General features: G+C 37.4%; 1 long non-coding RNA gene across 2 annotated transcripts; it reads right to left on the minus strand.

Annotated features, from left to right (window-relative positions):
• Positions 1-18001: 18001 nt before the first annotated feature.
• Positions 18002-60723, minus strand: LOC140845156 (uncharacterized). Of its 2 annotated transcripts, none has more exons than XR_012123875.1 (7): positions 60450-60723; positions 44570-44822; positions 44205-44457; positions 40668-40831; positions 21405-21510; positions 20136-20272; positions 18002-19089 (listed from the first exon to the last, which is right to left on the minus strand). It is a non-coding gene; the product is annotated as an uncharacterized lncRNA (long non-coding RNA). The 2 variants fall into 2 exon arrangements; XR_012123874.1 differs by having other exon boundaries at positions 40668-40836.
• Between the last annotated feature and the right edge of the window lie 3111 nt (positions 60724-63834).

Consider the following 63834-nt stretch of genomic DNA (forward strand, 5'->3'; position numbering starts at 1 on the left):
TTATATGGCTGGGATTAAGTCCAACAATTTTCAATTTGCTTACTTTTTTCTATTTGTTCTACCCTTTTCTTCCTCATCTTCTTCTGATGACTTCTTTTAGATTAAATAGATATTTTCATGATTTCATGTTGTCATTTTTGTTGAATCGTTAATAACTTTTGTTATTTTAGTGGTTGCTTTAAGATTTGAAGTATATTTGAAGTCTACCTACAGTGATATTTTGCCATTTTATGTATAAGACATTAAAACACTTCAGTTTATCCCCGACCATCCTTTGGTGCTACTCTTGTTGTATCTTTAACTTTATATATATATATTTATATAATGTATTTTTATATAATTATATATTTTATAACACACATTTTTGTATTTTGTATACACGTAATGTATACATATGTGCATTGTTATTGAGCTTGCTTAATGAGTTCAAAAGTCTTAATTTAATTTTGCTTTTGAGAGGTATTTTCCCCAGAAAAAGAATTGTACTGGACATTTTATTTTTCTGCTAGTACTGTAAAGGTGCTGTTCTAGCTTGCCTTGATTCTCCCAAGAAGTCTCTGGACCTCCTTATCTCTGTTACTCTGTATGCAGTGTGTCTTTGTTCTTTGTGTTTAAGATTTTCTTTTTATTATCGATTGAAAACAATTGGATCATGATGTTTTGTGGTATAGTTTTCCTCAAATTTCTTGTGTTGGGTTATCAAACTTCTTGGATTTGTAGAGTTCTGATTTTCATCAACTGTAATTTTTCAAAACAATTTTTTGCCTCTCCCACCTTTGAAGACTCCAGTTACTTAGGTATAAGGCTCCACATCTCACTCATGGCCTGATCTTTCCTTTCCAGTTTTTTCCTCTGTGTGTTTTATGTTGGTCTGTTTCTGTTGCTGTATCTTCAAGTTCATTAGCTTATTTTTTCTCTGATATCTAACTCATGTTTAATCCTATGTAGTACATTTTTCACCCCACATACTGTGGTATTTTTCTTTTGTAAAATTTCCTCTCTAATCATTGTACAATCCTACATGTTTCCTCAGACCGGTGAGATATTAGCTTTGTGCTCTGGATCTATTCTACACAGTCAATTGCAAATACACTAAAGGAAAAATACTGGCAGGAATGTGGAGTTCTGTGGAGCGCGTTCATCTCTCAGGGCTCACAGCTTCTAGAGCAGTGCCCTGCTGGTTACTTTCCAATGCTGTCAAATGTCTGTGGTATGTATTTCATCCAACTTTTATACTTGTTTATAGAAGGAGGATTAGACTGATAGAAACCTCTCCAAAATGGCTGAATCAGATGTACAGATAGAGAATGTGGACAGAAAATATAACACTGCAAGTTAAGATATATAAGAAAATCATATAAATACTAAAATAGGATTTATAAATTAATATATTCAGGAAATGCAATCATTAAATGGTGAGACATAGACAAGCTTTGGGAAATAAAATACAAGAATTATCTCATGTCAGAATAAAAATAGACGATGTAGAAATTTTAAGCTTAGGAAGATATTTTTTACTAAATTCAGAATACCTAGCACGTGAGTATTAGGGGTTTCAAAGCGAGATAGAAGATAGGGTATAACGTTCGTGTAAATAATAAAGATCAGTAAGTTGCAGGCTTGATTGATAAGAAAGAAACACACCTTAATGTATCATTAGATAAAATTTATCTAAGGATAAAAAGAAATTATTTTAAACTTCTAAATAGACAAAAATAAAACAAGTTATCTTTTAAGTCAGCTTGGCAATGGACATTGTATCTTCACTAATGGAAGTTAAAAGTCAGAAATGTTATATAAACATTGAGACAAAAGAAATGAATGTCTTCACAATAAGTTATTCAGAAGTCATAAAGAGTATATGGGGAAATAGGCCAAACTGTGGAGTGCATCATCCTAGCATACAGGAAAATACCTGGAGTGGGGACAGTGGGCCCCCAAACCCTTAAATTTCTAGAATAATTCCCATAATACGGAATGATAAAGGGAGAAGCAGAAAAGACAGGACAGGATTAAAAGCACAAAATAAATTTAAAAAAACACTAAACAGAAAAAAGTCACATCATAGCAATAGTGACGATAGTCTAAATTTCCTGAGTATGTTATGTTAGCAGAATTTAGGAGTTTCTGCAAGAGAAAAAAGAAAGGGAAAGACAGGTTCAGGGACTCCCATAAAATAATTACTGATATGAGGGAAGAAATGGGGGAATTTTAATATAAAACTTCCTTATTTATGTTTATTTTTGTGAGATATGGTGCAGAAAATAGGCACAGAGGAGGAGGGTAAGACAGCATCACCGTGGGACAGCCTCCCTCTGACTTTCTTCATGGGCAAATAGTCAGTTGAGAATTATTATTTTGCTAAGGAATCCTGCATTTCCTCTGACTGTCCTGTGTTCCCATTTTCATGGTATATTCTTTCACAATTATTTAAACTTTCCCAACATTGTGGCTAGAGCTCTGTCCTCTTTCCCATATTCTGCCTTTTCTTCACTCTTTTTAAAAATTACTCAGACTTTCAAGGTACTAATTTCTTTGTGTTTACAAAGAAACATCTTCCAAGTGTATTAATGCTTTGTACTATTTTTTTCTATTCAATAATATAACAATGTTTATTTATATTAGTACCATCTCTTTGTTTCCTGTTTCATATCATCGTTTTCTTTCTTACTTCTTAATCTGAGTAATTTATTCTTTTAATTGTTTTTGTCTTTCTTTTTGGGATTAAAGATATTTGCAGCTATCTATATTTTGGAAAAAATGTTGTGGTGACAGGCATTTTGGTGTGTAGTGAATCCCACCCCACTGTTTTCTATCTATCTAGATGGTAGCAATATCTAGTATCATCTTAAAATTCTTTAATGATCTAAGGTTTGTCTAGTTGTGAATTTCTTAATATCTAAGCAATCAATATTTTTCTGTGATTTATTATTACATATCTCTCATTTCATTATGTTTTGATCTGATAATTTATGCTAAGTATCCACCTTTGAATTAATTAATGAAAAAATTTTGGCCAGTTATGCTACCTTTTTTGGAGAATGATCTATGTACATATGGAAAGTATTTGGTTCTACATAGATATATGAAACTGGTTTTATAAATATATAATTCAGTTTGATTAAATATAGAATTTAACTATTTTTTTCTTTCTTACCTTTTTTTATTATTATCTTTCCCATTCTAATGAGGTATACTGAAACCTCCCACTAAAACTTAAAATTTTCAAATCCTGTTCTCCTTTTGATCTAATAGTTTATGCTTTATGCTCCTGACTTCAATGCTTCATATATGTAAATTTGTAATGGTTATTTCTGATTTCATTGTACCTCTTATTACCTAATATGTGCTTGCATTTTGCTCAACTTTAGCCTACGTCTATGTATAGTTGTCTATGTTAACTACTGAGAAATTTCCACCTTTTTTTCCATTTCAGGAATTTTTGTTATACAGTCTTTTCAGGCTCTGAATTTTGATGGGAGTTTCTAATCCACTCACATTTAATATATGACAGTATGCTTTATATTTTGCAACTTAATGTAATTTCCTTCCTTTTCAAAAATTGTGATCTGACCAACGTTTTTTTTGCACTATGTTTTACTTCTGAGTTGTTTATAAGACCTTCACTTGTTTTCTATTCTTTTTAAACTTAATTTCCCTCATCACACTTGTTCGCAAGATTCAATTCAGTTTAGAATACTTTATAACAGAATATTTTGGGGAAAATTCACACACTGGGGACTCTACACATGCTTCCACTTAGATGGATGTCAGTCACAACTTTTAAAAGTAAATGTTAACAGTTTCTTCTCATCCACGGTGCACTTTCCAGAGTCCCATTTTTTTCCCATCAAGGGAAGAGATGAAAGATTAATTTTGGCTCTTGCGGTATTATCCTGACAAAAATGGTTGTCATATGTATCCACAATACAGATTTACAATCTATAACAGAGCAGATTTATTTAAAAATGTTCTTCTTCTGTAATTTAGTTGTCACCAACTTTATCCTTTCTTGTAGGTCAAACAGTGTGTTAGAGCCCCATAACTGGTTAAACACATTCAACTCTAAATGTAAAGTTGGCATAGCTGAGAATATTGATGAAATGACACGTCGTTGACCTATTTTTAAAGTTCTCATTTAAAACTACATCACTTTCAAAGGTATCAAAGGACCTCTCCTATATCTTTTCAGGTCAGAATAGCTGTACAAGGTTCTTCTGATGGATGAGCTAATTTTGCATTTGACTAAAGCACAGTTATAAATAGTTACAAGTGATTTTTTAGAAGCCTTGATGGCTTCTAGCACATTATACGTATTAATTATCTAATCATTCTAAACCCTTTGATTTTTCTCAGGAGGGAGATGTTACAAGAAGTCAAAGAATTTATAGTTTAAGCTTGGAGATGTATTAAATGGGCACAAAACATGGGTCACATGGCCACATGGGTCACACGTGGCAGGTAAAGCTGTCACAATGGTGTATAGCAATTATGTTAGCCACACTGCATCAAGCCAGGTTCCATGGAAGCTTGTACAAATACTCTATATTGTAGAACTCTATCTTCAGTCCAGAACTACGGAAGGGATGCCACAAGGTCTTGAGGCAGAGAGAGAAGAAAAGGTGAATGTTTTCACCAGGACAGATCAGGTTATGCTGTAGTAACAAGCAGTCCCCACATCTCAGGGCCATCACATGGCAAATATTCTATTTTCTGCACGTGACTTCCCAGTGCATGTTGCTCACGTGTCATTGTCACTGTGGTAATGTGGTGGCCAGGTTATGGAACAGCCACTATGCTAAATATTACCTGTTTCCCTATCAGAAGGAAAATCTCATTCCAGTCTTTAGATGCTCCACTGAGACCACACTGTATCCATTCACTCACTGGCCAGAAATGTCCTTGCGATTACCTGCAAATGGGTCATGAGTGCAGTTCCTTAGTGATAAGCACCGACTGCCTTGCAGGGCATGGGGACAAGCCACCCTGCCTTTATATTTGCCTCATGAATACTCAAGACTGTTTTCTGATATGTCTGGTCTGTACTAGGTCCTTCTTCATGGATACTGTGTAGCAGATGACCTGCCACATCTAAGGGGGTTAATCGTGACAGGTATGCAGTGAGGGCATGAAATGGCTCCTTCGACTTATCTGAGTTAAATTCTTTCTGTTTCCTTAATATGTGACAAGGATCTTTAGAACTTTATGAAAACAAAGCTTTTGGTAGAAAAGAAGAAACACTGGCTAAAATATAAATAAGTGTAATAAAACAAAAATAAGCATATTCCTTGTATCTTCTCTTTCATATGTTAATAAAATACTTAATGGCTGTATAATAGATGCATCATGATTTGCTACCATTTTCCTATTTTGAAACTTTCCTGTTTTGTATTTTCAGGGTCATAGAGAACTTTAAGATGGATATGTAAACCCAAAGTGCTTTTTCTGAATTTTTGCTTATTTACATAGGAAAAGTATATATGAAATTACTGAGATAAATAGTGTGCTCAAAACTCCTTGTCAAATTATTTAACTGTTAAATTTATTCAGAAATATTTATGGAAAACATGCTATATGCCAGTCATTTTTGTAGTTGACACACACACACACACACACATTCATATGTGCATGCATGCACACACACACACACACACACAAACACACACACAAAACATATACAGAACGATCTGGTGTTAAGGAATTTACATTCCAGTGTGACAAAACTAGTAATAAAAAAAGTCAATTAACAAGATAATTTCAGCCTACCAAGAGTGCCATAAAGACAGCAGCTTAGAGTAATATGATAGAGACTTGGGACGCCTTTAGGAAATGAGAGCCGGGACTTCACTAAGGAAGGTTTATTTGAGCTGATGCTAAACTTTGTCAGGCGGGGGAAGGGTTTGCATAAGGTCTTTTGTCAACACACGAATGCCATTTTCACTGCACAGGGGCAGCTATGATTATTTTTGGCTGTTTAACTGTGATGATCTTACAGATGAACTTTTCTGTGTGACTTTGTTCACAGTTGAAATGTAAATAGTACTCAGAGAGAGAATAAGTTGACTTCAGGCATTAACGTCTGGTCTAAACTGATTCATCAAGTCCTGAAATGAAGGAGGGCAGACTGGGATCTTGACACAGCAGGTCTGGAGCACTTGCTGAGCCTGCAAAGCCCAGGTGGGGGTCACAGGCTCATGGAAGGAGGCTGGAGCCATGGGAGAAACTGGAAAAACAGATGAGCGAGCAGCAGTCCTTCACTCGAATTTACATTTCAGCCAAATGTCGCGCGCCCCGTCCTCGCCGGCAAGAACAGCACGCAACAACAGCAGGATTCTTCTGCAGAAAGCTTTATTCTTCAGCTCTTTGTGAAACAAATGTGTTGGGCAGGACACAGAGGGGAAGGAGAGGCTTGCTTATATAGTTCTCATGCTCTGACCTGGTTGGTGCGGCTCCATATGCCTTATTAGCATAACCATTTGGTGGGTCTCATTGGTCCTTATGCCAAGGCGCAATTAGCATGTAGTTTAGTGGTGTGGGATGATTTGTCATTAGGAAGTTCGGGGCCTTCCGGCTGCCCTGCATGGGGCGCTATTTTCTGAGCACGGCTGCCAACATCTCCCCCTTTTTTGTCTAACAGAAGCTCAAGGCGGAACTTGCCAGCAGAGGCGGAGACAGAGGCCTGACCTCCATCATACTTCTTGATGCCCCCTTTTTGGAGAGGGGTTCTGGGCATCTACTCCTATGCAGTCAGGCATGCCTCTCAGAGGGGTCCAAGGCCTCTTGCAGTGCTTTGCCTCGCATCTTCTGGCTGGCGTTGGGACCGCTTGGTACAAAGGGTTTGGACCCTTTTTCTCAACCCTCTTGCACCATGAGCTTCTTAAAGAAAGCTGTGATTAAGCATTGAGGTACTCGGGCCTGGTGCAGTGCCACATGGGCTCAGGGTGCAAGAGCTACTTCAAGCTAAAGCTGAGCTTCCTTCTTAAGCATGTTGAGCCACACTTGGGGAGAGGCGCCAACGTCTATCGCTATTAGGGCTTGAGCAAGGATCACCTTGTCTTGCTTATGTTGGTTGCGGAGTCTGCATAACAACTAGAGTAAGAGCATGAGACCTCTAAGCATGAACACGCCCATCTCAGCCATGCCCGCCCACTCCTTGACGTGGGAGAGAGCTCTGAGGAACTAGGAAGAGAGTCCTTCCGCTACGGAGATATCTAGACGGGTGGAGTTGATGTGGATAATTTCTCGCCGCAGCTCTTCTAGTGTCCCATCGAAGTCTTGGGACCAGTTTCTTGAAAGATACTGGGACAGGCCTCGTGACAGATTAGTGAAAGCATTTAATACTTCTGTTAGTGATCCTGGCTTGTTTGTGGCTCTGTAATATGGCTGCAGCTAGGCCCGCGTTGGTGAGTGGCCCTCCTATTTCTCTACAGGCTTTCAACCAAGCGTGTATCTCTTTCTGTTTCTAGGGTGTTATCGCCTGTCTGCATTCCTTGGTACATTGTTCAAATACTAATTGCTCTACCAGGGGCATCGCTTGTTCCTGATCTCTAAATATTCTGCCTGCGGCCTCCATCATACGAGCGACAAAGTCAGAAAATGGCTCGCTCAGCCTCTGAATAATTTTTGTTAAATTGCCTGATACTTCTCCTTTGTTGGTGAGGGCTTTCCATGCCTTGGCGGCGCACGTGTTTATTTGTGCATATACCTGTAAGGGGAAGGCGGTCTGGTCGGCTACCCACTGTCCTTGGCCCGTCAGCATATCATATGACTACGCAGGCTGTCCTTCGGCCGCGTTTGCGCGTGCTTGGGTTATGCTGATATCATGCCACAATGCCTTCCATTCTATGTATTGCTCTATACTAGAAAGGCATGCTTTAGTTACATATTGCCAGTCTGCGGGTGTCATGGCTGTCTCTGTTAATCTCTCAACTTGTGCTATGGTATAGTTAGCACTGACTCTATAAGCCTGAACGGATTCTGCTAACTCCTTAACTTGTTTATGGCTTAGGGGCTGGTGAGAGCGTACACCGTTATCCTCAAATACAGGAAACATTTGTCTAATTGCTTGAAGAGTATCTGGGTGGCAAAAGGAGAGTGCGCCACTCACGTAAGGTGGCGGGGCAAAGGGCGTCGGGGGACACCCTGCTTTCATTTTTTCCTTGGTCCGCTTTTCAACTTTGCTGGTTCCCTTACTTCTACACTCTGCGGTTTTATTTTCTTCTCCTTCCTCTGCGGACGTTAATTCCTCCTCAGATTCCCTATTGGAGAGTTGGAGGTCCCTCAACTCTTTCCAGGGGTATTTACTATTTTCTCTGAGGCGATCGTCACTCGCTTCTCGGGGCTCTTTCGCTTTTGCCTTAGGTGGGCTTTCTCCCTCACTCTGAGGTTTCTTTACCTTCGTTTTTGTGGCCTTTTTTCGGCCGCGCGCGCTCTCTGTTTCCCGTTCCGTTTCTGACATGCTCTCTTGGATATCTGTCAATGCTCTCTGACCTTCTTTTATTACTTTTTCACATCTCTCATCTTGCAGACAAGCTCTAATCAGTTTCCAGAGGGGCCTGGTGCCTCCCCTCAGGCTACCTTCCTCCTCCTCTCTATCAAGATCTTTCTCCAGTTTGTCCCAGCTCGGGATTGAGAGGGACCTTGAACAAATGAACCAGGGGGCCACACGGTCTATCTCCTTCACAAAAGATCCTAAGACTTTGCTGGAGACCTTCAAGTTTCGCTCTTTGAGAGCTGTCTGCAGCGCCGTGACTAATGACGGTGCATTCCCTATGGTGCCTCCTTATTTACAGAGAACTATCAACCATCATCTTAAAAAGCAGGGGCCTCTCGGAACTTACCCCTCCGGGCTTTCTTCTGACCTGCAGTTCTGAATCCTCTCCAGATGTCTGAAGGGTCCTCCCTGTGCCGGTGATGTTCTGGTTCCCGGGATTCGGCACCACTTGTCGCGCGCCCCGTCCTCGCCGGCAAGAACAGCACGCAACAACAGCAGGATTCTTCTGCAGAAAGCTTTATTCTTCAGCTCTTTGTGAAACAAATGTGTTGGGCAGGACACAGAGAGGAAGGAGAGGCTTGCTTATATAGTTCTCATGCTCTGACCTGGTTGGTGCGGCTCCATATGCCTTATTAGCATAACCATTTGGTAGGTCTCATTGGTCCTTATGCCAAGGCGCAATTAGCATGTAGTTTAGTGGTGTGGGATGATTTGTCATTAAGAAGTTCGGGGCCTTCCGGCTGCCCTGCATGGGGCGCTATTTTCTGAGCACGGCTGCCAACAGCCAAAGAAAAGACTTGTCACGTAACCTGTTTCTTTTATATGTCAAGTTCTCTTTTCTGCACTTTTCTCAAACTCTTTTTCCCTCATTGTTTGGAATTACATTTTCTTCTTTGGGAAGAATGCACTAACACACATTATTACCACTCTGCTTGGTTATTACACTGTTTTCCCACCAATCCTTACACATCCACTAAGGCAGTTGTCCCCTGGTGATAAGCAAGGATATTCTGAGACTAGGATGTGCTACAGAATTAAAGTGTCTGAGCAACTTCTGGGCATCCATATTTACCCATTACCTTAACTTGTCTGGATTCCTAATTTAACCTCAAATTGTGTTTACTCTCATGTACACAATTTAATGAATTAAAATGTGGTAAAACTAAGCCAATATTTCCTCTTTGGAAAATTCTTTCTTCATTTTCCCAAAGAAGGCATATTTTTCACACTTCCAGAACTTATAAACAGAGGTATTGCCTATAGTGTCCCCATGAATCCACATAGAGGCCTTTGATTATTAGAGAAGAAGAAATGGGCTAAGACAGGCTTCCTGTCTGTAACACAGAAACAATGCCACCATGGTCAAAACTGGTGTGTATGAAATGACTCTTAAAGAGATTAAGATGCGCATTCATATTACAGTAAAATAACTTATTTTTTTAAATAGTTTTCATCTCAAAAGGTCTATGTCTGTAGATTAAGCAAATTTGTATCTTTCTGTTCACTATCTAAAATATTTAAAAACAAGGAGAATATTTGGCAGAAGTGAGTGTGTGAACTCACCAACCATCTTTGGCTTCTTCCGACGGTGTCTTCTGTGCAAGGCAGCTGCCATTCCTGCAGACAGCTCAGGTTCAATATCTAACGTGCATTCAAGTTCTCCTACACAGAATAAACCTTGTTTCTCATCCTGTGCACTCCAGCCTCCCAAATGCGTGGGATACTCTTAGTGATCATTAAGTTCTTTCTCCTAAAATAGTACATCTAGTCGGACACTGTTTTCTGTAAATCTTACCTCCTTAGCGTTTCTAAAGTAAGTATATTCGGTGTAGCAAAAATCCACTGATTCTGTATAAAATTCATTTGGTTTTCTTTATCTTTTCTGTTTCTTTGCTGACACCCATCTTTCCATTCACTTCAAGAGTAAGAAGGAATGCATTCAGTGTCATCGACTTTTCCTCTCCTCATGACTCTTTAAGTGTACTGTTGACAGTTGAAACTAAAAAATTAACATTGTCTGAAGGTGTTTGCAACATATGCGTATGTAATTAATAGGGCTGCCACAGCAAAAGGGGACCGGGTAAGGAGCCTGTAGAGGGGCAAATTTTCTACATTCTACTTAAAGCAGGAACACATTCCTTCCGAACAGACCATGTAAAGTTCAGTACAGAACCTGCAGTCTGCAGAGCAGCTACTAAATAGCGAGTCTGCAACAGCACCAAGATAGAAACACAAGATGGTGAAGAAACACAACAGATAAATGGAAGCTGAAAACTAAAACATGTTCAAATGACCCAAATGAAGTCAGGATGGTGGAAGCTGTTGAACAAAAGCAGAGGAAACAAAGACGAAAACAAGTAATAAAATGCTAGTCTTCCATCCAAATATACCAGTAATTCCACAGAATGTCACTGGTTTGAGCCATCAATGAAAAAGAGAAGGATTTTCAGGGTGGATTTGAAAATGAACCAAGTCTATTTTGTCCACAAGAAATTCAATGCAAATCTATACTACAGGCAAGTTAAAAGGAAAACAATGAAAAATATACATACCATATGAATGAGGGTTCTCTAGTGATACAGAACCGACAGGATATAGATAGATGATATAGACAGATGGTAGACTTATTATACTTATCAATCAGTCAATCGATAGATGAATAGGTAAAATATTTTAAGGCATTGGCTCATGTAGTTATGGAAGCTGAGAAGTCCCAGGATCTCCAGTCAGCGAGCCGGAGGCCCAGGAGGGCCAGTGGGATGGTTCCGGTCTCAGTTCAAAGGCCTGAGAACCAGCCAGCCAGTTGGTTTGTGTGCATTCTAATCCAAGCCCGGAGGCCAAAGACCCGTGCCTCACGTCAGACACAGGCAGAGGGAGACTTCTCCCCTATTCAGCATTGTTCTAATCATGCCTTACAGACTGAACGAGGCCCCCTCAGGAGGGACGGAGACCGCTTCACCTCGTCTATCAAGCAGAGTTTAATGTAGTTCCAGAAACACCCTCACAGATGCAGCCAAGTACCTGGGTCCAGTTATTCTGGCCTAATCAAGTTGACACATAAAATTAACCATTACACTCTGCAAATTCTAATGAAAAGTAAGCTGTGGTCGTATATAATACCAGACAACGTAGACTTCAGAGCAAAGATGATCATCAGGAACACGGAGGAACATTGCCGTGTAAAGTGCTGCATAGGCCATGTGGTCAATCAACAGCTTTGTGTGGTGATGGAGATGGTAGCTAGACTTACTGTGGTGGAGAGAACTGCCAAATCACTATGGTGTATACCTGAAACTAATACAACAGTGTGTGTCAATTATACTTCCATAAGAAAGAGGAACATTGCATTACAAAATGATAAAAATTTCCTTCCATGTTCAATTTCTGTTTTTCAGCCACTGAAGGATTCCTTACCCTTTGGTGTGATGAAGCCCCTGTAATCAACACTCACCACTAAGCCTCCACTGTAGGCTGGAGAGAGATCAGATGAATCGAGATTATCAAAGATCTATTTTAATTAATGACATACTCAATAACATACACATTCTTCTCCATACAGCTATGGAATCTAATGAGACAAAAATAACAGCATTATCCTCTATAAATAATTGAGGAAAAAGCAAAACTCTTCCTTTCCTTCTTTGAAACAGAGTAATTTCCTACATAGTAGAAGCGACATGAGATTCGTAAGTAGATAGACAAGTGTTTATATCTGAGTCTTGCCTTCCACTGGCTGTATGGCTTTAGAAAGCCATTAAACTCATAGAATCTCAGTTGTCTAATAACACTGCCATGATAATTGCCAAATTATAGGGTTTAAATGGGGTGAAGAAAGGTAACTTTACTGGAGAGCCTGGAGTGCTTTGAGCACTAGAGAAGGTGCAAACTATTGTAATTATCATTTTTCTATGGCATTTGTGAAGTATTTTTAAAACAGGAATGTGGTTAGATTGGTATGTCCTCTATATTCCATTTTGTCTAAAAAAAACATCTTGACTCAATTAATTGATATGAAAGTACATTGGACTTACCTGCTTATAGTCCTGAGTATTACTTAGGACACTATAGAAAGTCCAGCCCCCCTCCCAATTTATTCCCTTTATAAAAATAGACTAATAAAAACTTTCAGGCATCCTACACTAATTATTTTGCACAACTACGCATGCAGTCTACAATTTCTCTCATGGTATGTTTCATAGTGTTAAACGTAGCACTCTTGTTTGCTTTCCATGTGATGGATCAGATTAGTACCTCAACTTTATTTTAGAGGTAAATGATGAGTTATGATTTAACAGTATTTAGTATAGAAAAGAGGAACATTTCACAGTGGAAAAGAACATTTACAGAGAAAAGAATGTACATTTAAGGAGTATGGAACTTAGGATATTGGAGTCATTGAAGAGTTCAAATTTTGATCTAGTTTCTGTCATATTGCTGAATTGAGCTGCTCACAGCATTGGTGACCTGGTAATCTGGTAAGACATCAGGTATTTACCTGTTTTTTTTTTTCAGTCTACAGCAGAGACATTTGCAAATCATAGACTTATAAAATTCACAAGAGGCCAATCTATTGAGAGGAACATGTTAGATATAGAGGGGGAGATGGGGCTTTCTGTGCCCTGGCCCTATAACTGATACTAATTAGCATTTGCTGCCTATTCAGCTCTGTGCAAAAAGTTTTATGTATGCTTTAAAATTTAATTTTAATAATAATCTAGTGAGGCAGTTCTAATTATTATTTATCTTTTCCAATCTTTTCCAGGGATTTGCAGATCATAATGACAAAGCTGGTGTCTGAGACCAGCCCTAGCTAGTGTCACATGTGGACATGAACGTGATCAGCCACACACTAACTTCTTCTTATCTTTTTCTGAATCCCAGAAAAGTACTTGCTTACCTTCAAAGCTGAAAAGTATGTGTAAACATGATCTATAACTGTAAATCCCCATTACTTATATAAAATTTCCTGTTCATTTGGACATTTGTGAATGTATGTGTTTTGCTCTTTCTAAAATTATTTGGCAGAACTGTTCTTCAGCAAAATGAAGGTTATCAAAGTGGTCTAAAGTATTTTGGAGGAAAAATCTGTCCCAGTGTATCTGTGTACCATTTAGTGAGAAACCATTTTATTTCCTTAATACTCCTATAATCAGAAAACCTGTACGTTAGCTGTAGTTACAAAGATAGATTACCCAGGTATAAGCTTCCTACCACAAAAAATAGCAGGAGTCCTATTTGAACCTGTAGGAATGGGTTCTCTTTCATCTTTTCTTGTGGTCTTCCCTCTTGTGTCCTAAAGCCCTGTAACTATAATTCCCCTGGAACTTCAGGACGCCTACAATTCCATTGGGACGGAGAAGTCCATATGGCACAAATTGGGACAGTTCTATCATATCGACTTGGGCACTGCATACGTTTTAATCCCAGTTTATAGAAATGATCCTAATTCTTTGCTTTCTGTGTAAGGCATAGCTGAAATATTTGATTTTCTGAATAACGGTTTAAGGAGAGGTTTTAAATTTTGTTGTTGACAGTAACTGTCTATTTTTAACCAAAAGTACCAGGTGACGCTGAATTATAGTGGCAGAGATTTATACTTGAGATGATTTTGTCACGTAGCACCTTTTACATTGGAAAGGTGAACTAAGGTTGGAATAACGAGAGGTGTAAAAATATGACCCCAGCCTGCAAGAAGCTCACCCATTAGTTTGAGAAATTGCATGAAAAGAAAATGAATCTGGTAGAGTAACAATTGTTCTGGGGAGAGCAGGCATAGAAACAGTACAGGCCATAGATGAGAGAAAGAAATTGCTACACATCTCACTGGGAACTTTGCTTGTGAAAGGTGGCATGTAATTAGGTCTTTGAATAGTCTGGAAAGCAGCTAGTAAAAAGGTTTGGGTTTTAAAAATTTTCTTGGATAATTAGGCAGAAAAAATCTACTAGGTCAACTTTTTTTTTTAAGCATAACATAATCCTGTGTCCTTTTTTCCTAAATCATCTATAATACTTTACAAAGAAGAGCTAATGTGTCCTTCTTGGTAGATTGAAGCAAATAGATCATCTTTCTACTATCATTTTCGCCATGCAGCATAGCAGACCCTGAGCAGTTTTAAATCTTTAACTGAACATTTTCAGTTATTTAACTCTGACCTACTAAATCTTGGAATACAAAGAAGGGTAAGTTTCTTACAGTCAAATAGGGGAATCAAGTAGACATAATAAATAAAGTCTCAAGCAGACACTGAAAGGAATTTTACCAGGGACAACAGTAAGAGTGTGGCATTTGCAAATGGAATGCATAAAGAATACACAAATATCTTTTTAATATGGAGACAATTATTTATTATAATATTTTTTCTTTCCCTTCTCTCCACTTATGTACTTAGTAATAATAACAATAATATGAAAATTGAAATGAAACATTTTCTTGACTTTTTCTGTCACTATTTAGAAAATTTTCATGGAATGGAAGGGAAGATTCCCTAGAGATTTGTGTTCAAGTAAAAGTACATAATTTCCTAACAAAACATAGGGTCAGTGACACCCAGGGCTCTGGTCAGTGGCATGGGTATACTTGGGCTGAGAGAAATGGATCCATCTCAACTGCAGAGATTTTTAGAAGGAATGTCTTTTGGGGAGAAAGTTTGAAGAAGAGAGAAAAGCAAATCTTTCAGTAAGAGACATCTATAGATGCGTTTTCAAACGGAAAAGGTGGTATATTTTCTGGGGACATCACCCTCCAGCCAATCTTAAAGAAATTTCAGTAATGTTCCTTTCACACTCCTCAGGTACACATTTGTTTGGGGGACAAGAATTCAGAGCTGAGTCCTGCTTGGGAAGGTACAGGGGCTGCCTGCAGTAGGCCCTTAACACAGGTGCTGTGAAGCTCACAAGGTGTGGTCCAGGTCAAAGGACCCCATTCCACTTGCTGGGCTTAGAGAAATAAGGGGAAAAATGAGTTTGATTAAGTTATACCTTAACTTAAAACTTGATGGGTTTCCTTATGTTTTCTTTTCATAAGAGAACTTAATGATCGTAGACTATTTTGAAGAAAATTTAAGTTTTATTTGAACAACTGGATTGAAATGCAATAAATTAATTAAACATATCAGTTAAAGCACAAAACATACAGCCCATATAAAAATGGTTCTTTACATAAGGAATAGAAGAGCCAAGAAATTGACTTCCTGCACTTAAAGTAAGAATTTAACAGTTATAGAAAAAGACATGCAATCCTCAAGGTGTTCTTAAAAAGAGGTTTCTTCAGGCTAAATAATGATAATTATGAATTTATAGACACTCCTGTAGTCCTACTTTTTCAGTTAGTCACTACCTATCTCCTTATTAGGGGCTTTGCATTAGGCACACTCTTTCCACAAACCATATTTTAAGAAAGTATTATAAATTAATATGTATTTATTATATATCTAAAGGCAACAATAAAACTTCGATAAGCAGTTTCCTGATTTAGTTCTAAAAGAAGTCATGTACCAAATATAAAGTTATTTATTTTCTTCTGAGTCAATTCTATGTCATGACTTAAAAATAGCATTAAATAGGCATATGCCTCTCTGGTCATCATTTTTAACTGGACTATAAACTTCCACTAATCCTCCAAATGTCAGAAACTTATGAAATTAACATTAAACTATTAAAATTTAAATAATTTGTCGCACTTAGTAAGTCAGCTGTTTGGAGCTACAGTTGATATATTTGATTTACTATTTGCAACATATATATCAGTTTATAGCTTTTATATCCCAATGCAGGGTTCATTTGCTCTATAGAAAAAGAACCTTTAACTTTTTCAATTAAATTGCAACAGTGTTTGTGAGTACCACAAAGAGTTGAAATCAGTTAACACTAATAACCATAATTCAGAATGAGAAGGATATTTTTAAGTTATAAAGCCCGAAGTATTTTGATTCAAAAGCTTTGAGAGGCCAACTATCCTATAAGGAAAGTTTCAGAAACAGTCTTTGGTGTTTTGGTGGCAAACAGAGATTCATTGTTAAATAAAAATGAATAGTAAAATTTATAGTAAAGAGAATTAAACTTTAGTCTTAGCTCAGATCATGGGCAATATACTCTGGAAGGATTTTGGGGGCCACAGTAAAGTGTTGATTTCCATAAAATTATTAGCGATTTATGAACTCCAGAAAGTTTTAGGATCTCTCATGAGAATGATTCTTTGCAGTTATCTGAACAGCACCCATTTGTAAATACCAAAAATGTCTCAGGGTAAACCATAAAGTGTATATCCTATCGTAACTTTCCCTCCACGGCCCCCTTGGTATGCACAGCGGCTTAGATTGTAAAGGAGATTGCTTTTCTTGATGTTTCTCCTTGGGGCGGCGTGCGGGTGTTTGAATGGTGAGGATGGAACAGTTGATGCTCTTCCCTTTCCTCTAGAAGATGAAAAGCCACCATGTAGTTATGAGTGCCTCTAAAGAGTGAATGGACTCTTTCAATAAAAGCTATTTTTGCCAAAGCCTAACTGCTGCCCATAAATGGGTTCTTTAGGTTTGTTTTTATTTGTCTTAAAAGAGAGTCAAGTAACACCAGGCCCACAGTGACCCAAGTAACTCAAGCCCCAGGAAATCCAACCCAGTTTGTTCTAAGCAGGGCAGCCCTGCCTGTCTCCAGGAGGCCCAGTGATTTCCTATTGCCTCCTTAAGCACATGAGTACAGCCTGCAAGAACAGACTGCCTTTTATTCTAGTTAGAGTTGGGTCATATTTTATCTGTCCCCTGACTAGTACGTGCTCTTTCTCACCGTGCCTTCTCCCCACGCACCTGGGGGTTTCAAATCTCAGCTTTGATGTTTCTTCCTTGTCTTGCAGCATTCTGGGCTCTGAGGGTGGGGTGCACGCCCACTTTTTTTTCCCACTACACCTGCAATTATTATACTGGCTGACACTCTCCTGTTTCTGCCAGCAGCTTGCTTCCACTGAACTATAAACTCACGTTTACTGCTGGTTACTTAGCATCAAGCACTCTGCCTGGTGTCATAGGAACCAATATTTGTTGAAGCAATCTTCACTTGAGGGGATTTATAATGATTTATGGTCATTTAAGAGATGGAATAATCGAATTATCTTGATTGCTAAAGCTCACGTCTTCCTCACTATATCATACTAGCTTATTTAATTGTCCACCTTACCCACAATACGTGACATTCCCAGAAACTAACACGTGGTTGCTGCATATTATCTTTCTGAAGAGTTATTGTATGTGTACATAAGGAACACATGAAGGAATGACTCTGGCCAGGCAAATTTTTAAAAAATATTTGATATTCTTTTCCTATTCTTTATTGCTTATTTGCCATGGAAACATGTGTAGCGCTGGTAGAAAACTCAGAAGACAATATTTCTGGCTCAGAAAAGAGGCACTATTCTTTAAAAAAAAATACAGCTAGTTTTTTGGATGGGATCTCATTGGTTCAGAATTTTTTTTTTTGCCTCCATGTGTTTTTTTTCTCAATATTTTATGAAGACAACCAAAACATTTTTTGAAAATTATTTAATTTGCTATATTACATGAGCACCCCATACAGATCATGTTTGCTTAAAAATAAGCTAAAATATATATGGATTCTACAGTTATTTCCCAGTTTCTCTTGAGTACCCCTTTTAGTGAATCAATTGGCACAGTACTTGGGAGAAAATCTGTGCTCCTTTGCTTGTCAGTTTCTGGTTCTGTGTGGTCAGTTCGGGAGAGTCCCTTTCTTTTCTCAGGTATATACCATAATCCTGGGTTTCAGATGCTGAAGAGGATGTGTTTCTGCTGAGTTAAATCAAGGTAGTGCACATGCATACAGAATAGGAATCAGGCCTATGAACAAAGCAGTGAGGGAATCAAGCTTCGGCATAGTGGCTGCTGTAAGGCCAGGGTCCAGGAGAAGCAAAGCCAAGTGACAGGTCAAAACCAGCAGCTTCAGTGAGTCCTCTGCATTCTTCTTGTTTCATTCATAAATAATTCCTGCATCTGGAGTTACATAGATCCCTTTATGCTTTAGTGTCAGAATTACAGGCCACCTTTCATCATATACAGCTGTGTTCAGGTGTCTCCCCCAGCCACCTGAAATTCCCGAAGGGCAGAAACAGCTTAGAGAAGGGACGCAGGGGTTCCCTATTGTCCTTCTCCAGTCTTTTCACCCTTCTGAGTGGCTGATACATTACTAGACTGAAACTCAGTCTTCCTCTTCAACAGGGACCAACATCTTTTACCAAATCTGTGTCATGCCCTCTGTTTAGCCCCCTTGCTAATTTCAACACCGCTGTTCCTTCAGAAGAGGAGTCACCAAATCAAGGGCTTGGTCCAGATCTGGATGGTCACATGTTTATAAATAGAGCCTCCTTGGAATAGGACCACACTCACTGTGCTGTCTACCTTCCATGGCCCTTTCACCAAAGCCAGAATTGAGCAGCTGAAATATAGGCGATATGGTGCCCAACACTTAAATTTATATCAACCCTTTCCGGAAAAGGATTCAGCTACAGTCTTGAAATCAAGTGGAGCTCTGATTATAAGTAATTCTCCATTGAATGCAGCTTCTTTATTTTCCTTTGTCCTTCTTAATCTGTTAATCTGCAGAGAGGAATAAAATCAGGATAAGAATTGAGCAGGTGAAGTTGATATTAATGCATCTATGCATGAGTAATGCACCCATGATTAGTAGTGGATTATTGACAATTTTCCATTTATACTATTTTCATTATGTGAGATCAAAATATGTCTTATGAGGCATGCAGAACTGTGAGGGGGACACCGACAGCATCACTGAAAGCTTTCTACAGAGAAATGGCTTTCCATTCCTTCAATAAATTTATAGTCTGTAATTTTATTTCCTTACATATGGGCCATTAACAGTTGACAGCTGTCAGACAAGGTCATATAAAACGACTCATTAAAGTCATGTTTAAAAAAGTCTAACCAACTGTTTTGTTTTCTATAGTTGGTTACTGACTAACCACTTTGGCAAAAATCCTCTCTTTTCACTTCCTGGGTTCACAGAACAGGCAAATATCCATATGGTAATGAATTTAGTCATATTTGAGAAATTTTTAGCATCCAGGGTAAAAATAAATATAAACTAGATTGATTCAGTAATTGTGTGTGTGTATGTGGTGTAAGAGGGTCTAGGCACAGGGTTTTGTCAAGTTTGAACTACAAAACTTTGCAATGTCTACTTGATTTCCACTGAGTTTAGTTAACTTAAGAATGACTTATGTATAATTGAGGTTATTAATGAATTTTTAATGGGAAAATTTTAGGTAAGAATGTCTACCCTGATAGTTTGACATGAGATCAGTTGTCATTCCATGGTGTGTTGTGTTACTGGGCTTTTGTCCTTCTTCACTGAAGATTAATGGTAATTACTTGTATTATTGGGAAAATTGGCTCTAAATTGTATCTATCTTGCAAGATTTTGTTGTTCCAGAATATTCTTGATCTGTTTAGTAAACTTTTTTCTGAATTACATGACTTTAACATTAATAGCTGAGTTTATAGTGTTTGCATGATACACTCATTCAAAGTAGCCTTTAGTATTCACCACATTTTAAAAATTGATGCAGTCCCTCTACTAGTTAATTCAGGCTGTCATATAAAATACCTTAGACTGGGTGGCTTACCCAACAGAAATTCATCTTCTCACAGTTCTGGAGGATGGCAGTCCAAGTTCAAGGGGCTGGCTGATTCGATTTCTGCTGAGGGCTCTCTTCCTAGCTTGTATACAGCTGGCCACCTTCTAGGTCTGACCTCATGAGGCCTTTCCTCAGGGAGAGAGGGAGACAGAGAGAGAAGGAAGAGGAGGGGGAGAGAGAGGGAGAACTTTAAATACAAGACTTCATTTCTTTGAAGAAATTCTCATATTTGGTAATTGTCTAATGAATCATTTCCTCTATTGTCATTGAGAATATAAATTCAGAATTCTGGGTCCTTTTTGCTTTCTCACCTAAAGTAAAACAATATTATTCTAGAGAGATCCTATCCCACACATTTTTCCAGAATAATAAGAAACTAAGAACAAAACACTTTGCCTTCCCTTTACAAAATCTTCACTGGTAAATATGAAGCAGATTTGTGAAAACTGAATCCAAAGTCTAGAATTAATTGTTTCACCTTCTCTTTCAAAAGATAGAATATGCTTTACCTGAGGGATAAAATTTCTGTTGAAGGTTTATTCTTAAATTTGTGAATAAAAAGAGAAGCCCAAATTTGTATAATAATAATAATTGCAGAATTGGTTCACTTTCGTACTTTTAAAATATGCTATCAAAAGGAAAGAAAATTCTATTCTGATTAAGACTGGAAATCATTTCTAATTTACTGGTGTATTATTTTGACTGATTTTCACCTTACAAAATCAACAAAGGAATTAGAGCATTTATAAAATTCAAAATAAAAACTGTATGTCATGGAAGAGAAATAAGAAAATGCTTGAATAAATTCCAAATATTTAAAAAATCAATAAGTAGAAAAATTTTCATGATGCCTTTTATTGTATGATGCAATAAGTTTTATAAGTAATAATAAAAGTATTATTAAAGAAATGCCCATTACTGTGTGTATAGGATCTATAGGGAAATAAAAAGAGAGGCTTTTTCTTAGGGGGAACATACCCAGAAAACCATATTAATCATTAAAAATACACTCAGAGCCACTGACTTTATATAACAGTCAATATGTGTATCAAAACAGTGAAACACTAACTTGTAATTTTAGATATTTCAAGTGTTCAAATACTGTTTAAAGAAGACATTTCACGTTTAATTTAGCTCTTTTGTGAAATAAAAATAGGTCAATATTAGAAACTAAATTAAAATATGACTTTAGAAAACTTTCCCTGAAAGATAATTCATATATTTGATACAAAAAATATTATACTTGCTTTCACTCACCTTTCCTCACTATGTTCTGTGCAGTTGATGTGACTCAGTCCATAGTGAAGGAGTCTGTCTTACTTTTGTACATCAAATTTATGCATGTGGAATGCTATGGATAAATCTAAAAACAGGAACAGATCACGACAGTTATAACTAGAAGTTTCATGTTATCTAAGTTAATAAAAATAAGAGGCTTAATATTAAATCACTTCAAAAACATTGGATTCTTTTTCTAATGTAAAAGCAATAAAATTTTAATTTACATCCAATCATCTCATTTTCTCAAAAATGTTAATGTTTATAATAACAATACTTAAAAAAAATTTTTTTCAATGAGGAAGGGAAGCTTTTCTGTCCCTAACATAAATTTAACATATGATTTCCTTGGAATATTAAACTCCCAATGTCAAAAAGTGAATGGTAATAGTATCATTTAAAAATTTTTAATTGTGGTAAAATATATATAAAATGAAATGTACCAGATTGCCCATTATTAAGTGTTCAGTTAAGTGGCTAAGCACATTCATATTGTTTTCCTACCATCCTACTGTCCATTCACAGAACCCTTCATCTGGCAAAACTGAAACTGTATCTGTTGCATATATCTCCTCATTAGCCTCCTGTACCCTCTTAACAACCATTTCACTTCTTGTCTCCGAACACTAAGTATTTCATAAAGGTGGAGTCACACAGTATTTGTCCTTTTGTGATTGGTTCATTTGCTATATCATTGTGACCTCAAGGTTTATTAGTGTTGTGCCTGTGTCAAAATTTCCTCTTTTTTTTCAGTGCTGAAGACTATTCTATTGATGTAGAAGCCAAATTTTGTTTATCTATGTACTTATCGATGGACTCAAGTTGCTTCCACCTGTTGGCTGTTGCAAATGATGATACTGTGAACATGGGTGCATACAGCTCTTTGCACCTCCACTTTCAGTCCTTTTGGATGTGTACCCAGAAGTGACATTGCTGGATCACATGATAGTTCTATTGTGAATTTTTTGAGAAATCTCTATAACTTTTCCCATAGTGGCTGCATCCTTGTACATTCCTACTAACAGAGCACAAGGGCTCTGATTTCTCCACATGCTTGCCAACACTTAATTTCTTTGGTTTGTTTGTCTTAATAGTGGCCATCCTGACAAATATGAGCTGGTACCTCAGTGTGGTTTTGATTTACGTTTCCCTAATAATTAACAAAGCTAAACATCTTTGCATATGCTTTTTGGCCATTCTTCTTTGGAGAAATGTTTATTCAAGTCCTTTGCCCATTTTTAAATTAGGTCTTTTGCTTGTCTGGGGTGAGTTGTAGGGGTTCTTTATGGAGTCCGGGTATTAACCTTTATCAGATGTAGGATATGAAAATATTTTTCTCCCATTCCAGGTATTGTGTTCAGACTCTATCGATGTGTCTTGTGATGCACAGAAGTTTTCATTTAGACATAGGCCAATTTACTGAGGCCTTTTTCCATTTGTTACCTGTACTGATGTCAACCCTAAGAAATCATTGCCAAACCCAGGGTCCTGTAACTTTTACTTTATGCTTTCTTCTAAGAGTTTCATAGTTTCAGTGCTTATATGTATGTCTTTGATCCATTTTGATTTAAAGTTTGTATATAGTACAAGTAAGTGTCCAATGCTGCTCTTTTGCAGGGAAATATTCAGTTTTCCAGGCACCATTTATTGGAAAGACTGTCCTTTCCTCATTAAGTGGTCTTGACATTCTTATCGCAAACCATTTAACCATACATGTGAGGGTATACTTTGGGAGCTTCTACCCTATTCAAATGATCTACATGGTTTTCTTTCTACTGTTATCAGCCAGTTTTGATTTTGTAGCTTTGTAAAATACCTTTTGGAACTTTGTGATAGCTCCAAATTTGTTATTATTTTTAATTTTTTTAAATTTTGATATCATTGATATACAATTACATGAGCAACATTGTGATTACTAGATTCCCCCCATTATCAAGTCCCCACCACATATCCCATTACAGCCACTGTCCATCAGCATAGTAAGATGCTATAGAATCACTACTTGTCTTCTCTGTGCTATACTGCCTTCCCCCAGGTTATGTGTGCTAATCTTAAGGCCCCTTTTTCCCCTTATCCCTCCCTTCTCACCCATCCCACCCCCAGTCCCTTTCCCTTTGGCAACTGTTAGTCCATTCTTGGGACCTGTAAGTATGCTGCTGTTTTGTTCCTTCAGGTTTGTTTTGTTCTTATGCTCCACAAATGAGTAAAATCATTTGGTACTTCTCTTTCTCCACCTGGCTTATTTTACTGAGCATAATACTCTCTAGCTCCATCCATGTTGTTGCAAATGGTAGGATTTGTTTTCTTCTTATGGCTGAATAATAGTCCATTGTGTATATGTACCACATCTTCTTCTTTATCCATTCATCTGCTGATGGACACTTAGGTTGCTTCCATTTCTTGGCTATTGTAAATAGTGCTGCGATAAACATAGGGGTGCATCTGTCTTTCTCAAACTTGATTGCTGCGTTCTTAGGGTAAATTCCTAGGAGTGGAATTCCTGGATCAAATGGTAGGTGTGTTTTGAGCATTATGATTAACCTCCATACTGCTTTCCACAATGGTTGAACTAATTTACATTCCCACCAGCAGTGTAGGAGGGTTCCTCTTTCTCCACAGCCTCACCAACATTTGCTGTTGTTTGTCTTTTAGATGGCAGCCATCCTTTCTGGTGTGAGGTGATATCTCATAGTAGTTTTAATTTGCATTTCTCTGATAATTAGCGATATGGAGCATCTTTTCATGTGTCTGTTGGCCATCTGTATTTCTTTTTTGGAGAACTGTCTGTTCAGTTCCTCTGCCCATTTTTTAATTGGATTATTTGGTTTTTGTTTGTTGAGGCATGTGAGCTCTTTATATATTCTGGACGTCAAGCCTTTATCGGATGTGTCATTTACAAATATATTCTCCCATACTGTAGGGTTCCTTCTTGTTCTATTGATGGTGTCTTTTGCTGTACAGAAGCTTTACAGCTTAATATAGTCCCACTTGTTCATTTTTGCTGTTGTTTTCCTTGCCCAGGGAGATATGTTCAAGAAGAGGTCACTCATGTTTATGTCTAAAAGGTTTTTGCCTATGTTTTTTTCTAAGAGTTTTATGGTTTCATGACTTACATTCAGGTCTTTCATCCATTTTGAATTTACTTTTGTGTATGGGGTAAGCCAATGGTCCAGTTTCATTCTCCTATATGTAGCTGTCCAGTTTTGCCAGCACCATGTGTTGAAGAGACTGTCATTTCACCATTGTATGTCCATGGCTCCTTTATCAAATATTAATTGACCATATATGTTTGGGTTAATGTCTGGAGTCTCTAATCTGTACCACTGGTCTGTGGCTCTGTTCTTGTGCCAGTACCAAATTGTCTTCATTACTATGGCTTTGTAGTAGAGCTTGAAGTTGGGGAGTGAGATCCCCCCTACTTTATTCTTCTTTTTCAGGATTGCTTTGGCTATTTGGGGTCTTTGGTGTTTCCATATGAATTTTTGAATTATTTGTTCCAGTTCATTGAGGAATGTTGCTGGTAATTTGATAGGGATTGCATCAAATGTGTATATTACTTTGGGAAGGATGGCCATTTTGATGATATTAATTCTTCCTAGCCATGAGCATGGGATGAGTTTCCATTTGTTAGTGTCCCCTTTAATTTCTTTTAAGAGTGACTTGTAGTTTCCAGGGTATAGGTCTTTCACTTCTTTGGTTAGGTTTATTCCTAGGTACTTTATTCTTTTTGATGCAATTGTGAATGGAATTGTTTTCCTGATTTCTCTTTCTATTGGTTCATTGTTAGTGTATAGGAAAGCAACAGATTTCTGTGTGATAATTTTGTATCCTGCAACTTTGCTGTATTCCGATATCAGTTCTAGTAGTTTTGGAGTGGAGTCTTTAGAGTTTTTTATGTACAATATCATATCATCTGCAAATAGTGACAGTTTAACTTCTTCTTTACCAATCTGTATTCCTTGTATTTCTTTGTTTTGTCTGATTGCTGTGGCTAGGACCTCCAGTACTATGTTAAATAACAGTGGGGAGAGTGGGCATCCCTGTCTGGTTGCCGATCTCAGAGGAAAATCTTTCAGCTTCTCGCTGTTCAGTATACTGTTGGCTGTGGGTTTATGATATATGGCCTTTATTATGTTGAGGTACTTGCCCGCTATTCCCATTTTGCTGAGAGTTTTTATCATGAATGGATGTTGAATTTTGTCAAATGCTTTTCCAGCATCTATGGAGATGATCAGGTGATTTTTGTCTTTCTTTTTGTTGATGTGGTGGATGATGTTGATGGATTTTCGAATGTTGTACCATCCTTGCATCCCTGGGATGAATCCCAGTTGGTCATGGTGTATGATCCTTTTGATATGCTGTTGAATTCTGTTTGCTAATATTTTATTTAGTATTTTTGCATCTACATTCATCAGGGATATTGGTCTGTAATTTTTTTTTTGGTGGGGTCTTTGCCTTGTTTTGGTATTGGGGTGATGTTGGCTTCATAGAATGAGTTTGGGAGTATTCGCTCCTCTTCTATTTTTTGGAACACTTTAAGGAGAATGGGTATTATGTCTTCTCTGTGTGTCTGATAAAATTCCGAGGTAAATCCGTCCAGCCCCGGGGTTTTGTTCCTGGGTAGTTTTTTGATTACCGTTTCAATTTCTTTGCTCATAATTGATTTGTTTAACTTCTGTGTTTCTTCCTTGGTCAGTCGTGGGAGGTTGTATTTTTCTAGGAAGTTGTCCATTTCTTCTGTGTTTTCCAGCTTGTTGGCATATAGGTTTTCATAGTAGTCTTTCATAATTCTTTCAAATTTCAAATTCCAAAATTCAAATTCTTGTGTATTTCTGTGGAGTCTGTCATGATTTTTCCATTCTCCTTTCTGATTCTGTTGATTTGTGTTGATTCTCTTTTTCTCCTAATAAGTTTGGCTAGAGGCTTATCTATTTTGTTTATTTTCTCAAAGAACCAGCTCTTGGTTTTGTTGATTTTTGCTATTGTTTTATTCTTCTCAATTTTGTTTATTTCTTCTCTGATCTTTATTATGTCCCTCCTTCTGCCGACTTTAGGCCTCATTTGTTCTTCTTTTTACAGTTTCGATAACTGTGATGTTAGACTATTCATTTGGGATTGTTCTTCCTTCTTCAAGTATGCCTGGATCGCTATATACTTTCCTCTTAAAACTACTTTCTCTGCATAGCACAAAAGTTGGGGCTTTGTGTTGTTGTTTTCATTTTATTCTATATATTCCTTGATATCTGTTTTGATTTGTTCGTTGATCCATTGATTACTTAGAAGCATGTTGTTAAGCCTCCATGTGTTTGTGAGCCTTTTTGTTTTCTTTGTAGAATTTATTTCTAGTTTTATACCTTTGTGGTCTGAAAAACTGGTTGGTAGAATTTCAATATTTTGGAATTTACTGAGGCTCTTTTTGTGGGCTAGTATGTGGTCTATTCTGGAGAATGTTCCATGTGCACTTGAGAAGAATGTATATCCTGTTGCTTTTGGATGTAGAGTTCTATAGATGTCTATTAGGTCCATCTGTTCTAGTGTGTTGTTCAGTGCCTGTGTGTCCTTACTTATTTTCTGCCCGGTGGATCTATCCTTTGGGGTGAGTGGTGTGTTGAAGTCTCCTAATATGAATGCATTGCAGTCTATTTCCCCCTTTAGTTCTGTTAGTATTTGTTTCACATATGCTGGTGCTCCTGTGTTGGGTGCATATATATTTATAATGGTTATATCCTCTTGTTGGACTGAGCCCTTTATCATTATGTAGTGTCCTTCTTTATCTCTTGTTACTTTCTTTGTTTTGAAGTTTATTTCGTCTGATATTAGTACTGCAACCCCTCCTTTCTTCTCACTGTTGTTTGCCTGAAATATGTTTTTCCATCCCTTGACTTTTAGTCTGTGCATGTCTTTGGGTTTGAGGTGAGTTTCTTCTAAGCAGCATATAGATGGGTCTTGCTTTTTTATCCATTCTATTACTCTGTGCCTTTTGATTGGTGCATTAAGCCCATTTACATTTAGGGTGACTATTGAGAGATATGTACTTATTGCCATTGCAGGCTTTAGATGCATGGTTACCAAAGGTTCAAGGTTAGCTTCTTTAGCATCTTACTGCCTAACTTAGCTCGCTTATTGAGCTGTTATATACACTGTCTGGAGATTCTTTTCTTCTCTCCCTTCTTATTCTTCCTCCTCCATTCTTCATATGTTGTGTGTTTTGTTCTGTGCTCTTCTTAGGAGTGCTCCCATCTAGAGCAGTCCCTGTAAGATGCCCTGTAGAGGTGGTTTGCGGGAAGCAAATTCTCTCAGCTTTTGCTTGTCTGGGAATTGTTTAATCCCGCCATCATATTTAAATGATAGTCGTGCTGGATACAGTATCATTGGTTCAAGGCCCTTCTGTTTCATTGTAATTAAATATATTATGCCATTCTCTTCTGGCCTGTAGGGTTTTTGTTGAGAAGTCTGATGATAATAGCCTGATGGGTTTTCCTTTATAGGTGACCTTTTTCTCTCTAGCTGCCTTTAAAACTCTTTCCTTGTCCTTGATCCTTGCCATTTTAATTATTATGTGTCTTGGTGTTGTCCTCCTTGGATCCTTTCTTTTGGGGGTTCTGTGTATTTCCGTGGTCTGTTCGATTATTTCCTCCCCCAGTTTGGGAAAGTTTTCAGCAATTATTTCCTTAAAGACACTTTCTATCCCTTTTCCTCTCTCTTCTTCTTCTGGTACCCCTATAATACAGATATTGCTCCTTTTGGATTGGTCACATAGTTCTCTTAGTATTGTTTCTTTCCTGGAGATCCTTTTATCTCTCTCTATGTCAGCTTCTATACGTTCCTGTTCTCTGTTTTCTATTCCTTCAATGGCCTCTTGCATCTTATCCATTCTGCTTATACATCCTTTCAGGGTTTGTTTCACTTCTGTGATCTCCTTCCTGACATCTGTGATCTCCCTCCGGACTTCATCCCACTGCTCTTGCATTTTTCTCTGCGTCTCCATCAACATGTTCATGATTTTTATTTTGAATTCTTTTTCAGGAAGACTCATTAGGTCTGTCTCCTTCTCAGGGGTTGACTCTGTGATCTTTGTCTGCCTGTAGTTTTGCCTTTTCATGGTGATAGAGATAGTTTGCAGAGCTGGTACGAGTGACGGCTGGAAGAGCTTTCCTCCTTGTTGGTTTGTGGCCTTCCTCTCCTGGGAGAACTCCGACCTCTAGCGGTTTGTGCTGGGCAGCTGCGTGCTGACAGGGGCACATAGACAGGGCTTCTGCTTCCTGCCTGGCTGCTGCTCCAAAAAGGGTGGAGCCCCGTTGGAGGGGGAGTGGCCGGGAGGCTATTTATCTCCGTAAGGGACCTCCATGCTCCCTGCTGCCCAGGGGGTTAGAGTGCCCAGAGATCCCCAGATTCCCTGCCTCTGGACTAAGTGTCCTGTCCTGCCCCTTTAAGACTTCCAAAAAGCAGTCTCCAAACCAAAACAACAGCAACAACAACAACAAAATTAAATAAATAATTAAAAAAAGAAAAAAAGAAAAAAATGAAAAATGCACGATTTTCTTTGTCCTCAGTCGCCGGTCTCAGGCACCCACTCACTGGTCTTGCTGCCCTGTTTCCCTAGTATTGGGGTCCCTGTCCCTTTAAGACTTCCAAAAAGCACTCGCCAAAAAAAAAAAAAGAGGAGAAAAAAAATGGCCACTCTCGTTTCTTTTTTCTCCGGCGTCGGCCTCAGGCACCCTGTCACCTCACCAGTCCTGCCACCCTGTTTCCCTAGTATCCAGGACCCCACGTGTGCACTGTGTCTGCACTCTGGTGCGGATGGCTGGGGCTGGGTGTTCAGCAGTCCTGGGCTCCTTCTCCCTCCCGCTCAGACCGCTCTTCTTCCCCCCCCCCCAGAGCTGGGGGGAGGGGCGTTCGGGTCCCACCAGGCCAGGGCTTGTATCTTACCCCCTTTGCGATGTGCTGGGTTCTCGCAGGTGTGGATGTGGTCTGGATGTTGTCCTGTGTCCTCTGGTCTCTATTTTAGGAAGAGTTGTCTTTGCTATATTTTCTTAGATATATGTGGTTTTGGGAGGAGATTTCTGCTGCTCTACTCATGCCACCATCTTGGCTCTGCCTCCCTATTTTGAGTTTTTTTAAGAACCTCCATACTGCTTTCCACAATGGTTGAACTAGTTTACATTCCCACCAGCAGAGTATCAGGGCTCCCCTTTCTCCGCATCCTCACCAGCACTTGTTGTTCTTATTCTTTTCTATGTTGGCCATCCTAACTGGCGTGAGATGGTATCTCATTGTGGTTTTAATTTGCATTTCCCTGATAATTAGTGATGTAAAGCTTCTTTTCATGTGCCTGTTGGCCATCTGAATTTCTTCCTTGGAGAATTGTCTGTTCATATCATCCACCCATTTTTTAATAGGGTTATTTGTTTTTTGGGTGCTGAGGCATATGAGTTCTTTATATATTTTGGATGTTAACCCCTTGTCAGATATGTCATTTACAAATATATTCTCCCATACTGTAGGATGTCTTTTTGTTCTGCTGATCGTGTCATTTGCTGTACAGAAGCTTTTTTGCATGATGTAGTCCCATTTGTTCAGTCCCATTGAGATGCATTCAGGAAAAAGTTGCTCATGTTCATATTCAAGAGATTTTTGCCTTTTTTATCCTCTAAGAGTTTTATCATTCAAATCTGTTCTTTTTCAAGACCATTTTGTCTAAACAGAGTCCCTTGAGATTCCATATGAATTTCAGGAAAATATTTTTCTGTTTCTGCAGTCTGGATTTTGACAGGAACTACATCAAATCTGTGGTATTAATATTGGTACTTATTATATTAATTATAATATTAATAAGTATTGATATTTTAACAGTATTAAATCTCCCAATCCATGAACTCAGGGTCTCCTCTAGTGTATTGGTCCTTCTTTAATTTCTCCCAGCAGTGTTTATTCCTAGGTATTCTGTTCTTTCTTATGCTATTGTAAATGGTATTGTTTTTTTAATTTCCTTGTCAGATTTTTCATTGTTAGTACATAGAAATGTAACTGCTTTTTATGTGTTGAATTTGTGTTCTATAACTGCTGAATTCATTTCTTAGGTCTGCCAGATTTGTTGGTAAAATCTTTAGTCTTCAACATATAAGATCATGTTATCTGTGAAAAGAGACAACTTTACCTCTTCCTCCATATTTGAATGCCTTTCTAGGTATATTTTAAATTACAATATCACTATTTAAAACAATATGTCTCTTGACTATCATTAAAACTTATAATATTCAGTCTAAGATTATCACAGGCAACTAGAATTTTTTATCCAGATTTAACATATATTTTGAAAAAGAAAAGTTGTAATATCGAGTTATTTTGGCAACCAGTCTGATTGGCCTCATGAACCTATTTCCTGAAATTATTTTAAGTAGTCATTTAAACAAAAAATCTCCACATGTTACTAATTTAAATAAATGTTCATAGCTTTTTCAGGCCTTCCTGAACCATATGTGGATATTTAAATTGAAGCAACTCTCAATAACCATATCCCATATGGGGAAACAAGCTTAGACTACATTACTTTACTTAAAAAAAAAAATTCCTAAAAGAACTGGGTATAGTGTTTTGGGAATTGGGTAATTCTCTTCCTGGTCCAATTTTCTCCAATTAAAGGCCAAATTTTCTCCAATTAAAACTGATAATATTCAGAACCTTAGGTAGTGCACTTGCATAGTTGCAACACAAGAATGCACCTTTATTTTCTACATAAGCTTCATCAGAGAATAAAATTGTGGTTTTCTATTATTCTTAAAAATATATATGGTTTTTATCATTATATTTTATGACTATTTTGCCAAATAATGTGATTTATTTAGCATATGATATTTATGTCCTTGAGACACGAGATGTTAAACAGTAAATTTGCACTTGCAAAAGGTTTTCCCATCAAGCCTTTTAAATGTGTGTGAAAGCTGATATGTAGAATAGAAAGCTAATTACATAAATTAATTCAGTATGGATTTATTTAAATTTTACAGTAATTTGACTTTTAAGAATTTTTCCTATACTTACAGTAACACAAGCATGCAAATATATATACATATATACATAAATATACACTCATTTTATATATATAAAGGATTTCTCTGCAAATGTTTATAATACTGTAAGTCTGAAACTGTTCAATAAACATTAAATGACCATCAATAAGTTACATATCTATATCTATAAAATGTATGAAAAAGAAGTGCAATATTGTTTATTTTAAACCATTTCAGAAAATACTCATTTTCTAAAAATAATGTGTATTAGTTTATTTAAATTTTTCTTGTGTGTTTGTTAATACCTAGTATGCTACCTTAAGAAAAAAAACATTAGGTACATAATAAGTCTTAATGTGATTATACCTCAGGAAGAGTTTTGGTGTGGAAATATTCAGAGCAAAATTGTAATAAAAATGTAAAATTTTAATAACTTAAAATGCAGTTTTTAATATATTTTCTTTCTGCTGTTGACTGTCAATGCCATATACGAGGACAAGACCTATATCTATATAGGTATAAATATAAACGAATTTCAAAGCAGTTTTTAAAAACTTATTATTCAATACTGGTGAAGTCTATGAATAAGCTTTACTTAAGAAATATATCCTAGGGCAGATAGTGTGGCATTTTTTTTAAGTAAAACATCGCAAAAGCAATTTGCACCATGAATAACTTTACATCAGGTCTCCCCTCTACCTTGGATTTAAAAGGATCATTAACTTTATTGCAAATGTAAGCAGGTGGTATGAATCGAGGATGAACATTTTAAAAACATGAGCCCTTGACATTCCTCGTGGAAACACTGTGACCGAGCAGCTGGAAGAGTGAGTGCCACCATTTACTTGGAGCTTGCAGCCAGCCAGGTAGTGGGGCTGACCCTCCGCCCTGGGAAACCGTGGGTCTGGCCTCACCTCATCTGGGACGCCTGAAAGCTGCACGGAAGCCTGTGGTTTCTGCCTGGTGACCATCTCTGACACTCTTCAGATTCCTTCCCTCTCAGGGATGGAGGAGAAGTTCTAGCCCGGCACTCATTCCTGAGGATCACTAAGCAGTTCCTTAGTTTTGCTACATGTTAAGCAACAGTGTCCTGGGGCAGCAGTAAGGGCCGCAGAGGATCCTGATGTGTAATGTTGGCTTATGTGTAAATCGTTGATTTCAAGCTACTAATGTGTAGTTCCTGAATGGGCATGGGGTAGGAAAGAGACAAGATTAATTGGCTCAGGTAAGCATTGCTATCCACTCCCGCACATCCCTGATTCTTGACTGGACTCTCCTTGCTTCATTATAGACCCTGAAACCGTTATTTTGTTAGATTTTACAATGACTTCTTTATCATATACACTACAAACTCGTGTGTAAACACTTGTTCAGGGTAATTATATATATACACAAGTATAGTTACAGAAAACATATATTATGTATTACACCATACAATATTAATAGAGATGAATATAACATAGAATAATACACACACGTGTAGTTTTCTCTCCTGATTTGAAGGCAGCAGCTGAGGCAGGATACAGTCTAGCCTTTGCTCTAAATGAGGGCCCTTGAAGCAGCGCAGCCCAGTGAGTGGTCACTGAGACCTGGCAAGCCATCTTGGGAAGAGCAAACAGCCTGACCCTGACCCTGATGTGGGTTAATATTTCCTACTGGGAGGAAAATAATCTTCCCAAAATTGTCTAATAAAATTGTACCTCTCAACTTGTCAGATAACAGAATTAGAAATAGCAGTGACCGCTTACAATATCTTTTTAAGTGGATAAGAAGTTATTCTCACAAAGGGCTTTAAATGCAATCCCAGCTCCAGGAAAATTTTATTAACAAATCAGATAATCTTGATTTTCTTTCTAAAGCACCTCTGAATGAGGTTAGATATATGATCTTTATTTAAGTTATCATAATCCCATTACAAGAGCCCAAAGCATAAAATAGACTAACTGCACTGCTAGGCTCTCAACAAGACTGTCTGGGCACAGCTCCTGGACTGCTTTCTCTGATGAGAGACTGGGGTGTCTTCCACCGCCGGCCATTCCTGGTGCTAACTTAGCCCTTTGGGACTTTAGGATGATTGGCAGTAGGGAGGGTATAAAAAAAAATTCTGTTCGGACAATGACTCTGGTTTTTACATTTTTTCAGATTTTTCATTTACAATCAATAGTGTCTGCCACTAACTGGGCCTCTTTTAAAAACAGTTCATTTCAATCATAACTGTAGTCATGAAGTACATTTGTAGAAACCAAAAATGTTAGTTTCTACATGAAAAAAGTCAGGTACCAAAAGGGTTGTAAAATTACATAATCTTTATTACTTCACAGAGCATATTTATAAAAAATAATTAACTTTTTAAAGTAGTCGTTTTTATGCATTTCTTTCCTTGCAGCTTTAGTTTTATAGAAATGTTTGTAAACAGACATTGCTTCTATCATAAAAAAACACTAATCATTCTAATAAATGTTCTGTATCAATTTAGCCCCTATTGCAAGACTCTGTTGCCAATTAAGTAAACTGCATGACCCCAAGGTTATATGACAAATGCTATAGAAAATACTAGAAAAATAACCAAGGGACCTTAAAGAGTAAGCACATTTTCTCAAAATTCCAATGGGTTGAAGGAAGTACTTAAACACCAAGATAAGCCAAGTCAACACAAATTATCTTTTTTTTTAATAGAATTAACTGTAGAATGCAGTATTTTTAGGCAAAATGTTGCTAAAACATCACTTCTGAAGAGCTTAAAACTATCCTTAATTACTATTAAAATAAATCAAGTGATTAATGATTAAGTTTGGATGAAATTGGCAGAGATTAAATTTAGTCAAATGTGTATGACCCAAGATACTTTGGTTTTCACATCGATTTACTTGAAAATAATTTTATTAAATAACAAATGCATCCTCTTGGTCATCCAGAAAGTCCATCTTGTGACATAATTAAATCCAATGAAAAAATAAAACAAACAAAACCAAAAATATAATAAGAGCCATTTTGAAGAATATTCAATTTAATTCTAAAATATGGTTATTTCAAATAAATTACATGAAGCCTCACATCCCTGGAAAGAAATGGCTATTTTCTTTTGTGATGGAAAGCATACAGATAGAATGAATACTGTGGAAAGATATCATTTACAGAGAATAATAATTTTAGGAAATACATAAGCCCTTCATGCAGTGATTTTTCCATTAGACATTAGACAAATAAATGTTTAATTATTTGATATGAAAAACAAAGACATATCACTGCCCTAAACAAATTTTTGGAACAAGGATATAAGTAAATTAAAAACATCAAATGATTAAAATTAAAACAAATCCATGAGAATTCAAGTGTAAGTAGTTATATAGAGGTTGAACCAGAGGGAAAACCAACTAAAGGCATTTCCACCAAGATCAGGCACAAGGCAGGATGCTCAGTCCTATTATTCAACATTTTATTATTATTACTATTACACTTTTTTACTGAGGCATTAACCAATACAATTAGAAAGTGAAATTACTTAGAAATCAATATTTAAAGAGAGAGTAAAACAATCTATTTCCAGATGGCATGACAGTATATCTGGAAAACTGAGCTCAGAGATCAGTGATAGCACAAAGTCAAAAAGCAAATAATACAGTGAAACAGGATAAATGTTAAAATACAGACTTCAATTGAATTCATAAGCAGAAAAAATAAACACCTGGGGAACATAATCATCGAGAAAACCATATTTATAATAGCACCAAAGAAGGTTTACTACTGAGGAATAGACTTAACAAAAAATGTGCACATTTTCTTGTATTTCATATTCCAGTACAAGGAAAATTTTAAAAACATCCCTAATGGACACCAAAGTGAACTCAAACAGGTGGAAATAGAAACCTTGCTCTTGGGTAGATAGACTCAACATTTAAAACGGTGTGATTCTTCCTAACTAATTTATAAATTCAATCCAAGCTTTGTAAAATACCAACATGGCATTTAATGTTTGATTAAAACTTTTAATATTTTGATAAAGAAAAATGGAAAAGAACAACTATAAGGTGAGACTAGCCCTGGTGGATAAAAAAAACACACTGGATTCACTTTGTTATGGAGACAGTGTGGACCGGTACATGGACAGATACAGAGACCTTGAAGAGGCAGAGAAGTCAGGCCTAAATACGTGCCAGAAGAGGGCAAATAACTAAGATGGAGCTTCCCATCCTTGACGGACTGATGGACTCTTAAATGAATGGTTTTGGGACAACTGGGTAATTATTTAGGAAAAGTTAACATAAACACATATCTCATCATACACAAGAATGAATTCCATTCCAAATGAACATAGTATCTAAATGGTAAACATGAAATCTTACCATTGCTAGAAGAGGTTAAGAATAAATATCCCTTTCATCAGGTTTTAGGGAAAGGCTTTCAAACTATGACTCAAAACTAGAGGCAGTAAAAATGGTTTATAAATTTGACTACATAAACATTTTTCTAAGTTCTATGAAAATCACCATTACAGAAGTTGAACGATAACTAACAAGTTGGACAAAATTTGCAACAGAGACCACAGAGCTAATATCATAATACACAGCAGCCCCTGCAGCTGCCCCACAGTTGCCTCCTGCCTTCCAGTCTCAAGTTCAGCTGCAGGGAGAAGCAGATGCTCCTCCCCCACCTCTCACTCCATCCATCATGTCAATGCTTTCTCATCTGGTGCTTTCTCATCTCACTTTATCTGAGGATGAAGAGGGGTGAGTGCAGCACAGAGAGATATTTTGAGAGAGAGAGAGAGACCACACTCACATCACTTATGTTGCAGCGTGTTGCTACAGTTGTTTTATTTTGCTATCAGTTACTGTTGTCAATCTCCTTTGCCTGATTTATACACCAAACTATCATAGGCACATATCTATAGGAAGAAGCATACTACATTTTGGGTTACGACTATCTGTAGTTTCAGGCCTCTACTGGGGATCTTGTGACAACTCCCCATGGATATGGGCAACATTGCATAAGGTTATCTCTAAAATTGAGGGTTAAAGTACCAAATCCCAATAGAAAAAAAACGGCAAAATACATTCAAAAGCAAATCATGAGAGGTGAAAAATGGCTGTCAGATAGATAAAAGTAATTTCACATTTGCACTCATAGTCAGAAAAATGCAAATGGAAACCAACATACCATTTTTAATCAGACTGGCAACAATTACAAATAAGATTGGGGGGAAACAGGCATCTCATATAATGGTGGGAATCCAGGCTGATTGCTGGGAATTCCTTCTGGAGAAAAATCTGGTAATGTGGACAAAGCTACAGATGCACAGCACTTATGATTCGGTCAGTAATTTTACTTCTAGGAATCTACCTCAAAGGTAGACCTACAATTTTGAAAATGCATATGTATAAGTTCTGCAGCACTGTTTTCATTGTACACCATTGGAAACAACTCAAATGCCCATACACAGGAGAATGCTTGGACTTTGTGGAGACCCACACACCACAGGGCTACAGCTCTAAGAAATGAGACTATCTCTGTAGCTGTTACTGAAGCATTTCCAGGACATACCACAAAGTAAAAAAGCAAAGAACAAAAGAAAATCTACAGTACACTTCCCTCCACTTAAGAAAAAAGGGACATAAGAAAACACACAAATTTCTGGTCATTAGTACATTAGAATTGCAGGAGGAGTAAGTCAGAAACCTGCAGGGAATAGAGGGAAAGGGATGGAGGAAAGGATGAAATAAATGGTGTCCGGGCCGCAGAAATGAGGGGTTGCCTCTCTGAGTCTATCTTTCATGCTGCACTGATTCTTGAAAACCATACTAATGTTTCACATACCCCTAAGTAAGCAGATATTAAACCAATTACAATATGGAGAAGAAATAAAATGGAATAAAATACCAACAAATGAACCAGACTTTTTTTTAGTACGTAACTTAATCACACTGCAGGTGGTGGGAATGTAAGAAAATGAACCTAAGTAACCGGACAACAGTATCTAGATATGATGCTGTCAGCCTGGAGACAAAGGTAATTGCGCATCAACACTGCAGTTGAGTTAGTAAGTGTGTTTTTCATAGGGGAATGGGTTAGCAGTTGTAGAATTACATTACATACTTAATAGAAGTGAACAGGTATTACACTGTTGATAATGAAAGCTGAATTTCCCACTGTTGGAGAAAAATTGCAAGTAAGGAAAGGGGAGAGGCAAAAATTGAATGGTGTTATGTTGGATTGGAGGTAGAGGTATCAGTATGAACCCATGATAGGGCACATACATGCACGCACACACACACACATGCAGAAATACAGACACGTATAAAGGCATATCTGGTACTAAATTCTTAGATATCTATTCCCCAGCTTTGTCTTCTTAGATGGGCCAGAAACAATGACTACCAGTAGCAAGGTAAACATTAACCCTCAGGTCTTGGTTTTTACATATAATTCACTAATAAGAAGAACAAAGGCTCTTTGAAGAGGGCTGGGCCAGAGAAAATAATCGATGACCATGAGCATCCTATGGTGCCAGAAATGCCCAGCATGTGGGCACATGATGCAGGACTGACCTAAGATGTTCCCAGTGGACAAACCTGAGATGAGCTGAGTGAAAAAGCAAATAATGATAGTAATTTATGATTACCCCCTACAAGAAAACAGACATCCATGGATTTGTGCTGATGCAAATAATTGCATAAATATATAAAAGGAAAAGAGCAGCTCTCCTTTACTATAGAGTCCCAGCTCATAAGTATAGAAGGAAAGAGGGTCATATAAAATTGCCACTAGGCAAACACCACCACGGTAATTGTTGCAGATACGATCCATCAGTGGATGCTAAAATTGTTAGTGAAACTTGGAGGAAGAACAGTATTTGCCTCGTTTGAAATGTATTAACCACAAAGGGAAATTCAGGAACTTTACAGAGGAGAAACCTAACAGATACCAACCTTAATCATGTGACCAAGGTCAGTGTATGCCAGCGTCATGAAACCCTGAGGACAACGTCCTGACAAACCCCCAACGTACAAGCATCATTTCTGTGGCATTCTTGACAAAAATACGTAATCTCACCATCGTGAGAATACATCAGACAAACCTATATTGAAGGCATTCTACACAATAACTAATCAGTACTCTTTAAAAATGTCAGAATGATTTAAAAAATGAGAAAATGAAGGAATTCTCACAGATTAGAGGAAACTGAGAAAAAGAATAAGAAAATGCAGTGTGAGATTCAGGAAAACATTCTGGAAAAAAAGACAATATCTGTATCTTAATATTAAACACTTTGTAAGTATATAATGTTAATTTTATTTCAGGCAGGGAAAATCATTTTGTCCCACTTCTTTGTTTTCTCATCCCAAAACCATTAACTGAGCACCTGTTATCTCCTAGGCAGTCTACTAAGTGCTGGAGGTACATAGTTGATCAAAAATAAGAATTCTTTTTTCAGACCTTACTTTTAGTGAAGAATAGAAACATGATTTTATAAAGGTGCATGATATTTCACCTTTTGAAACAATTCAATGAACTCGTCCCCAGATGAAGTGTAACAGCTTAATAAAAATAAAGAATTCTCTAAAAATACAAAACAAATAAAAGTATATTGAATGTAAAGAGATCTTCAATTATCTGTTTTATCGGAAAAATACCTGAAGTATTTTTCTGCTACTATAAATACTGATACAATTTTTCCTGATTGGTCAGGAAATAAATGACAATGAAACTTTTTATCCTATTTTTAAAAAGTAGCAAAAATTTAAGCACACATTGTATGCTGATAGCTTTCCTTTGGTCCAATCCTTTTCCTGCATGATTTTTCTGTTAAAAAGTAAAGTACATTGATTTTTGAATGTTAGATCACCCAAGTGTTTCCGAGGTGAACCCCACTCGGGTGTCACTTATTCCTGTTAGGCGTCACCGTAGTAGAATTGATTATTTCTTCAGGATTTTTGTGTATGATTATAAAACAATTTGTCCATAATTTCCTGTGACATACTGTCTTTTTCAGGTTCTAGTAACCATACCGTACTGGCCTCTTAAAAAAGATTTAGGAAGTGCTCCCTCTATTTTTATTCTTTAGAAGATTTTACTTAAAACTGAAGGGATCTCTTCTTATCTGATAAGAAGAATTACTAATTGATCTGGGGTTTTCTTCTTGGGCAAGCTTTTATAATGTGTGTTTTTTATTTCTTTGACAGACATAAAACTACTCAAATGCTTTACTTCTTTTTCTGTCTGCCTCATCCATAGTATGTTATAAATGGTATTTTGAAATGTCAATGGCATTGTTGAAGAATTTGTCTATTTCATCCAAGTTGTCATATTTGTTGGCATCAACTTATTTAAAGCATCTGCTCCTTGTTCCCTCATCTATACCGTCAGGAGCTGAATTTTCCTTCTCTCATCAGTTGGAAACCAGATAATCCCTATGAATCAACATTTCCTAGACATCACGTTAACAAGCAGAGCAGAACTGTGGTCCCTGAGAGGCAGGGAATAAAGGAGGCGAGCCCTACTCCTACCAGTTTGCTACAAGGAGGCATTTCCAGAACACAGCACAGCAGGGAGAGACACCACAGCTGGTGACTGTGCAGGTTTGAGCAAAAGGCGTCTGGCATTTGGGCTGATGGGGAGGCAGGAACCTTCAGCGCAGAGAAGCCCCAGGAGGTAGGGAGCTCTCGGGAGCTGGAGAGCAGGCCCCGTGCAGCTGTCTTACCACGTGTGTGAGTGCAAGCACACGACCTAGCTCAGGCAAGAGCCATCCAACTGGTAAGAGTAATGTGTAATTATTGCAAAAATGTCAGCAATATATTGAAATAAAGACAAAAAAAATCAAAAGGAAAAACTAGCTGTTCACAACAGGTATTTAAAAAAAAATTGTCCTTGCTGTGAAGAAAAAGCATGAAGTTACTTGTTTTCTTCAAGGTACTAGCTACTATGTGCCAGGCATTATGCATTTGCTTTTCTTATGCCCCTGTCAAGGGAGGGAGAGGCTGACATTCAGGGAACTGTCCTTTGATTAGAGTACCTTTTTTGTTCTGTCCTATGGGAGGAAAACATCGTACAGAGTGCCTTAGACACTACATGGAGGAGCATTATTTGTGAATTTATATATAAAAACTGTACTGTACATCTAAATATGTTAGTTAAAACCTGGAAAAGTAATTATGTCTAATATTTAAATTGAATTTCTTCCATGTTCTTTGAATTTAATCGTTGTTTTCTTTCTCTCCAATAAACCAGAACTTACTTTGTTACTTGAAGGAAGTCTTGAAGAATATGCTCTCTGGGCAAATTTGTGGTGATATTGTTATTTTAAGGTGTTGACATCTGTCAACAGTGACGCAGACCCAATGTTTGGAACACAACGATTATCTGATTCTTGATTGATGTCCTCAGACTTTGCCAGAATATCTGTTCTTGAAACAAGAAGGAAAAAAATGGCTTCGCTGACTAATATCTTCTTATACAGTTTCAAATTGCATTTATTCTTCCAACCTATTATATCTCAATATGAGCATGTGATGTAAAGAAACACCAATTTGAAGAAAATATAAATGCCAACCCACTCACTATAAGCCATGCGCAACTCCTAATAATGCAGTGCAGCTTTTCCACTTTATAGCATTCGATGTGCAGGACATCTTGGCATAAATAGAAACAAACCAAAAATGTTACTCTTTTAAGTTTATGTTCAGAGTAGAAGCAAACTGTCTCCAAACGACTATATAGGAATCACAGCTACACCCTGTACCATATGGAAACATTCCTGAAATGCCCAGCACAAAAGCACGTTTCTGACGATTGCCTAGTTATAAGATGTACCAGGAAAGCATGTTTGTTATGCTCAACGTGTATGCAGAGTCATTTGTGTGATGATAAATATTTATACTACAGGCTTTTGAAATTCTCTTACTGAAAAATGATCACTTCTTTGAAGTTGCACAAGGTTGGATGATGTGTTTTCAAAAATGCTTTCTGACAGGAGATAAATGACACTGTTCTTTGTTGTGTTTTTCATGCTGAAGTGCAATTTTTGTCTTGTTGCATTTATTTTTCAAGAATGTGTGAAGCTAAGCAATGATATCCCTTTAAAAAATGGAGAAGAAAGATAAAATACAGATTTTTCTAAGTACCATCATGTTTTTAATATCTAGTCAAACAATGACAGCCTATTAGCAAAGTTGGAGTGTATCTTCATTGCGCTATAAAAGCAAATTGTGTGTGTGTGTGTGCACGTGTGTTCCTTAGAGCACTAATGAAGAAGGTGTATTTGAAAAAAGGGTAAGAAAAACTTACTTGTGGAATACTGACTTGGTTTATGATTATCTAAGTTTGTTTTACTATCATCCATACACGTACATATCTAAGACAAGTATACATAGATAGCATACATACATAAATTCCCTCCATCCTATGCGCATTTATAGAAAAGAGCTGTTTTGTTTCAAAAATTAGATATTCATTAAAAGTATAGTTCATTGAGTCCAACTTCTATCAGTGAAAATAAAGCCCTTTAGAATCAAACATGACTGTGGCTTTAACAATCCCGTTAAGATGCAGGGCTATCAAGTATCTGGAGGCTCTGGTGAAGCGTGTAATTCGAGGGCAACGTGGACCAAACGGACTCAGTTGATGGTTCAAGTTACGGCAGAACAGCAGAAAGGTTTTCAGTCTCTCCCCTTCTCCTACCAAATGCCAGATAAAACAACTAGGGTCATAAAATTAAAACAAACAAGCAAGCTTGGGTGACCCCTCCAACAGCGCGCTGTGACAGGATCTCCCCACTGAACGCTTTTCTCTGGACACCAAAGCACTTGCTGACCTACAGGTTGCTTGGGCATCTCATGTAGTGAACTTTCCAGACATACATGTCCTCCCTATTCCTAGACTGTGAAGTCTCCTGGGACAGGAAACTGGCCTCTCTCCCTTTATTTTCAAAGCACCTATTTAAATGTTAAGACATGACTGTTTAAAATATTGGTTATCTTTTTTTGTTTATTTTGATCCTGCATTGGATAGTTAGTGAGATACATTAGTTAATGTTTGGATAGCATAGAAAAAAACCTAGTACAGGTCATTTTTCAAAGAGCAAGACTAATTATATTAGATTCTCAAAGCAAAAGTTAACAAGAAGTTACTGTCTTTGAAAAAAAAATTTAGCTTTGCATTTTGAAATAATTCCAGAATAATGAAAAGTTGCAAAACTCAGATAAAGAGTTCCCTTGTATAGCTTGTCAACTGTTAGTATCTTATATAACCAAAATGAAAGCATCAAAATCAGGAAATTAACACTTACACAGTACTATTCACTAATCCACAGACATCACTGAACACACCACTTTCTGTTGTCTTGTTTGGGAGAAAGACCCACAGTGCATTTAATTTAATGTCTCATTTATCATCTCCAATCGGAAAGAGATTTTTCCTTCAAGATATTGGCATGTCTGTATATCACAGGCCAATTATTTTGCCGATGTCGCTGGATCTGTGTTTGTTTGATGTGTTTTCATGAATAAATTTTAGCTAAGAGACCACAGATATGACATGGCATCGTTCTCAGGGCACAGCATCAACCAGTCGATTGTATTGATACTTTTTATTATCAATGAGATCAACGTTGATCACTTGGTGAAACTGGTCCGGACAGGTTTCTCCATATGACTTTCCATTTATAATTAATAAGTATTTTGGGGGAGAGTTTGAGCCTATACAATTAATCTGTTTTTTATCATACTTTCATATATTAATTTTAACATCCTTTGATAATTTTTTCCTGCAGCAAATATTACTGTGGTAGTGAGCAGTTGTTGATATTGCATTTCTATTATTTAATCTCCATTTATGAATTGGAATTCTACTTTAATGAGAAACTATGCCTCTACCCTGATTTGCATACTTAATTATTTCTTTAAATCAGCATAGACACATGGATACTGACTTAATTTTTCGTGGGGCTCTAGTCCATTGCAATCGTCATCAGTGCTCTCTTTGTTCAAATTTGGCCATTTGGACAATTTCGAACTGTCTCCCACATAGTTGTGACATACTCTCATCATGTACTGAGCATTTTATTCATTACTGACAAGTTGGAACATTTTTATTTGTATTCTTCACAGTTTCATTCTTTTTTTATAAATTGTACACTCATTATTAATAATACCTGCTTCAAAAGAAGAAAATTCTTGGAAAATTGCATATGTTTTGGGGAGATACCTAACGAATTAGTTATTGGGCCATTTTGGATCTATATTTCCAAAATATCATGGAGTCTATAATTTCAAATGGTAACTTCTTTATTATTCTAATCTCTTTCTCCTCTTCTGACCATTGTCTTTACACACTTGGTGAATGAAAATAGGAAACTAAATGACAATTTTTGTGAGATCCAATTTGTAATTGGAAAAAATTAGCAGTTCAACATACTGTATGTTATTTTGGCTCCAGTGTCTTTATACTTTAAACTAAAGCTGCTGTAGTGATTTCTTTTCTACTCCAGAAAATTTTTCTCTAGTGCATAATAGTAATTTTTTAAAGAGAGACTTGTTATTTAAGGCTATTAAATTTTTCTCCATGGGACCAAGTTGATTAAATTTCATTTGGAAAAGTAATATTTTATAAAATACTTACATAATAACCCTCATAGGTTAAAAACATTGTAAAGCATAAGAGATCAATATAATGATGGAGAAAATTACTATGAGTAAACACATGAAGACAGCAAATGTCTGTGCAGCTTAATGTCAACCAATTTTACCATTTTGAAGGATACATTTATAGACCTCACCTTCTCATATAACATCGCATTATTTATTCTGCTTTCTCTTTTCGTCCCACTATTTTCTTTAAGCAGTCTATTTTAGGCATTTGTGTCATCCTCTTCATGTCCTTTTTTGAAGAATATGGTGGGAGGCCGGGATCAACAAATATCAATGTCAGGTGGACATTAAACGGTTGTTATTCTTTGACAAAACCGTTTTCTTTATACAGGAATATTTTGTTTCTGCAAAAATTTTCCATATTCATGATTTAACATGGCCCTAAAAATAGATTAATTCAAATTTTATAGTTGCCACAAATCTTGACCTATAATAAAATATAAACCATTTTAAATGAATAATAATAATTAGAATGACAATAGGTATAATCTACCCTGTTTTTAAGCAAAAGGTAATTAGTGGTTATCAATTCACAGTCAACATTCCCCATTCTGTGTGGTCTTATTTCTCTGGGTTATCGGTCGACAGTTGGAAAGGCTGGTGTTCATGGGCCGTCCCCCAGCTGTCCCAGTTGTCAGGTCCTCATCTTCCTCGCTGTGGACACATTCTTCCTTTTGCTCATCCACATTTAGCAAACGTCCCTCCATCCGGTTCCCCACTCAAATTTTTTTCACGTATCTTTATACCTGTATAATAGACCCAATTTATTTTTTAAATTCATGATTAGTAACAATTTAGATTAAGGAGGCATAATTACATTTAAAGCAAGAACGATACTTAGAAATGTCTTCATTTAGTCTAAGTTCTTGTTTTATTGCAAAACAATTGAGTTAATCCCTCTAAGGTAGCTCAAGATGTAAGAAACAGAATTAAAATTTGTCTTCAACTTGAATGCCATTTCCAATACTGGAGGGCTCTTTCCATGCTCTCTGAATTTTTAAAAACATAATACAAAAGAATTCAGAGTAAGACATGATTGTGGAATAAAACTGGAAAATGAGAAGCTCCACCTAAAATCTGGAAGACCCATCCAGACAGCTATAATATTGAACTGCTGTAATTCAGAAACTACTTAAAGCATGAAATAATTTGATGAAAGTAACATAATATACACGTAATTGTATGTTCTGAACTCAAAAGTGTTAGCTATTCCTCAACAGCTTCAAAGTTTTTCATTCACCTTTCCAAGTATTATTGGGAGACAATAAATAAGGAAACATTTATAACAAAAATTAAAAGAAATTGTTATATCATTAGTACCTTAGCACATTTATTATAATATAGGAATCACTGGTCAAATGCTCATACTCTGCAGGGAAAGAGACTGGCCCAAACGCATTTCTTCCATTTACCAGATATGAGGTATTGAGTATGCTGTTACCCTTTTCTAAACTCTCTTACCACAACTAAAAAACTAGAATAACAACAGTAGCAAATTTATAGTTTTTTTGGGGGGAATTAAAGGAAATAATACATGTCATTGTTGTAATTATTTGTCATTATTTTTATAATCAAGCATGTTAAAATACAGTTATTCACTTCCTAACAGACCTCTGTCCCTTTAAAAATGGGTTAAGATAAAACTTCTTCAACCTTTTCTTTAGCTCCAAAATAGACATGGATAGAATAATAATCATCAGTTTGACTGGAGCCAAAAAACCCAGTGAAAAGCATTTGTTTAAAAAAATTTCAAACCAAGGCGAACGTACCACCTGAGCCATACACATTTCCTGGCATGCAAAATTACTGTAAGCACTCTGATCTAGTGTCCCACTGAGCACCACACCTATGTCAGCACTTAATAAATGTTTGATTAAAGGCCAAACTAGTTTTGCATTTCAAACATTTATTTCTAGAGCTTTGTGTTCTTTCGGTTTACCTATAGGCACTTATTGCTATGCTCTGCATACATATTAAGGTTCAAAAATGCAAGAGTTGGCAGTAGGTAGTCGTGAATGGTATTATCAAAACTTTTTAAAGGAAGTCCAAATATAAAGAGGGAATTGCAGCACATGAAAAAACCTGGCAAGCCATATGGATGAAATTAAAGTATGGGGAATATTCACAGCCACTGTTATAAATTGTGAAAGAAGATTTTAGAAGAAATGGAAATGTACATTCACTAACCAGGTTAATATTTATAATTTGTAGGTTATACAGATTATATGGTTCTAAAGTCCCATTCTCTTCAAGCTCTTTGTGTTTTAAGTAAAATATAATTCTCTATAAGCTGTTTCCAGTAAATCTGATACTTAAGGGAACTTCTAAGACCAAAAGTATTAGCTAGTCTAAATTATGCCCAAATAATTTGTTTGCAGTTAATGACTTCAAAATGAGGGCCTTCTCTAATTTTTTCACTAAAGGACAGTCATTGTTTTACTGGTTATTTTGTATTGGGATATGGGACCTAGCTTGGTAGATGTTTATGAAGCTGACTTTCCAAGGCTCCGTAAGTCCTGTTATGTCCTGTAACTCAAGGCTGAAATCCCTCTACAACGTGATTGACATTCTATTTCTTTCTGAACATTTTGATAAATAAACCACCGCTGATTTCTACTCAGAACTGAATTACTTAAATGGAAGTCTTTTGAAGTATTTAAAAGAGTCTGTTGCATTAGAAACCTGATTTTACCCAAGCAAGACAATTTTATTACTTAAAACCTTTGTAATAATTAGACGTAATGTACTTTTTCTCCTTTGTATTTTAACAAACCAGGATCTCAGCCACATCCAGACTGAGCAACTTTACAAAATTGAAAGCGTGGCAATTATTTTTAATTGCCAGGTTGAGGGTAAAGCAATTTAAAATTGCTAGAGCTTCCATTTTTTTCCAGCACTTTAATTTGGAACTGAGTCAAGAAATTCTCTATTATGGCAATTTAAATTATATTAAGCCAATTTACAAATGGAACATTTTAAGAATTGTAGATGAGGAAAAGGCTATTAAAATAAATAAACATAGATAGAGGAGACTATTAGGGTATGACTATTCTGGACTGGGAGCGAGGTTGTAATCATACTTTTAAACATGTGGCATAGAAGGAGAGAAATCTTCCATTAACTCTATACTCGTAAAACCATACTCTGAGAATTATTGTTCATGTATAGGTTTGATAATTTCAGAGTCTGTCAATCTAAAGCAGTAAATAGGAGAGCAGGTTGGGTCATTAAACAGATTCAAATGCTTTACATGTGAAATAACGGATATGACTGGAGCTACTGAGATAAGAAGAGAGAAGACCAAAATAGAATATGAAAACTGCTTTGAAAGTTCTTGAGTAACTGTGATATACAATGCAGGTGGCATCTATTTCTTAGGAAAAAGTGGATTCAGCTAGAACCAAAGAATGAATGTGACCATAGTCTGTATTTGTGATTAATTTGGGAAAAAATTTCCTATCATTTAAATATGGAAAAACATGGTTAAAATTAGAGGTGTCCATCACCAAAATCACTCCTGTAAAGCTAGAAGATTAAATTTGAGGAATGTTAGATTAAATTCATTACAGTTGTAACATGCCCTGTGTCAGAGACGTAAATGGAGACTCAGAAGCCAGAAATTCAGTTTCCTTCCTCCTGGCATAGTAGTGTGGTATCTAGTCTTATCTTTTCATAGGAAGTCACAAATTAATACATGTGAATCTTTTCTCTAAATTAAACTACTAGAAAATTTACCCCCTGCTTCTGGTTATTGATTCATATTCCTACATAAAAAACATAGAATTCAACCGAACAAGATGCCTGAGAAAAGACCGAAACAACTTCCTTATAGTAAACAGACTTTCTCAAATATTTTCACTTAAAACAAGCTCTGGATCAGAGGCAAGTCAATTGTACCCAAAATCTTGGTGTATTGGTTTGAAATGCCCAATGAAATAAGAAATTTCTTGATGATCTGACTGTGCTGTGCGAATGCATCTTGAAAATGCATGTGAATATTTGATTATAATAGAGCAAAATTGTTAGACGTGTTATATAATATTTTCCCAGAACTTTTGAGTAAAATCGATGCTTTAGAAGAAGGTGCCGTCTTTATATGGTACCTTAACATACTTGCCCTTACATGAAAACCAGGTCTGTAGGTGGAGAAAGACAATATGGTGATGTCAAACACATGCCATGGGACATCTAGGCTTGTATTTAAAATTACAATACAAGTATTGATATTCAAATGTAGTATTCCCATATTTAAAATAACCATAATCAAAATAACCTTTATCCAAGCTAATAAAGACACATGAAAAAAAAGACATAATCATAGAAAGCTCTGAATATGAAAGAATATTTACTGGCTTTTTTGCAAAAGCAACAGCTAAAACTCTTTTATAAAGTGGTCTAGCCATTTATTTTCATTTAGAAAATGTAAAGCACTTCAATTTCAATTATTATTTTTTTTTTTTCTTGAGAGGGCATCTCTCATATTTATTGATCAAATGGTTGTTAACAACAATAAAATTCAGTATAGGGGGGTCAATGCTCAATGTACAATCATTAATCCATCTCAAGCCTAATTCTCGTCAGTCTCCAATCTTCTGAAGCATAACGAACAAGTTCTTACATGGTGAACGAATTCTTACAGAGTGAATAAATTCTTACATGGTGAACAGTACAAGGGCATTCATCACAGAAACTTTCGGTTTTGATCATGCAATATGACCTATAAACCATCAGGTCAAATATGAATATTCATTTGATTTTTGTACTTGATTTATATGTTGATCCCACATTTCTCCTATTATTATTATTATTTTTATTTTTAATAAAATGCTGAAGTGGTAGGTAGATGCAAGATAAAGGTAGAAAACATAGTTTAGTGCTGTAAGAAGGCAAATGTAGATGATCAGATGATCAGGTGTGTGCCTATGGACTAAGTATTAATCCAGGCTAGACAAGGGCAGCAAGACATCCACGGATGCAGAAGATTTCTCTCAAAGCAGGGGGGGTGAGGTTCTGAGCCTCACCACTGTTGATCCCCAAATTCTCACCTGATGGCCCCCCTGCGACTGTGCCTGTCTTAGGTTGTTCCTCCCTTGAGGAATCTTACCCGTCTCTGGCTAACCAGTCATCTTCCGGGGCCATACAGGGAAATGTAAAGTTGGTAAGTGAGAGAGAAGCCATATTGTTTGCAAAGGTTAGCTTTTTACTTCTTTGCAGATTTATGCCCTGTGGCTTCTATGCCCAGCACTTGTCTCGAGGTATCTTTACCACCTGGAGGAATTATGATACTCGGTAAATTTGATATGAGGCACGAATTCTATTTAAGGTTTGTAATTAGGAAGGAAGAAGAAAAGCTATAGATGTAGCATATGAAGGAAACTTGGGAGGATTGATTATTTCTTTGACATATCTTCTTGTATAGTACCTTAAGTATGTATAGGTTTTAAACTACTAACTAATTTGCACACACATATTAACATAATAGGAATACGGTGACATAAACAAAGCAAATCTATAATTACCAGCCATCTCCAGTGAAGCCAAGAAAACCATTTAGGCACCCTAGGCATTTGTGAAAATTTATCTATGATATGATGGATATTTTCCAACTGTACTTGAACCATCAGACAAATTAAAGCAGCCCATTTCTGGGATCTGTTCACATCCCATATGTTCTTTTAACCATAGATAGTCTATAGTCATGAGATTTTGGGGTGCTACAACTTGCACCCCTCCCAACTCCTGGTTGAGTTCCAACAGTACAGATCCAGTCAAATTCGTTGTCTCACTGTATGCACATGCCAGCCTAGACATCTCCCTCCTCATTCCTATGGCAAGTCCAGGAGACGGTGGGCTGGATGCAGCCACAACCGCAGCATCGTCCGGATCCCTGTGGAGGCTTTTTGATGATCATCCCCCGGCACGAGTCCTCCAGAGAGTGCTGATGCCGGAAGCTCCTCCTCATATCGTATCTTAGTTCATTTTCTGGGTATCCAAGCTAGGCCTTGATCTTCTGCGTAGAAACAAACAGACCCTTTGCCCACACTTTGACATGCCCTCTATACCACTGTGCAGAACTCATTGGAGGTCAGCACACAGTAACTGCTTTTTTTTTTTTTTTTAATTAAGAGAAAGGAATATTATCAGAAAAGAGTACCTCCATAGCTGATCATCTGACACCCTTTAAGTGATCAACATTAAGGATATTTAAAGCATGCGTTGATCTTTGATTTACCAATAGTTTTATCCTGTTAAGGAGTAATCCCCCTTTTCTTTCTTTCTTTCTTTTTTTTTTTTAAATTTTTAATCTACACTTACATGAAGAATACTATGTTTACTATGCTCTCCCCTATATCAGGTCCCCCCTAACAACCACATTACGGTTACTGTCCATCAGCTTAGCAAAATGTGGTAGAGTCACTACTTGTCCTCTCTGTGTTGTGCAGCCCACCCTCCCCTTTCTCCCTCCCCCCCATGCATGCTAATCTTAATACCCCCCTTTTTCTTCCCCCCCCTTATCCCTCCCTGCCCACCCATCCTCCCCAGTTCCTTTCCCTTTGGTACCTGTTAGTCCATTTTTGGGTTCTGTAATTCTGCTGCTGTTTTGTTCCTTCAGTTTTTCCTTTGTTCCTATACTCCTCAGATGAGTGAAATCATTTGGTATTTCTCTTTCTCCGCTTGGCTTATTTCACTGAGCATAATACTCTCCAGCTCCATCCATGTTGCTGCAAATGGTTGGATTTTTCCACTTCTTATGGCTGAGTAGTATTCCATTGTGAATATGTACCACATCTTCTTTATCCATTCATCTACAGATGGACATTTAGGTTGCTTCCAATTCTTGGCTATTGTAAATAGTGCTGCGATAAACATAGGAGTGCATCTGTCTTTCTCAAACTTGATTGCTGCGTTCTTAGGGTAAATTCCTAGGAGTGGAATTCCTGGGTCAAATGGTAGGTCTGTTTTGAGCATTTTGATGCACCTCCATACTGCTTTCCACAATGGTTGAACTAATTTACATTCCCACCAGCAGTGTAGGAGGGTTCCCCTTTCTCCACAGCCTCGCCAACATTTGTTGTTGTTTGTCTTTTGGATGGCAGCTATCCTTACTGGTGTGAGGTGATACCTCATTGTAGTTTTAATTTGCATTTCTCTGATAATTAGCGATGTGGAGCATCTTTTCATGTGTCTCTTGGCCATCTGTATTTCTTTTTTGGAGAACTGTCTGTTCAGTTCCTCTGCCCATTTTTTAATTGGGTTATTTGTTTTTTGTTTGTTGAGGCGTGTGAGCTCTTTATATATTCTGGACGTCAAGCCTTTATCGGATGTGTCATTTTCAAATATATTCTCCCATACTGTAGGGTTCCTTTTTGTTCTATTGATGGTGTCTTTCGCTGTACAGAAGCTTTTCAGCTTAATGTAGTCCCACTTGCTCATTTTTGCTGTTGTTTTCCTTGCCCGGGGAGATATGTTCAAGAAGAGATCACTCATGTTTATGTCTAAGAGGTTTTTGCCTATGTTTTTTTCCAAGAGTTTAATGGTTTCGTGACTTACATTCAGGTCTTTGATCCATTTTGAGTTTACCTTTGTATATGGGGTTAGACAATGGTCCAGTTTCATTCTCCTACATGTAGCTGTCCAGTTTTGCCAGCACCATCTGTTGAAGAGACTGTCATTTTGCCATTGTATGTCCATGGCTCCTTTATCAAATATTAATTGACCATATATGTTTGGATTAATTTCTGGGGTCTCTAATCTGTTCCACTGGTCTGTGGCTCTGTTCTTGTGCCAGTACCAAATTGTCTTGATTACTATGGCTTTGTAGTAGAGCTTGAAGTTGGGGAGTGAGATCCCCCCTACTTTATTCTTCTTTTTCAGGATTGCTTTGGCTATTCGGGGTCTTTGGTGTTTCCATATGAATTTTTGAATTATTTGTTCCAATTCATTGAAGAATGTTGCTGGTAATTTGAGAGGGATTGCATCAAATTTGTATATTGCTTTCGGCAGGATGGCCATTTTGACGATATTAATTCTTCCTAGCCATGAGCATGGGATGAGTTTCCATTTATTAGTGTCCCCTTTAATTTCTCTTAAGAGTGACTTGTAGTTTTCAGAGTATAAGTCTTTCACTTCCTTGGTTAGGTTTATTCCTAGGTATTTTATTCTTTTTGATGCAATGGTGAATGGAATTGTTTTCCTGATTTCTCTTTCTATTGATTCGTTGTTAGTGTATAGGAAAGCTACAGATTTCTGTGTGTTGATTTTGTATCCTGCAACTTTGCTGTATTCCGATATCAGTTCTAGTAGTTTTGGAGTGGAGTCTTTAGGGTTTTTTATGTACAGTATCATATCATCTGCAAATAGTGACAGTTTAACTTCTTCTTTACCAATCTGGATTCCTTGTATTTCTTTGTTTTGTCTGATTGCCGTGGCTAGGACCTCCAGTACTATGTTAAATAACAGTGGGGAGAGTGGGCATCCCTGTCTGGTTCCCGATCTCAGTGGAAATGCTTTCAGCTTCTCGCTGTTCAGTATAATGCTGGCTGTGGGTTTATCATATATGGCCTTTATTATGTTGAGGTACTTGCCCTCTATTCCCATTTTGCTGAGAGTTTTTATCATGAATGGATGTTGAATTTTGTCAAATGCTTTTTCAGCATCTATGGAGATGATCATGTGGTTTTTGTCTTTCTTTTTGTTGATGTGGTGGATGATGTTGATGGATTTTTGAATGTTGTACCATCCTTGCATCCCTGGGATGAACCCCACTTGGTCATGGTGTATGATCCTTTTGATATACTGTTGAATTCTGTTTGCTAATATTTTATTGAGTATTTTTGCATCTACATTCATCAGGGATATTGGTCTGTAATTTTTTTTTTTTTTTTTTTTTTTGTTTTGTTTTATGGTGGGGTCTTTTCCTGGTTTTGGTATTAGGGTGATGTTGGCTTCATAGAATGAGTTTGGGAGTATTCCCTCTTCTTCTATTTTGTGGAACACTTTAAGGAGAATGGGTATTATGTCTTCTCTGTGTGTCTGATAAAATTCCAAGGTAAATCCGTCCGGCCGCGGGGTTTTGTTCTTGGGTAGTTTTTTGATTACTGTTTCAATTTCTTTGCTTGTAATTGGTTTGTTTAACTTTTGTGTTTCTTCCTTGGTCAGTCTTGGGAGGTTGTATTTTTCTAGGAAGTTGTCCATTTCTTCTAGGTTTTCCAGCTTGTTGGCATATAGGTTTTCATAGTAGTCTTTAATAATTCTTTGTATTTCTGTGGAGTCTGTCGTGATTTTTCCATTCTCATTTCTGATTATGTTGATTTGTGTTGACTCTCTTTTTCTCTTAATAAGTTGGGCTAGAGGCTTATCTATTTTGTTTATTTTCTCAAAGAACCAGCTCTTGGTTTCATTGATTTTTGCTATTGTTTTATTCTTCTCAATTTTGTTTATTTCTTCCCTGATCTTTATTATGTCCCTCCTTCTGCTGACTTTAGGCCTCATTTGTTCTTCTTTTTCCAGTTTTAATAATTGTGATGTTAGACTATTCATTTGGGATTGTTCTTCCTTCTTCAAGTGTGCCTGGATTGCTATATACTTTCCTCTTGAGACTGCTTTCGCTGCATCCCACAGAAGTTGGGGCTTAGTGTTGTTGTTGTCATTTGTTTCTATATATTCCTTGATCTCTATTTTGATTTGTTCATTGATCCATTGATTATTTAGTAGCATGTTGTTAAGCCTCCATGTGTTTGTGAGCCTTTTTGTTTTCTTTGTAGAATTTATTTCTACTTTCATACCTTTGTGGTCTGAAAAATTGGTTGGTAGAATTTCAATATTGTGGAATTTACTGAGGCTCTTTTTGTGAGCTAGTATGTGGTCTATTCTGGAGAATGTTCCATGTGCACTTGAGAAGAATGTATATCCTGTTGCTTTTGGATGTAAAGTTCTATAGATGTCTATTAGGTCCATCTGTTCTAGTGTGTTGTTCAGTGCCTGTGTGTCTTTACTTATTTTCTGCCCGGTGGATCTATCCTTTGGGGTGAGTGGTGTGTTGAAGTCTCCTACAATGAATGCATTGCAGTCTATTTCCCTCTTTAGTTCTGTTAGTATTTGCTTCACATATGCTGGTGCTCCTGTATTGGGTGCATATATATTTAGAATGGTTATATCCTCTTGTTGGACTGAGCCCTTTATCATTATGTAGTGGCCTTCTTTATCTCTTGTTACTTTCTTTGTTTTGAAGTCTATTTTGTCTGATATTAGTACTGCAACCCCTGCTTTCTTCTCACTGTTGTTTGCCTGAAATATGTTTTTCCATCCCTTGACTTTTAGTCTATGCTTATCTTTGGGTTTAAGGTGAGTTTCTTGTAAGCAGCATATGGATGGGTCTTGCTTTTTTATCCATTCTATTACTCTATGTCTTTTGATTGGTGCATTAAGTCCATTTACATTTAGGGTGACTATTGAAAGATATGTACTTATTGCCATTGCAGGCTTTAGATTCGTGGTTACCAAAGGTTCAAGGTTAGCTTCTTTAGTATCTTACTGCCTAACTTAGCTCGCTTATTGAGCTGTTATATACACTGTCTGGAGATTCTTTTCTTCTCTCCCTTCTTATTCCTCCTCCTCCATTCTTCATATGTTGTGTGTTTTGTTCTGTGCTCTTTTTAGGGGTGCTCCCATCTAGAGCAGTCCCTGTAGGATGCCCTGTAGAAGTGGTTTGTGGGAAGCAAATTCCCTCAGCTTTTGCTTGTCTGGGAATTGTTTGATCCCACCATCATATTTAAATGATAGTCGTGCTGGATACAGTATCCTTGGTTCAAGGCCCTTCTGTTTCATTGCATTAAGTATATCATGCCATTCTCTTCTGGCCTGTAGGGTTTCTGTTGAGAAGTCTGATGTTAGCCTGATTGGTTTTCCTTTATAGGTGACCTTTTTCTCTCTAGCTGCCTTTAAAACTCTTTCCTTGTCCTTGATCCTTGCCATTTTAATTATTATGTGTCTTGGTGTTGTCCTCCTTGGATCCTTTCTGTTGGGGGTTCTGTATAATTCCATGGTCTGTTCGATTATTTCCTCCCCCAGTTTGGGGAAGTTTTCAGCAATTATTTCTTCAAAGACACTTTCTATCCCTTTTCCTCTTTCTTCCTCTTCTGGTATCCCTATAATACGAATGTTTTTCCTTTTGTATTGGTCACATATTTCTCTTAGTGTTGTTTCATTCCTGGAGATCCTTTTATCTCTCTCTATGTCAGCTTCTATACGTTCCTGTTCTCTGGCTTCTATTCCTTCAATGGCCTCTTGCATCTTATCCATTCTGCTTATAAATCCTTCCAGGGATTGTTTCACTTCTGTGATCTCTTTCCTGACATCTGTGATCTCCTTCCGGACTTCATCCCACTGCTCTTGCATTTTTCTCTGCATCTCATCCCATTGCTCTTGCATTTTTTTCTGCATCTCTGTCAGCATGTTCATGATTTTTATTTTGAATTCTTTTTCAGGAGGACTAGTTAGGTCTGTCTCCTTCTCAGGTGTTGTCTCTGTGATCTTTGTCTGCCTGTAGTTTTGCCTTTTCATGGTGATAGAGATAGTTTGCAGAGCTGGTACAAGTGACTGCTGGAAGAGCTTCCCTTCTTGTTGGTTTGTAGCCTTTTCCTGGGAGAATAGCGACCTCTAGTGGCTTGTGTTGGGCAGCTGTGCGCAGACAGGGCTTCTGCTTCCTGCCCAGTTGCTTTGGGGTTTATCTCTGCTGTTGCTGTGGGCTTGGCCTGGCTGGGGCTGTTCCTCCAAAATGGTGGAGCCCCGTTGGAGGGGTAGCAGCCAGGAGACTATTTATCTCCGTAAGGGGCCTCTGTGCTCCCTGCTGCCCAGGGGGTTAGAGTGCCCAGAGATCCCCAGATTCCCTGCCTCTGGTCTAAGTGACCTGTCCTGCCCCTTTAAGATTTCCAAAAAGCACTCTCCAAACCAAAACAACAACAGCAACAATGAGAGAGGGAACAGAAAGAAAGTGAAAAAAAAAAAAGGAAAAAAAAGGAAAAAACAAGCGATTTTTTTTTTTTTTTTTTGACCTCAGGTGCCGGTCCCAGGCACCCGCTCACTGGTCCTGCTGCCCTGTCTCCCTAGCACCAGGGTCCCTGTCCTTTCAAGGCTTCCAAAAAGCACTCGGCAAAAAGAGAGAAAAAAAGGGGAAAAGCGCGCGATTTCTTCCGTCCTCAGGTGCTGGTCTCAGGCACCCGCCCACCGGTCCCGCAGGGAAAAACGGGGGATATTCTTTGTCCTCAGGCGCCGGTCCCAGCCACCCGCTCACCAGTCCCGCCACCGTGCCTCCTTAGCACTGGGGTCCCCGTCCCTTCAAGGCTTCCAAAAAGCGCTCGCCAAAAAGAGAAAAAAAAAAAAAGGGGAAAAACGCGCGACCTCCTCCGTCCTCAGGCACCGGTCTCAGGCACCCACCCCCCGGTCTCGCAGGGAGAAACGCGGGATATTCTTTGTCCTCCGGCGCCGTTCCCAGGCACCTCCTCACCGGTCCCGCCACCCTGCCTCCCCAGCAACGGGGGCCCGTCCCTCTAAGGCTTCCAAAAAGCGCTCGCCAAAAAAAAAAAAAAAAAAACCGCTCCGGTTTCTCTCCACCCGCCGGGAGCCGGGGGGAGGGGCGCTTGGGTCCCGCGGGGCTGGGGCTTGTATCTTACCCCCTTCACAAGGCGCTGGGTTCTTGCAGGTGTGGATGTGTTCTGGATGTTGTCCTGTGTCCTGTGGTCTCTATTTTAGGAAGATTTTTCTTTGTTATATTTTCATAGCTCTATGTGTTTTTGGGAGGAGATTTCCACTGCTCTACTCACGCCGCCATCCTGGCTCCGCTGCCCAATTTCAATTATTTTAAGTTAGTCATAAAAGCTTTCCAAAATTGCATCATTATAGTTTAGACCTCAAGAGCTGCTTGAAGATTTGAAATGAAAAGTAAGGCTGTCACAAATAAGTTTCATTACTCTCAACCTCCTGAGCAACCAAGCAGAAGATGTGCTTCCAGGAAAATGTGATTAAATAATGTGGCAGCTCTCTGCCTGGGAGACTGAGCCCTAAAAGTTACTTCATGTTCAGTCATAAGACTGATACATTAAGAGCGTAGTCACAGCATTAAGAAATGGAAAACTATCAAGAGGCCATCTCTTGTTTCCCAAATGTTTCATATGCACATATGCATCTCTTGTTTCATATGCACATACGAAGTAAAGGCAGGCTGAATCTTAGCAGCTTCATGCAGCTGTTTTAAACCAATTTTTCTTAATCCCCTAAAAATAATTTAAAGATGGGATGGACATGATCAATTTTTTATTTTAGAAAGATCGACTAGAAGTTCTAAATAACAATATAAGGACAGGACTGGAGACAGACAACATGGAAGTTTTTAGGTAAAAAAGGGAAGAAAGGAACTAGAACAGGAGCATGTAAAGAGTAGGAATAGAATTGAAGGTATTACGTGGATACAGTGAAACCATCTAGCAGTCTGTTTGATGTGGGGACAAAGAGATGAAGGAACCCAGAGAAACCCCTAGGTGGTGCAATGCATGAAACGGGGTGCCATTTTTTGAGAAGATACTGCAAGGAAGAGGGCAGAGAGGGGGAGATTGAACCAGCAATGCATATGGACATGGGCATCCTGCATCTGAGATGTGTGTCAGACACCGGGAGAAGTTGCTCAGGAGAACAAATGTAAATATTGACCTGAAGCTCAGCAGAGAGATTTGAGGTGGAGATGAAGATTTGTGTATCATCAATTTTAGGTGGAATATGAGTCAAATGTCCCAGATGATATGTCCAAGATGAGTTTAAAAGGCATAGAAATCCAAGGATGAAAATTCTAAAAACACACCATCACCAAAGAGTGTCTTGCAAAAAGGCTAAAAAAAGAGTTGTCTGTTAGGAAAGAGTGTCAAGTGACAGTGCTGTCATTGAAACAAGTGAGAAAATGTCAAAAATGTTCACGTACTGAACACTTCCAAAAGTTATATAAATTAAGAACTAAGTTTTTTGATGGACTTGGAAGTTGGAAATATTTTGGGTAATGATTCCACTTTGGGGAAAGAAGATTAAAGTGCGTAAAACAAAAAGTCCATGTTGACTCTTTTTTCAAAAATCTTAGTGATGAAAAGAAAGATAAGGTAGGATCTGAGCAACTCCAGAGAAATACGGTTTGCAAAGAGGGCTTTATTACACGAGACTAAGATGTGTGCAGCCATAGGAGAAGGGATTGCTATGGAAGTGTGAATTAAATCACAGGGAAGGAAAGAAAAAGTTGATAGATTGGATCTTTATAGATTTGGAAGGAGATAACGTGAATAAGCAGAGAAACTAAGAGAAAAATCTTTCCCTTTACAGCATCAAAATGCAGAGTTGTGTGTGGTTTGGCTCTGATTCGTGCTTGTCAGGCAGCTCTTTGCTTCCCATTGGACTTCTGCAGTCCTCCATGTTTCTGATTTCTCTGTGAGTGCCTCCTGTTACGTGTCTGTCTGGAGGGAGATGCCACAGCTCAGATCCTACCCTTCGTCTAATGTGAGGTAAGAAGGAAAACAGAGGTAGGCCAGGAAGCCCTGGGCATTAAAAGATGACTTGATCCTGGCCTCTTCCAAACCCACATGGAGGAGGGAACACTCCGTGAACTTTCTGATCACCTGAAGCTGGCCTAGTGCCCATCGCCCACCTGATACTGTCAGGATGCCCGTGGGATTGCGCTGCTTGGCCCTGGGGACGCAGCAGGTAATGCTTTTTCCAAGGCAGTGTAGAGACAGCAAGTGTGCTTTGCTAAAATCTCCTATTCCAAAATATTTTAAAGTTGTAAAATGTTCCCGTCCTTTTCTTTGTACCAAAACTTTCCCTCTTCCTTGTGACCCAATCACCTTTTGACAATCCACTAATTCTTAGAGATTTTATGCTGGATTTTTTAGATGTCAACTTCTTTTTTGATTGTATGGTACCTGTGGAGAGCAAACCACATTTTCACACAAACATATGATTCAAACTCTCAAAATCAAATACTGGGGGTAGCAAGTATCCATTCATTCACTTAGTTTGCCTTCTCATCAGAAGCCAGTAGACAATGTCCTTCTTTTCCTTTTGTTCTCTAATAAATGTTATTAAAAGGGGGGCACTATTTCCTGTATAAAAGTGCTATAAGTGCTATACAGATGTTTTCTTCACAGCTCCCAAATTTATTACTCTATCCTTTAGGGAACATTCTGCTGTTCACACCTTGTTCTCCCAATCTGACCCCAGAGCACAGATAAGTGAAACATCCTGTCAGCCGAATTTAAGAATATCTGCTCAATGTCTTATGTTCACAAATAAAAATAAGTGTCTCAAAATATGGCATCATGTTCTTGTAGAGGCATAAATTAATCAGCATGGGAGAGTAAATAAATTCATAAATTCATTATCTTGATTCTTTAGGCTGATTTGATACAGATTTTAGCTCCATATCATTTAAGGTTGAAGGGACTTTATTTCTTCCTGATAGTGGACATATTTTCAGGAATAATTTTGTGTACTAACATATCTGTGCATTAAGTGTAAATTCTCAGACATATGAACTCTAAATCCTTGAATCAGAATCTTTATCTTAGCAAGGATAATTTTGAAGAAGAATTTCTCCAGGTCTGTAATTAAATCGCAACAAATAATGGGCATTAAAAAGACCATGTCCTAAGACCAGCTTATAATTAAGTTAGAAATACAATGTAAAATACAGCTTAAAATATCCTATATGTTTGTAAACTTAAAATCAGTTCAAAATACTTGATGGAGCAAAAAAGGAAATTGAAGTGGAAATTTAAAATGCATATGAGTGAACAGTTTAAATACTATAGGTGACACTTTAAGAATCAGCCCAAAATATTTACACAAAAATATATAGCCTTTAATATTACATTAGAAAAGGAAAATGTGGAAAATTGAGTATAATTGTCAACATGACAGAAGAAGATAAGCAGAATAAACTCAGGCAAGTTAGATGGAAAGTAGTAACAATGGTAGACATGGATATAAATGGAAAAAAGGGAAATACATGATAAAGAAGATTAAGAAAGCAGATAATTCATTTAATACTGATAAAATGATAAACATCTGGCCAGACTAATTACATACACACAAAATGAGAACTGAATAGCATTATGAAATAAAAAGGAACACATTTTCAAAAGCGGAAGGTTTACAGTTTGTATTCCTGCCTTGCAAATGGGAAAATTCAGATACACACTACCCTGGGGAATACAGGTTATGAGTAGGTCTAAATGTGAGCACAGCTCAGTGTGACGCCAGAGTCAGCACAGTTGAATTTCAATTCAAAAGCAATAGCACCATCCCCGTTATCTGGCAGACAAACAAAAAGGGCGGCTCACCGGTTCCCAGAGCGCATGTGCACAGCTCACCCTTCCATCCCTGACCTCTTCTCTAATAACGCTTCGCCAACTCTCCATCAAATGTTGATGTTGTGGAACACAGCCGATAAGAACGCAGCAACGTAAACAGTGCGGTTATTGAATTGTTACCCTGTACAGTTTGCATCAAATCAGCACACTTCCCGAAAGCAATACCTAAGGTGAATATGCTAATTAGACATGAATATATGATAAACATCTTTATAACCTTTGCTGCCCCCCCCTCATAATAGCTGAACAGAATGATTTTAGGGGGGACGGTCTTCTAAATTTAAAATTAGGTGAACTATTTCTAAATTAGGAATTTTTTTCTGTTATTAAAGATATCTTCCAATATAGTTCTAATGGGAGATATCATATTTGTCAGAGTTTATATTTAATTACTTAACATTTACTAAGGTTTTAACATCTAAATTATATAAATAAGAAGAAACACAAAATATGGGAGAAAATGGCAAATGCTTCATTAGCCAAAAGATAATAGTTTACAATAAGAAAGACAAATCCTCCTTCAGGTCCAAAGAACAATCTCCCTTATACTGTTTCCTCCCTTATACTGTTTTTATTCATATGAAAAAACATGAACTAATCCAAGTTTAGTTGCAAAAGAACTAAAAGAATGAGAGATGAGAACTTTTGGAAGTGCTTCCTGTCAAAGAGAACTTTACTTCAGAATAAATCTAAGGAATGGACAGATGAATTAAGGTTTGACTAATGAAAAGAACATGCAACTCACCTATAATGTCCTTTATTTTGAAAAAAAATACCTTCATTTACTTGTTTAAGTAGCCCGTGTAATGTGCTGATAGAAAGTATATAAACCAAATAGAGATTTCTGTGTCTTTCTGTAGATCTACCCCATTTTCCTTTCCACAAATTCATATACTATTTTATCTCTACTTGTGCAGAAACCATACTGACTAAAAATTTTTCCAATAGCTAAAGCCCTACTTCCTAAAATTACATTACTCTTATAACATTGAATTGTTTTTTTCCAATTAAATAAACTGTTTAAATTATTCAGAAAAATATTGATATTTTTGAATTTCAGGATCTATATTCTCTAACGATCAATTCAACATCAGTATTGATTCAAAATCAGTAATTATATTCAAAAGTAATGTGGTATATAATTTGATACTTCTGCCATCTTTGAGAGTATTTATGCCAATTTCATGTTGTTTCGTACCCTATGAGGTGAATGTCAATAGGACCCCAAAATTCTTAATATAACAGCTGTATATTTTAAAAAATATATGTTGACGGAGATAAAATTTATCAAGGGCAAAATTAATCCTTTTAGATACACAGTTCTATGAATTTGGCAAATGAATACAGTAGGGCGACAGTTGAGATACAGAATGTCTCTGTCAGCCAAGTTGCCTGTGCCCATTGCAGTTTGTTTCTGGACTCCATTCATTTTATTCGTATCTGCGTGCTCATTTTGCAAGTGCTACACTGTCTTGATCGCTGCACCTTCATAGTACATTTTGAAATCAGATGGTGTGAGTCATCCATCTTTTCCTTCTCTTTTAACATACTCTTGGGTACTCTGGTTAATTTGCTATTCAATATAAATTTTAGACTAATCTTATCTATTTCTATCCCCCAGATGTTTGTCTTCTGTGAATCAGGACTGCATTGAATCTGTAGATCAGTCTGGGGAGAAATAGTACCTTATTGATATTGAATCTTCCAAATCATGAACATAGGATACGCACCCGAGTCTTTTGGTCTCCTCTGATTTTCCTCACTGATGTTTTAAAGTTCCCAACATAAAAAATCATGCATGTATATACTACTATATAGAAATGAGTTTTTGAAGATTGACCTTGTATGTTGCTATGTCTCTATACTCACTTTTTAGTTCTAAGAGATATGTGTGTATTTATCATTTCCAATATTCTTCATTTCTTCCTCTGTATAAAAATTACCATGTGGTGACATTTCCCTTCAGCCTGAAGACCTTCTTCTCATATGGCACATATGCTGCTGGTAACTCAGTCAGCTTTCATTCATCTGAGAACATCTTGGTTTACCCTCATTCTACATGATTTTTTTTTTTTTTTTTTTGCTGAATTTAGAATTCTGTCTGAACAGAATCTTTTTCTTCTACCATTTAAAAAATATCAACATTTCTCAGACATCCATTATTTCTAATGAGAAGTAAATTATTTCTATTGCTTTCTACATGAATTTTTTTTATCTTGGATGTTTTTTAAGAACCTTCTCTTTAACTTTGGTTTGCATCATTTTTCCTAAGATGAGCATGGCCCTTATTCCAGAACATCGGCCTATTTTTAGGCATGGATTGAATTTTCATGGGTCTCCACTCAATACCATGAAATGTCTTCTTTCCAGCTGGGCCAATTTGTTAACATTTCAGCATTGACTGTCCCTGGCCTCTCAGTCCAGGCATCTCCCAAGATCCCTTAGCAAGTCCCATGTACACTTCCTCCCCACTCCCTAACTTCCTCCCAGAACCCTCTTCTCTGATAAATTATCCCATTATATTCAGTTGCCTTCACAACCCAAAACATAGTGTCTGTGCTTCCTTAGCAAGAGATGGCTCCACTGGGTGATTTACTGCATATCCTTGTGTCAGGACAAGAACGAGATCACAGGCAGGAAACCAGTGCAATGGTGGGCTCATATCCTCATTTTTTTTTTTCAGAGTTCATACTCTTTTATTCGTGGGTATTAAAAGGTATGAAAGGAGATTAATTTCCCCACTTCTGAATCCAAGTAAAACTCATATATAGAAAACAAGTTATCTGTGGATAAAGTGAAGGTTCCTATGGTCAGGATTCTCACAGCCCTGGTCGGCTAACTCACTACACACATGTGGGCAGTATGCTGCTATTGACTCTATATAAAGAGCTCCACCCAGTGCTCTGGGAGACACAGTGGCACAGCTGCAAGGCTGCTGCATGGCTACAGAAGAGCGGAGACTTGAGTGACGGCAGTGCTGAGGAGAGACTGAGATGGCTGGGAGGATAGAGAGGCCCAGAGGCAGAGACTGGCTTGCATGCAGACCCACTCTGAGTGGATGGGATTCTAGTGACTGACCTGACACTGTGGGAATAAAGTTGGGTATAAATCCTTTCACTCCAAGAATGTTCCATTGTCATTTTTCAGTCTCATTGAATCCATAGTGAATCTGCCTGGGGCTGAAACCCAATGGCAAGACAGTATCAATACAGAACTGGAAAGTGAAAAGAAAGCAGACATATTCCAAATGTGATTTAAATCTCATTATATTTTGAATATTCAGTGGGAATCTCCTAAGGTTTCAGTTCCACTTTGGGAGTAAAAGTCGTTCTTAAAAGTGCATCATCTACACTGC

This window comes from Manis javanica, chromosome 12, assembly GCF_040802235.1.
Source record: "Manis javanica isolate MJ-LG chromosome 12, MJ_LKY, whole genome shotgun sequence".
NCBI classification, from domain to species: Eukaryota; Metazoa; Chordata; class Mammalia; order Pholidota; family Manidae; genus Manis; species Manis javanica.